The following is a 72089-nucleotide window of genomic DNA, read 5'->3' on the forward strand; positions in this document are numbered from 1 at the left end:
ATTCAAACAACTCTTAGCTTTAACAAATTGTCGTCTACTACTTCCTTACAACGTCCAAAAACTTGTTGTTTAGGTCAAGCTGAGCTTATTAGGCAGTAAGTGCTCACAGCAAGAAAGAACACTACCTTGACAGAATCTTCACAGTGTCTGAATGAGGATAGGTAAGGTATGTATCCATAGAGTTTTAGGGCCTAGGCGGAATGTTTTCACAGTGGATTTCAAAAGTAGAAAACTGGTTGGAATTGGGCAAAGTTTATGACTGGATTGGTGAGTAAAGCAAGTCAAATATTAAAGCAAGTTTGGGGCAAGGTATTAGTCTTAGTAGATAAATTATTTTAGATGATTCAGAGTCATATCTCACAGGAGGAAATGGCTGAGTTTATTATTCCTTGTTGTCAATATTGTTTTACTTAGGTATAGTCTGGTCTTGGTATTGTTTTACACAAGGGTAGAAAATTCTGCTTCATGAAAACAAAGAAAGAAGCAAACAATAGCTCTCAAACTCTGGTTCCTTTTATTTAGCACACTCTTTCTCTTCCTCTTTAAAATTCAAGTATTTGGAAGTGCTATCTATTTTCTTTTTCTCCCCAGATACTGCAATCTATTAATCTGCTTCTACTTTGGTAAAGTCACTAATAATAATTAACAAGTGTATAATTTTCACTTAGTTTTCTTATTTGATCTTTCACCTTTTAGGCACTGCCAAACCCTTGTTGGAAACCTCACCCGTCTCTTGGACTGTAGGATGTCATCCTCTCCTGTCTGCCTGCCCCTTCTCAGTTTCCTTTACCGAGTTACTCTTCTCTGCTGTGCACTACATGTAGGTATTTCCCAGGGCTCTGCCTGATAAATCAAATTCATTCTATTGAGGTCTTCTATTTAAAAGAATTAATTGGTAAGTTTCAACTTTCTCCCCAACCATCACTCAACATATTTAGTTTATAAACCCGGTTTATTATAGTTATTGTTTACATTATGGTTTTAATTTTAGAATTAAAAATGTATAACTAATATATATTTACAATTATTTAGATTTAGTTATCTGCTTTTTAATGCTCAAAACAGTACTATTAAACTCTTAAATCATTTTGATTTTTCTTCTGGTCATCTAAGCTATACTTTTGAATTCACATGGGAGAGTAAAGAGGGAGAAATATGGAGATAGTATACATTCAGAGTTTTGCATCTCCAAAAGGTATTTTTCTCTCTTTTTTTCATATTAGAAAAACAAAGTGGTTATAGGATTTCTAATTCCAAGAATGCTCTACAAACATTTAGGTGTAAATTGTTTCTTCTATAAATTAATGCTCTAGAGGATAGAAATTCAATTTTTATTCCTTTCTGATAATTTTCTTGAACAATTATTCCTCTTCTCCCAACATTAGGTTTTGTTTTAGGCCTTGAAACTCATATATTTCGTCAAAATATAACTAGGTTTACTCGCTTTTGTTCTCTCCCATCTTTCCGTCCTTCCCTTCCTTCCTTCTTCCCTCCCTCCCTCCTTCCTTCCTTCCTTCCTTCCTTCCTTCTTCCTTCCTTCCTTCCTTCTTCCTTCCTTTCTCCCTCCCTCCTTCCTTCCTTCCTTCCTTCTTTCCTTCCTTCCTCCTTCCTTCCTTCCTCCTTCCTTCCTTCCTGCTTCCTTCCTTCCTTCCTTCTTTCCTTCCTCCCTCCCTCCCTCCCTCCTTCCTTCCTTCTGTCCTTCCTTCCTTCCTCCTTCCTTCCTTCCTTCCTCCCTCCCTCCCTCCTTCCTTCCTTCCTTCCTTCCCCCTTCCTTCTTTCTCACTTTATTTTTTCTTTTTCTTATTTCCCTTCTTCCTTCCCTCCCTCCCTCTTTCCTTTCCTCCCACTTCCCCCCTCTGCCTTTGCCTTCCCTTCCCTTCCCTTCCTTCTGTTCTCTACTTTTTACTCTCTCTCCTTCTGTCTTTTTGTTTTATGCTTTTCTTTTATGATATTGAAGGGACATTTTGAATAATCAGAATCAGTCGTCAATTGAAGAAAGCTGGAGATTTTAATGTCCAGAAAACATTTTTTTTTTCAGTGAAATGATATGCTGTGTTGGAAGTCTCAATACTGTAATGATGTCATTACAAATTAACAAATTAATTTATTTGCATCTGCTCTCAAGCAATGTTCCTATAGGATATGTGTGTGTGTCTGTCTGTGTGTGTGTTTCAAAAATTGTCAAACTAATTTACATTCCCACCAATGGTGTATAAGTGTTCCCTTTTCTCAGCAGCCTCACCAACATTTGTAATTTTTTGACTTTTTAATAAAAGTCATTCTGACTGGTGTGAAATGGTATCTCAGTACAGTTTTGATTTGCATTTCTCTGATGATTAGTGGTGATTAGCATTTTTTCACTGGCAGTTTGATGATTTCTCAAGAATTGAGAGTTGAATCACCATTTGATCCAGCAATCTTGTTACTAGGTGTATACCCAAAGGCAAGTAAATCATTCTACCAGAAAGATACATGTACCCATATGTTTGTCACTATTTACAATAGAAAAGGCATGGAATCAACCCAGGTGCCCACCAATGGCAGATTGGAATTAAAAAAAAAAAAAAAAGTGGTACATATACACTATGGAATACTATGCAGCCATTAAAAATGATGAAATCATGTTCTTTGCAGCAACATGGATGCAGCTGGAAAACATTATCCTAAGTGAACAAACACAGAAACAGAAAACCAAATACCACATGTTGTCACTTATAAATGGTCATAAGAATGGTAACAACAGACACTGAGGAATACAAGAGTTGGGAGGGCATTAAGGGTGGAAATAAACTAACTTTTGGGTACTATGCTCACTACTTGGGTGATGAAATCGTTTGTACTCCAAATCTCAGCATCACACAATATACATTTGTAATAAATCTGCACATGTAACTCCCTGATTCTAAAATAAAAGTTAAAAGTAAAGTATAAATTGTCAAACTGATTTTATGTTTTCTTCTTTAGCTTATTTGTTACTATTTTTTAAATTGACTTGTATTTCTTATCTTTTCTAGGAACAGTTTATATTATGGATATTAATCATTCACTAATGTTTTTCTTGTTTCTCTTCAGGCCACTTTGCTTTTGACATTTTAATGATGTATACAAGCATAAGATCTTAAATATTTTTGTAGACAAATTTATCATTGTTTTTTACTTTTTTCTTCCTCCAGAAGATATTGCTTATGTAAAGTTTCTGTAAGTACTCTTCTATAGTTTCTTCCAGATGTTTATGTGTATATTTATATTTAATGTTTTAATCAATCTGCATAACTTGTATGTATGTGCATGTGTGTGTGTGTATATACTGGGTGAGATTAATCTCTAACATGATTTTTGTCTTTGACTCCATTTTATACAGAATGAAAGTTTCTCTTAATGTTTAGAAAAATAATGCTTACTGCTAGCAAAATTTATATATATAATAGACTTATTTCACACTCTCTGATATGATTTGGCTGTGTCTCCACCCAAATCTCATCTTAAATTCCCATGTGTTGTGGGAAGGACCTCATGGGAGGTAACTGAATCATGGGGGCAAGTCTTTTCAGTGCTGTTCTTGTGATAATGGATAAGTTGCATGTGATTTGATGGTTTTAAAAATGGAGTTTTCCTGCACAAACTCTCTACTCTTGTCCGCTGCCACGTGAGATGTGCCTTTCACTTTTGCCGTGATTGTGAGGCCTCCCCAGTCACGTGGAACCATAAATCCACTAAATGTCTTTCTTTGTAAATTACCCATTCTTGGGTATGTCTTTATCAGCTGCGTGAAAATGGACTAATACAGTAAGTTGATGCAAGTAGAGTGGGGTACTGCTGAAAAGATTCCCCAAAATGTGGAAGTGACTTTGGACCAGGATAACAGGCAGAGGATGGAACAGTCTGAAGGGCTCAGAAGAAGACAGGAAAGTGTGGGAAAGTTTGGAACTTCCTAGACTTGTTGAATGGCTTTGCCCAAAATGCTGATAGCGTTATGGACAGCAAAGTCCAAGATGAGGTAGTCTCAGATGGAAATAAAGAACTTGTTGGGAACTGGAGCAAAGGTGACTCTTGTTATGTTTTAGCAAAGAGACTGGAAGCATTTTGCCCCTGCACTAGAGATTTGTGGAACTTTGAACTTGAGAGAGACAATTTAGAGTATCTGGTAGGAGAAATTTCTAAGCAGCAAAGCATTGAAGATATGACATGGGTGCTGTTAAAGGCATTCAGTTTTACAAGGGAAGCACAGCATAAAAAATTTGCAACCTGGCAATGTAATAGAAAAAGAAATCTCATTTTCTAAGGAGAAATTCAAGCTGGCTGCAGAAATTTACATAAGTAATGAGGAAATGAACATTAATTCCCAAGAGAAAGGGGAAAATGTCTCTAGGGCATGTCAGAGGTCTTCACAGCAGGCCCTCACGTCATAGGCCTGGAGCCTAGAAGGAAAAAGTGGTTTCATGGGCCAGGTTTAGGGTCTTTTGCTGTGTGTAGCCTAGGGACTTGATACCTTGCAACCCAGCTGCTCCAGCTATGACTGAAAGGGGCCAATGTAGAGGTTAGGCCATGGCTTCAGAGGGTGCAAACCTCAAACCTTGGCAGTTTCCACGTGATATTGAGCCTGGGAGTGCACAGAAGTCAATAATTGAGGTTTGAAAACCTCTGCCTAGATTGCAGTGGATGTATGGAAACACCTGGATGTCCAGGCAGAGGTTTGCTCTTGCATCAGCATGAGCTGGATATGAGACATGGAGTCAAAGGAGATAATTTTGGAGCTTTAAGATTTGACTGCCCTGCTGGTTGCACACTTGCATGGGGCCTGTAGCCCCTTTCATTTTGGCCAGTTTCTTCCATTTGGAAATGCTGTATTTGTCCAATGCCTGTATCCCCATTGGATCTAGGAAATAACTAATTTGCTTTCATAGGCAGAAGGGAGTTGCTTTGTCTCAGAAGATACTTTGGACTAAGAACTTTTGACTTAATGCTGAAATGAGTTAAGACTTCAGGGAATGTTAAAATGAGATGAATGGTTTTGAAATGTGGGGACACGAGATGTGGCAGGGGCTTGAGTGGAATGATATGGCTTGGCTTGTCTCCATTCAACTCTCATCTTAAATTTCCTTGTGTTGTGGGACAGACCTAGTGGGAGGTAATTGAATCACGGGGGCAGGTCTTTCTTCATGATAGTGAGTAAGTTTCACAAGATCTGATGGTTTGAAAAATGGGAGCTTCCCTGAACAAGCTCTCTCTCTTCTCTTTTCTGCTGCCATGTGAGATGTGCCTTTCACCTTCCACCATGATTCTCATGCCTCCCCAGCCATGTGGAACTGTAAGTCAATTAAACCTGTTTCTTTGTAAATGCCCCAGTCTTTGGTATGGCTTTATCACCAGTGTGAAAATGGACTAATACACTCTTTATTCTGTTTTACTGACCTATCTGTCCATTACTGTGTGTATGCTACAATGTTTTACTTGTCTGGCTTGTTATTATGATATGATATTTTCCAGACCACTAATTCTCAATCTTATGTCAGTTCATATCACTAGGGAATTTTTGGAAGGTGTGAAGTGTTTTACAGCATCACAATGACTGAGGGTATATCATTAGCTTTGATAAGTGAGGGCCAGATATGTTAACATATTCGAATAAATGAAAAAAAAAAGTGCAACCCAACAAATAATTACCTTTACCAAAGTGTCAGTAATACTTCTAGGCCAGGCATGGTGGCTCATGGCTATAATCACAGCACTTTGGGAGGCGGAGGAAGGCAGATCACCTGAGGTCAGGGGTTTGAGACCAGCCTGGCCAACATAGTGAAACCCCATCTCTACTAAAAATACAAAAAAATTAGCCAGGTGTGGTGGTGGGCACCTGTAATCCCAGCTACTCAAGGGGCTGAGGCAGAAGAATCTCTTGCACCCGGGAGGCTGAGATTGCAGTGAGCCAAGATTGTACCATCGCACTCCAGTCTGGGTGACAGAGCAAGAGTCCATCTCAAATAATAACAACAATAATAATTATGTGAGAAATTGATGTCAAGGAAAAAAGCAGCAAGAAATCAATCAAAACCTAGTTTAGAATCAGTTTATCAAGTACAGTTTAAAAATTTGAATTTGATTAAGAAATCTTTAAATTTATTAGCTGATTTTGAGGAGAATGAACAATTACAGATAACTAAGAATTAAGATTGATGCTTATCCATGAAAAAAGCATTCTTAAGTTGTTTTATATTTACAGGAAAGTTGTATTTTTCCCTCCACTTAGATTTGACACATTCTTCTCAGAATAATCTAAAGGAAATTTAGAGATTTTGCTATCACTGTAAATGATGTTTTAAAGTTTTGCACTACATTTTCATTCTGTATATCCATTAGATTTTCCAGTCATGATAGCTGGTGCATCTGACTAGTAAAGACGTATGTTTTTGTTGTTGTTGTTGAAATTGTACTCAGTTATTTTTCCTCTCACTTGGGAATTTATTTATTTTTAAATACATTTTATTGTGTGTATTTAAGATATGTAGCATGATGTTATAAGATATAGTGAAACAGTTATCACAGTGGAACAAATTAACATATCCTCCCCTACCCCATGGCAAGAACAGCTATAATCTACTAATTTAGCAAAACTCCTGAATACAATAATATACTGTTATTAACTGTAGTCCTCATGCTGTACACTCAACCTTTGTACTTGTTTGTGGCATGTATTTGCTACTTTATATCCTTTCATCTACTTCTCCTTATTTTCTCCCTCCACCCTGATAACTGTTGCTCTATTCTCTGTGTACATATTTGACCCTTATTTTTAAGTTGCACAGGTAAGTGAGAGCATGCAATATTTTATTTATGTGTCTAGTATGTGATTTATTTTACTTAGCATAATGTCCTCTAGGTTCATCCATACTTTAATAAATCTCAGGGTCTCTTCCTTTTTTAAAGCCGAATAATATTCCATTGCATTTTTACTACATTTCTTATCTATTAGTCAATTGATGGACACCTAGGTTGTTTCTTTAGCTCGGCTATTGTGAATAATGCCACAGTGGACATGGGATCACAGCTATGTTTATGAGGTGTTGATTTTATTTCCCTTGTGTATATACACAGGGGTAGGATTGTTGGATTACATGATAGTTCTATTTTTAAGTTCTTTAGGAACCACCATACTGTTTTCCATAATGACTACATCAATCTACATTCCCACCAACAGCATCCCTGAGTTCTCTTTTCTCTACACTCTCTCCAATACCTCTTATTTCTTTTCTCTTTTCTTTTCTTTTTCTTTTTCCTTTTTTTTTTTTTTTTGGCAGCATCTCGCTCGGTTGCCAGGATGGAGTGCAGTGGTGCCATCTTGGCTCACTGCAACCTCCGCTTCCTGGGTTCAAGCAATCCTCTTGCCTCAGCCTTCCGTGTAGCTGGAACTACAGCGTGTGCCACCACCTCCAGCTAATTTTTGTATTTTTAGTAGAGACTGGGTTTCACAACGTTGGCCAGGATGGCCTCAATCTCTTGACCTTGTAATCCACCTGCCTCAGCCTACCAAGTCTTTTTAATAATAGCTAATTTAACAGGTGTAAAGTCATATCTCATAGTGGTTTTAATTTGAATTTCTCTGATGATTAGTGATTTTAGCATCTTTTCATACTACCTATTGACCATTTTTTTGACGTCTTTGGAGAAATTTTTATATGTGTCTTTTGTCTATTTTAAAATCAGGTTATATGTTTTCTTACTATTGAGTTGTATGAGTTTTTTATGATTCTTGGATGTTAACCCCTTATCTAATATTTTTCCAAATTGTAGGTTGCCTTTTTATTTTCTTGATTGTTTATTTTTCTGTGCAGGAGCTTTTTAGTTTGATGTGGTCCAGTTTATTTATTTTTGCCTTTGATGCCTGAGCTTTTGATGTGATATACAAAAAATCATTGTAAGGTAAATGTCAAAGAATTCTTCATCTGTGTTTTCTTCTAGGATTTTTATGGTTTCAGGTCTTACATTTATATCTTTTATATATTTTTGAGTTGATTTATATGTATGGTGTAAGATAAAGGTCTAATTTCATTCTTTTGCAAATGAAGACACGGTTTTCTTAAAATAATTTATGGAAGGATTATCCTTTGACCATTGTGTCTTTTGGTGCCCTCGTCACAAAGTAATTGACCATATATGTTTGAATTTATTTTTGGGCTCTCTATTTTTTCCCCTCATCTATGTGTCTGCTTCTATGTTGAAACCATGCTATTTTGATTACTATAGCTTTGTAACATGATTTTAAATCAAGAAATGTAATTCTTCCAACTTTGCTTCCCCACTCCTCTGCCTCAGGATTGCTCTGGCAATTTATGGTTTTTGTTGTTCTTGTTGTTCCAATTTTAGCATTATTTTTTCTACTTCTGTGAAGAATGCCATTGGGATTTAGTAGGGATTGCATTAAATCTATATATTGCTTTAGGTAGTATGGACTTTTTAACATTAATTCTTTTCATCCATGACCATGGAATATATATTTTTTATTTGTTTTCTCCTTAATTTCTCATGTTGTTTGGATGTGTCCCCACCCAAATCTCATCTTAAATTGTAGATCCCATAATCCCTGCGTGTTGTGGGAGGGACTCAGTGGGCAGTGGGAGGCAATTTAATCAGGGGGACAGTTACTCACATGCTGTTTTCATGATAGTGAGTTCTCACAACCTCTGATGGTTTTGTAAGGGGCATTTCAGGCTTTTTCCTCAGCACTTCTCGTTGCTGCCACCATGTGAAGAAGGATGTGCTTGCTTTACCTTCTGCCATGATTGTATGTTTCCTGAGTATCTTTCCTGAGGCCCCACCCAGCCATGCTGAACTGTGAGTCAATTAAACCTCTTTCCCTTATAAATTACCTAGTCTCAGGTATGTGTTTATTAGCAGCATGAGAATGGACTAATACAATTCCTTTCATCAATGTTTTACAGTTTTCAGTGGACAATCTTTCACCTCTTGGTTAAATGTATTCCTAAGTATTTTATTTTATTATTTAATATTATCATAAATGGAATTCTTTACTTGATTTTTTTTTGGGGTAGGCAACGCTGTGTGTATAAAAATGCCATAGATTTTTATATCGATTTTATATTCTGCAACTTTACTGAACTCATTAATTAAAGCTAACAGTTTTTCAATGGAATCTTTGGCATTTTCTACATATAGGATTATGTATTCTGCAAAAAGAGATAATTTTACTTCTTATTTTCTGATTTGGATATCTTTTGTTTATTTTTGTCTAATTGTTCTTGACAGTACCTCCAATATTATGTTGAAAAGAAGGAACTAGAGTGAGAATGCTTGCCTTGTGCAAGATCTTAAAGAAAAAGTCTGTTTCTCTCCATTAACTATGATGTTAGCTAAGGTTTTTTCATAAATGGCTTTCATTATGTTAAGGAACTTTCTTTGTATACCTAAATTCTTAGAAGTTTTAATTAAGAAATGACATTGAAATTTGTTGAATGCTTTTGCTGAATCAATTGATATGATCATGTGGTTTTTGCCTTTTATTCTATTAATATGATGTATCACATTCATAGAGTTGCATTTGGTAAACCAGCTTTGCATACCAGGAATAAATCCCACTTGATCATGATGCATAATTTATCTTATGTGCTGTTGAATTTGATTTGCTAATATGTTATTGAAGAATTTTGCATTAATGTGCATAAGAGATATTTGCCCGTAGTTTTATTTTCTAGTGGTATCTTTGGCTCACATATGATAGTCATGTGGGTCTCGTAAAATGTGTTAGGAAGTATTCTACTGTTTGGAAGAGTTTTAAAAGTATTGGTATTAATTCTTCTTTGAAAGCTTTGTAGAATCCAAATGTAAAGCCATCTGGTCCTGGGCATTTTTTGGGGGCAAGGTGGGGAGTCTTTTAATTACAGCTTTAATTTATTCTTTTGTTATAGGTCTCTTCAGGCTTTATATTTCTTTTTGATTAAATCCTGTTAGGTTGTAATTTTCTAGGAATGTATCCATTTTTTGAGGCTATCAAACTTGTTGGCATATAATTTTTCTAATAGTTTAAGATCCTTTTTGTTTCTAAGAAATCTGTTGTAATACATCCAATTTTACTTCTGATTTTGCATATTTGAATCTTCTCTCTTTGTTTCTTAGGTAATTTAGCTAAATTTTGTTAATTTTGTGTATTTTTTAAAAAATCATCAGTTTTATTGCTATTTTTGTATTATAGGTTTTCTATTCCTTATTTATTTATTTTCTGTTATTTACTATTTTATTCATTTTGCTAACTTTTGATTTAGTTTGTTTTTTTTCCTAGTTTCTTGAGGCATAATGTTAGGCCGTTCATTTGAGAAACTATTTTGTTTTCATTTTTTCTTCATTTCTGAAGGACAGGTATAGTGAGTATAGTATTCTTGGTTGACAGTTTTTGTTCTGTTTTGTTTTCCCAGCACTTTGAATAAAATATCTCATTGTCTTCTGGCCTGCAAGGTTTCTGCTGAGAAATGTTCTCATAGTATAAATGAGTTTCTGCTATGTCACGTGACACTTTCATCTTGCCACTTGTCAAATTTGTCTTTGACTTTTGATAGTTTAATAATAATGTGCCTCAGAGAGGACCTTTTTGGGTTGAATCTGTTTGAGATATTTGAGTTCCATGGATCTGGATGTCTATATTTCTTCCAAGACTTGATTTTTTTTCAGCAATTATTTCACTAAATAAGCTTTTTGACTTTATCATTGTCTCTCTTCTTTCCAGAACTCCCATAATGTGAATATTTATTTACTTAATTGTGTCCCACGAGTCTCATATGCTATTTTTATTATTTTTTATTCTTCTTTCTTTCTCCTGTCACTGAGTAATTTCAAAATACCTTTCTTTAAGTTCATAGGTACTTTCTTCTGCTATATCTAGTCTATTGATGAAGTTCTTGATGATATTTTATGTTACAGTCATTGAATTCTTCAGCTTCAAGATTTGTGTTTGGTTCTTTTCTATGATATTTATCTCTGTTAAATTTCTCATTTAAAGCATGAGCTGTTTTTCTTATTTTTTTAAATTGCCTTTTTGTATTATCTTTTATCTTGTTGGGTTTTCTTAAGAGTATTATTTTGAGTTTTTTAGCGGAGAATTTGTAAATTTTCTTTAAAGTTCAGCTACTGGAGAATTATTGTGTTCCTTTAGGGGTGTATACTTCTTTGCTTTTTAATGTGGTTTGTGCCCCTATGTTGATGTCTGCATATCCAGTAGAAAAATTACATCAGCTCTCCAAATTTTAGAGTGGCTTTCACAGAAAAAGATTTTCACCTTCAGATGAAAGATGCCAGATGGAAAGGGTATGTTGACTGTTTCTGAGTGGATGTGGTAGTATAGCATCCATGCAGCTCCTTCAGTTGCACTCAAAATCAGAGATGACTCTGGATGCCTCAGTGGCATAGGCTGCAGGAGTCTATGGAAATGGATATGAAAGTGTAGGTTGTTAAGAACCTTGATGGCAAGGGCTTTTGAGATTCTCCTCTTCTCATTTTTCCTTACAATAGACAGTTTTGGTTCCTTCTTGGGATCCAAGGGGGGTCCCTCTTCAATACCACAAAGGGGATCCCTCTTCACGTTGAATATGATACAGCCCACAATCAGCTGCAGAAGTTATGGGTTCTAGGTTGAAAGTTCTCAGAGTGGTTGTGGTGCTGAGTTTCTGGTCTCAGGGTCCAAAGAACCTATTGTGCCACCTGAGTCTCAGGGCACAGGTTCATTTTCTGAGTCAGTGTAGGATGCAGATTGCCTACAAAGCTAGGGTCTGTGACTCTGAGCACCCCCAGCAGCTCAGGCTCTGGGTGACAAGTTTTAGCTCTAATTCTGTCCCTGAAGGGCAGGGTATAGCACTGCCCTGGCTCCAGGGAAAAGAGGATTCTCTGAAGATTCGAGCACAAGTAGCAGGGTACAGCTGGAATTTGAGAATGAGATCCAACAGGGCGCCATGGCTACTCAGTCACCAGAAGATGCAGCATCACATAATGGTGACTCTGGATCTAAGATGGTGGGTTACAGCAGTATTTTCAGGTTCAGTGGCAGCAATAAACCCAGAATGGCAGAGAAAGCTATCGCTTGAGCCCTCGGGTACAGGGGACAGCTCAGTGATGATTCCATTCCCTGGGTAGGAGGTTGTGTCAGCAGCTCAGACTCTAGGGTGTTTATTCTAATTCCAGAGGAGTGGGGTATTAGAGCTGTTTGGCTATATGGGAGTGTGTCTCAGCTCAGTCAACACTCTGTTTCCCTGGGATGTGGGGTGCCATGTCAGTTAAGTTCTGGGATGTACAGAATGCTTGACTTGGCCAAAGCACCATTTCCCCATGAGTCAGGGTTCCATTTCAGCTCAAGCACAGGAAGGGTGTGAATGCTCTGGGCAGCTAAGTATCGTTTCCCTGTGAGGCAGCACACTGCTTCAGCTCAGTGCCTGAGGGTCATGGCACAGCAGTAGCTGAGAAAAGCAGATTGAATGGCTTCATGGCAACTTGTCCCCATATGTTAGCATGTACTATAAGCTTGGCCCACGAGTGATGAGCCACGAGGTGAGAGTGGTTCAGAGGTGACAAAGCCTAACTGATAGAAGGGTATCTTGATTATTTGTCCCAGAGCAATGTTTATGGCTCCAAGATGGTGTAGTATGATAATGGCTTGGGCCATGCTGGGTGGTAGGAGTGGGATGGACACAGTGTTGATGCCTTCTCTGGGTCGGGGGGTGGGGTGCAGCTGTTGCATCCCTGGCAGCTCCCTCAGCTGGGCTTAGTGCTTGTGAGAATTGCAGTAGTCCTTACTGTGAGGATTGTAGGTACTCAAGTTGGGGATGGGGGGTGATGGGGGATGATGGGATCCTCTTGCTTACCTTTTCCCTATAGGAAGAATTTCCCCTTGGTTCCAAGCTGATTCCATCTGGGTGATGGAATGACAGAGGTGAGATGTTTTCTTCTGTTCTCTGTGTGGCTATCCGGGCTTTCTTTGATCTACAAAGTTTCTGCTACTTCTTTCATGTACACCAGTGCTTTCCTTCCGTTATTTTCATCAGAATGTACTTATTGTTTCTGCTGTCTTTGTAGGGGAGATGAGTGCTGGGGGTTTCTAGCTGGCCATCTTGCTCTCAATCATTTTTTTTTGGAAGTGTTTTATTAGGCTTACTTTTAAAAATTTGTGTTTTCTTAACTCCTTTGTTTTCTTTTGAGATAGATAATCATCTTTTCTGCAAGAGTAATATTTTCCTATCATTCTCACATGTCCTATATGTATTAGTTTGTATAATCACATTAACTAGAAGCAGAAGCAGTAGCCACAGTGGCATCCTTGTCTTGTTTCTCATTTTAATGGACTCTCCATTAACGTTTTATCAGCACACAGATTGTGTTTTGGTTCTTAGTAGATATACTTAGCTAAATTTTCTTTCTATTCTTAGGATATTAAGTATTTTTAATAAAGAAACTTTAATCTGAAGACAAGTGCTTCAGCTTTGAGAAAAACAATTTTGTAATGATTACTGCTTAATTTGTTTAGGATAAGACAAAAAGTAGGAGATACTTAATTGACCAAGTTGTTACAGTGACAGTTTAAAAATTGATTACAGTAACAATTGCACAAATGCTTCCTTCTCTTTGTACTCATACCTTTTTAATTTTTTTTTTTCAAAATTGAGGTGACTTTAATGTTGCTATTACTTCAATAGTACCACAAATAGTTAACTAACACATATAAAGTACATACTACATGCTGGGCACTATTCCATGTGATATATATATATAGATATATATACACACACCAATTTTTCCTCAAGGTATATCATTTGGTAGAGACATTATTGTCTTTATTGTAGAAACATTGAACCAGTTATAGTAAAGAAAAAGTAATATCTTCAAAGCCATCCAGCTGATTATTGGCTGTAATGGAAGGTATCGGGTATTGGCACATTAGCCAAATGCCTCTCAAAACCCCTCCCCATTTAAATCTCAAATAATGATTTCCTCAATTATATTGCTGCATATCACCAAGAGATGAACTTCTGTTTCTCTCCTGTTTGTTTTTCATTTTTTCTCATGCATGATAATGATCTGTGTTTGGATTTGTGTCTTTTGGATCCACCATTTATTATTTTCTGCTGTATGCAGCAGTGGTAGTATCCAGCAGCAGATCTTCTTGATGGCACTGGTAGTACCTATGGGGCATCCAAACAAGAGTATTTATTCATCATAATCTTGGCTGTGGTTCCCTCTACAAAGCTTCTGTTGTTTTCTGCCCATTTTCTTAGCAGGTACCCCATCATGCCAGCTAATTCTGTGAGCTACCCAACATTCTTTCAACAAATTTATATTCTCCTTTTATTAGCTAGAACTGCTTTTTCTGCTCACATCCAAGATTTTTAACTGAGAGAGAAATTGTTACCTGGGGATAGGGTGCATCAGATACTTTCAAGGAATGTGGAAACTATTAAATTGTTCATCTGGCATAGCTGGGGCAGAAACCAGTCAAAATCTTGCTTAAATGACAATGCAGGAATTCAGTAATAGTGAAAAAAGCTAATCAAATTGTTGTCTGTAGTCACCTGGCATCAGGTGCTCATTGCAGTGATGGCTTTTGGGAATTGAGTTGCCCCCACCACAGAATAGTGGGGTGTACATGAAGAATTTATGGACTTAGAGAAGGGGCAGCTGTTTTGAACATCAATGGACAGCTTAAAGAAACAGAATGACAAGTTAAAATCCTTGAATTCTGGGCTCACAGCACTGACTGAAATCCAGGGAGTTTCTAGGATCAAGATAAAAGAATCTCTTATCTTTTGTTGCTGCAGGGACTGAGCTGGCAAAAAACAAAATGTGGTATTAGAGATAGTAAAATTAGACTATCAGTTGAATTCAGAGCTTTTCCTCATCTCTTATGTAAAAATTAGAGAATTGGTAGGGAAAGAGTATTTTGGCACCCTGAACACTAACTCCCATTGATAGCCCATTGACACTGAAGAATACGCTGTGAAAATTCCTTGTACCTCTTCTTAAAGGCACCCATCACGACTTCCCAGGGGAAGAATGCACTGGAAAAATGGAAATGCTAAGATCTTTTCGAGATTCTTAGACACAAGCATTAAACACATTAATCTATTTTGCCCATTGGGAGGATTTTCTCTCTAAAACCTACTGGATGACTTGTGAAACTCATGGGCAAAATAATGCCCCAAGAAGTCCAGTTTTCTCTTGTGCTTTGATAATAGTTTCAAATTGCCTTAAATGTCAACTTACCAGTATTTATGGCAAATAGCTGCCAGTTTGCCTAGAAACTAGATAAAGGATCTCAAAGGAACTGAACTGGGGGATTAATGGCAGATTTTTTTTTTTGTGGGGGGAGATTGGGGAAGAGAAGCATGGAAGAATTTCTTAAAATAGGCTCAGACTATAAAGAATATTCATGCTACATGTTAATCCAAAGGACATTTCTAGCCAAACAGCTCATAATATTTAGATGGACGAGCTAACCTAATCTCTCAATGTAGGTCATCTTCCTTCTATAGAAACTTGAGAATTTAAAAAACAAAGTGACCATAGTTGAAAAGATAGCAGCTACTCAAGCACAACGACACAGGATTCCCTTTACCTGTGTACCAATATATTTTACCAAAAGTAGTAAATATAAACCTATAATACTATAGGATAATTGTTTGGACAACTGTTTGCTTAGAATCAGTTGATGATTGTTTTACCGCTTTTGTCATGGAGAATTCATGTAATGCCTCAAGTCAGCATCGTTATACCTTACACAACTGAATGCTTTATTCAATGTCATTGTATTTCTCATAATTTCTTCCAAACAAGGAACTCAATTTCCTATGAACAAAGCAGGAAAATGGGATAATGCCCTTAGGTTTGTTTAGTCTTATATACTTTTTTGAAGAATAAGTTAAGTATCATGTCATAGGATATTATCCATGATTTGAAACATTTGAAACGTATATATTTCTATTTATTTCACAATCAGTATACAATAGAATTGAAATTAGTACATCTCCCAATTAAACCTGATTAGTTATTCACAATATATTTATTCCTATCTCTGAAATAATGGGAACTACTGGTTTAGAAACTAATAATGTTCAAGGCAGAAATGTTACACCAGGGTATCCAGTGATGGTTGCATGGAGTGAACATTGCCAACCGGTCAATTCAGAATCTTATGACCTGAATCAGCAAACAATAAAATGGGTTAGTGTGTTGTATAGGGTAATTGATATTGAAAGTCAAGAGGAAAGATAATTTATGATACATAGTACATCAGGAAGGGTGGGCCTCCAGTTGGTTCCGTGGGTAATTTTTATGTGACCATATTTATTTGTAAAAGACTGAACTATACAGATAAAACTAGTAAGAGTTCAGAACCCCTAGGAATGAAGGATTTACATAAATCTACTTTTCCTTTCTTTCAGTCACTACTGTGGCAAGATCACGACTGGATCTAGGAGATCTCGGTTCAATATGGAGATTATCCAAGGATTCTAGTGTTGGAGCTATATGCTGTAACTGAAGAGGGTTAAAATTGTCTCCTTTTGGGACACTGGTAAACTGGATTTTTGCTATGAGAGGAAGTTTCATGGTATAAGACAGGAAGTTTTTTTGATTAGAATGGGCAAAAGATTTTATATGAATTCTAGGTTGCCAAAGAGATTATTGCTAGTGGGAATATTGTGACCCTATCATACACATGTTTACCTTATTTGGGATTAAAATCCATACTATGGGCTGGGAGCAGTGGCTCACACCTGTAATTCCAATACTTTGGGAGGCTGAGGTGGATGGATCACGAGGTCAGGAGATTGAGAAGATCCTGACCAACATGATGAAACCCTGTCTCTACTAAAAATACAAAAGTTAGCTGGGTGTGGTAGCATGTGTCTGTAGTCCCAGCTACTTAATTCCACTCCAGTCTGGGTGATAGAGCAAGACTCTGTCAAAAAAAAAAAAAAAAAAAAAAAAATTCCTTACTATGTAAATCTTGGAGGAACCCAGAATTTAAGGTCAGACTAACAAGGTCATATATTCTTCTTTGTTTCCCCTGGCACCCAGAGCAGGGCAACTGGCCTAGGTTCAACCTACTGGATGGCCCACTTTGAATTTTCAGGAAGTGATACAAAATTTTAAAAAGGCCTATGAAAAATTCTTGACCATCGCTGTGTTCATGGCAGCTGTGCCCAGTGACAGTAGGTCTAGTTCAGTGGTATTCAGGAACAACAGTGAGTGGTTCCTGTGTTGTAACCAGGAAATTCCTCTAGTGGAAATTACCTGTATTTTCTGATGTTTGACCTTCCTATTTTCCCAAATATGGTTATCAAGCTTTTGAGTTAATTCTAGTATCTACTCAGTAGGCTCCTGTCAATTGAATCTTTTCAGGATTCAAATCCCACTTCAACATTACCTCCAATCAAATGCTCTCCCTGGACCCTACATTGGTAATTGAAATGCCATGCTAAAAGCTTCAGATTATAGCTTCTGTCATGGCACTTCTCATATTTTGTTATAATTGTTTTCTTTGTCATGTTAATTTCCCAAGTAGAAAGAAAGTTGAAAGGACTAAAACTTTCCTGTGGTTAAAACAATCTGGCCTCATATAAAGTTTGGTAAAGTAGGAATTCTACAACTGTGTTTCTAATCAATCAGTATAGTTGACCTCTGGCTGTTACCTTACATGGTTATTAAGTTATTGCCTCTCAGCTCAGACTCTTCCTTCTACACTCTGCTCTGTGAAGCTGGACTAGAAATCTGCAAGCTTCACGTCTGCCTTGCTAGCTGTCTTCCTCTTAGTCTTGGCTAGTAGAAAGCACTAGAGGGAGCTGTAAGGATGGAAGAGGGAAAAGAGACTTGCTCCATCTTGTTTGTTTGGTGCTGGCTTCCCGTTTGCTTCCTGTCATTGAGCATCACCTTAGCCTCATCTCACCTCTTCCTGCTAGTAGCAGCAGTTTGTCTCTGTAGAATGTTTAATTGACTTTGCAGTTCTTCAGCATTTGCAGAATCAGTCTCAATGTGCTCCTGCAAAAACAGCAGCCCCTGATGCTGTCAACCAGCATTCCTTTTCAGAGGCCGGGGTCCTAGTCCCATAAGATATTTCCCTCAAGCAAAGAGACACAAGCATGGGTGAAGCAGCACGATTTATCCGAGATCTGAGTTTCAGCTCTGCACAGACCCTCCTCTGAGATTGTATGTTTGCATACCCAGTCCTAGTAGGGTAACTGTAGCCTTTAGAAACTCCTTCCATAACAATGCAATTATTTTTCTTTTTGCCATTTTAAGTCTTTAGTACCTAATTAACACTTATTTATATAAAACAATTTCTGTTAAAATAACTGATCTGACTTTATCTTATGAATGGACCCTGACTGATACTTACTCATTCTAGGGTAGTATATGCAAAAGCATGCTTGATGGTACCCTGAACTGTTCTGGCCCATTTTAACCATAAGTAACCATGAAAAGTGCATCCTTCTGCATGTGATATATTGACTCAGAAAACTAGAAAATTCCAAGTGCTTAGGCCAATTTGAATTGTATTTTCAGTATTCAAAATCAAAAGATGTAATGAGAATGTTCATGTTTTACTCTATTTTTGAATTGCTTATTTACAAAAATAATCATGTCAGGGTATTGCATAGAACAGGTTATGTACTCAAATTGGATAATTTGAGATACTTTGAGATGAAATTAATAAAATGATGATCTACAAAAGCTAGAGCAGGGTATAGATAAATCAAAAGAGATTTCAATACCCCAGGGCCAGTTGTAGTGGAGAGACCTGTTATCACCCTTATATCTGAAAGGACTAAAACCCATAGAGCGATTTGTGTAGCAAGAATCACCCGTCAAGAACTGTGACCTTTGGCAGAGGTATACAATCAACCTGCAGAAAAAGAGCAAGGAAAATAAATTTTCCTACCTACCTCTGATCTCCTGCCAGGGATATCCATTAGCCAAGCTCAACTAGAAACTGCAGGGCAAGGGAAACACTTAATGCCGTTCATAGAGATCATGGTCCTGTGGGTCTGCTGGGGAGAGGCGGAGGGCAGAAGATCTGAAGGAGTGAATGGAATACAGCTTCAAAAAATGGGTTAATTATAAGCATAAATGAAATATTTTTAATAATGGAATATTTTCAGGAAGAAATCTTTCTGAATAAATGAGGAAAATATTCTGAGGGCACGGAGGGAATGTGATGGGAAGAGAAGAGAACATTTACAGCGCATTTCTGGAAGCATAGAAGTTAAATATCAAAGAAAAACACTCTGTCATCTGAAAACATGAGAGGAATTGGAAATATAAGTGTTCTAAATAACATTTTTACTTTTAACAATAAATACAGATTTTTAACACACTTTAATCTTGATTCTGGGAAGCATTTTAGTACTCGGTAGCATTAAGAAACACTGAAACAGGTTGACAAATGCCTCCAAACATACATAACATGTGTATGTATGTATGCTTTAACATTTGAAAATATAATGTGGTAAGTTTCAAAGCATTTATAATTAATTAAGCTGTTTTCACAGCCCTTTAGAAGAATATTTTTCCAGGATAGCTGACTGCATAATGCTTTGCATGATTTATTTATAGACTACTAATGAAGACATATCTAATCATCATAATTAATTGGTATTTTTGTGCTTTGGGGCCTAATCACAAAATCTTTTATATGCTGGCTCAAAGTAAACCTAGCTATGGGGCAAACATTTAGGACAAACCCTGCTTGTTGTTTTTAATATACAGCTCCATTTTATTGATTTGTTTATTCAACATTTCTGACTCTGATTATACAATGCCAGAGTAAGTAGCCCATTTGGTCAATTTAACTTTTTAAAATACTTTCTTAAACAAACAAAAAGAAGACAGAGGACTCCTATTTGGCATAGTAGATAAAAATTTCAGTTTTTTGCATTATTTATTGTGTTGTATTACTATCAGATAGTGATACTGTTTATAAGAATTTTGATTACCTTGAAGTGAAAGCAGAATTATTCTCTTCTAATTTACTTGTTAATTTTCCTTTCTCTTTTACTCATATGAAAAGTAATGTGAACTCACTGTTATGAGACAAATTAAGATTTTTGTTTTGTGTATTTTTTATAGCTATTGGGAGTTCCTGAGGAAAACTCTCAGAACACCCACTTTCATGTTTAGATACTGAAATAGTGAAAAATTACACCAAGACCAAAGGTGAATATCAAATATCTCTTTTATTTTGAACAGAGGCCAGTTTAGTATGTGGCTTTTATGCTTTTATATGCAGCAAGCACTAAAATTACACTGGTGTTTACCCTTTGTCCACAAACAGAAGCATATAGAAGGCTGCCCGGGAAGAGCAGGGCAGAACTTATATTCTCTTTGGTCAGCTTCCCGGAGAAAGAGGAAGGCCAGAGTGAAGCCAGGTATGTCCAGTTTTCTTTCCCAAATTTATAAATTTCTTAAATCACTCTACCTCCCATGGACAGAATGAACAAAGAGAGGGGACTAGAATTTTACTAATTAATCTCCTCTCAAAGAAGAGTTTCAGATTAAAGATTTCAGTCTATTAAAAAGAAAGAAGGAAAAACAAATATTTTGTATTTTCCAATGGCTTTATTCAGTTTAAGTGATCCTTTGAATATTTTAGCATTAAAATATTCTAAACATTTCATCTGATATGTTTAATCCTATCATGAATCCCAAATATCACCTCAGTGTTTGCTTCAGGAACCCAACCTGTGACAGGTGTCCATTGTTTTATGAATATGAGCATGTTTGCCTTAAAAAGAGATAATACTTCAAAAAGATTATAAGACAGTGATTGAATATTAATAATGATAGTGATAAATTAGAATATAACATGATGTATTTAGTTTTTATTTGAAACTTATCTAAAGTTCTGAACCTTCCTTTGCTTTTTAACTAAAACACCATTTATTTGAATTCCTGCAAAGGATAGTGAGTTTTCTGGATGGTGACTTCTACTGAAGTTTCTAGAATTGGAATAACTTTCCTAACTAAATTAGTATATTAACTAATTTTTTTGATCCTTCTGTATCTATGATTTTCATTTAAACTGACTACCTAGTGATGCAACATAATTTACTTGCTTCTGCAAACATTCTGATTAAATCAGTCATTATGAAGCCCTTCTGAGAAGCCACTAAGACAAGTAAAAGTGAATATCCCATCAATAAAAGGGAATCAAAGTGAGAGATGGATAAATATCATTAGTATTAATTAGTCTAATATAATTGTTTAAAAATTTAAGCAATAGAAAAATAGAGGGCCCAAAAAGATCATATTTTTAAGTTAATGAATTTATGAACATGAGAATTGTATAACTATTTGCATTAGCTTGGGCTGCTATTTAAAAAATCATAGACTTGATGACTTTAGAGCAGACATTTATTTCTCAAATTTGGAAACTGGAAAGTCTAAATTTAAGGTGCCACTAAATGCAATTTCTAGTAGAAGTCTTCTTTCTGGCTTGTAGACAGCCATCTTCATCTTCATCCTGTGTCATAACATGACGGAGACAGAGCAATTTTCGCTTTTCTTCTTCTTATAACACCAATGACTACATCATGAGGGCCCCTCATAACCACATGTAGCCCTAATTACCTCCCATTGTTTCCATCTCCAAATACCATCACATTGTGCATTAGGACTTCAACATATGAGTCGAGTCTTGGGGAGACTGAAATCAGTCCATAACACCAGTCACAAAAAAAAATATTTAAGATGAGCAGAAAAAATTTGCTTTTCAGATTATGAAGAAACACTTGGATTCCAGCAGGTATCATCTTAGGAATGCTGAACTTAAGATAAAGAGACAGGGGGCTGAGTTCCATAGTGGGGCTGAATGCCTAAAACTCTTGAGATCGCTTAAAAAATGTCTGTAACTATACCTTCCTCAGGAATAAGATAGGGCTACTGAAGATCTTTCATAGGGTTGTGTGTATTTCTAAATGAGATAAGATATATACTCTATGTGTCGAAACAATAATAGAAAATTAAAGGTAAGATATTACAACGTAATTTCTTCATTTCAGATACTGACACTATATATATGTGTAGTGTGTGTACATATACACACACTACACATATATATACACACACTATATACATATACATATATATACACACTATATATACACACACACTACATTTTAAAGGAATTACGAGAAAGATGGAGTATTTGAGAAATGAGCAATTTTGAGGAAAGAAGAGCTAGTCTATATGAAAGATGTTTAGGGAACTATATTTTAAGCCTTCCACCACTGACTGTCTTATGAACCTTTCCACACTCCTGATTGGATATTGTTCTTCCTGAGGAAGATTGCTTTTCCTCTTTAAAATAAAACCTGTGAAATTTTAAACTGTACTTTTGCATCCAATTGTTTGAACCACTTAAGTAGAGTTGATTGATTTCAGAAGCAGTGCTATTAAAAATGATGAGTAATTTGTTAAAGAAGGAAAACAAAACATGAGGGAGAGAAAACACAGGGTGAGACTGGGAGGAGAAATACAGAACATTGAGACCCCTGTGATGGCGTTAAAGCATTGGGTTAATTATTCTTTCCTGGAAGTTAAGATGAGAGCTACTGGCTCAAACGTGTGAGTGAGTGAGGACAAGGAACACAAATAAAACTAACAGTAATTTATCTTACAAGTGTGAGAAAATACCGTCTCCTTAGAATGTACAATGTGCATACTTCTTATTAAAGATTGATAGGTAACCTTTAGAAACTGTGCCCAATTAGCATTAGAAATTGATAGTGTGGGTCAGGTGGGGTGACTCACGCCTGTAATCCCAGCACTTTGGTAGGCTGAGGCGGGAGGATTACCTGCGGTTAGGAGCTTGAGACCAGCCTGTCCAACATGGTGAAACCCCGTCTCTACTAAAAACTACAAAAATTAGCTGGGTGTTGTGGTGGGCCCCTGTAATCCCAGCTACCTGGGAGGCTGAGGCAGGAGAGTTGCTGGAACCTGGGAGGCAGAGGTTGCAGTGAGCCGAGATCATGCCATTGCACTCCAGCATGGGTGACAGAGTGAAACTCTGTCTTAAAGAAACAAAAAGAAAAAGAAATTGATAGTGTGGGCTGGTTGTGGTGTCTCACGCCTGTAATTCTAGCACTTTGGGAGGCTGAAGCAGGCAATCACGTGAGGTCAGGGGTTCGAGACCAGCCTCGCCAACTTGGCCAAACCCCGTCTCTACTGAAAAAAAAAAAAAAAAATAGCTGGGTGTGGTGGCACATACCTGTAATCCCAACTACTTGGTAGGGTGAGGTAGGAGAATCACTTGAACCCAGGAGGCAGAGGTTGCAGTGAGTGGAGATCATGCCATTGCACTCCAGCCTATGTGACAAGAGTGAAACTTTGTCTAAAAAATAAAAATAAAAAAGAAAGAAATTGATAGTGTGACACAGCACATTCTTGATTAATACTAAAAGTGTGTGTGTATATATATATATATTTTTTTTTTTGAGACGGAGTCTAAAACCATATATTTTCTAAGTGAACACTGCCCTTATTTTTTATTAAATATAAGCACACATTTTCTCCACTTCCACACTGTATAGTTTACTGTGTTAAACATTTGCCCACCATTTTTTTAAAGGATGTAGAATATACAAAAAAACTCTTCATAGCTTGAAATGTGCATAGAAGATAGACAAGTTTAGCTACTGCAGGATAAAAAGACTTGATGTGTTTTATGCCATGTTTATTTATTCCAACTATAAAAACAGAAATGGTCCACAAAGTAGTTTGATAGATAATGACTGAGGTTGTAAAAGTTATTGTGACTAATGGCATTTACCTTGTTTGGTTAAGTTAATTGAAAATCAAGGTGAAATTACCCTCTAGATAGATCCTATATTTTATAACATTTATAAAATCATAAAAAGGTTATGCCATCCTCAATTCTCAAAAAATTATATTGTTTTTGAAACTGTCAAAACATATTTTCCAATTGTATTACAGAAACAGGTAAACAATCTGATATGATGACCTAATTGTTTTTATGTTTGGCCATTACAAGTGTTGGCAGTTCCCTGGCTTCTGTTTGGAAGTAGTGTGTCAGTTGCATCTTATAATATGTTTGCCTTTGGTGAGACATCAGAAAACATGTCACATATTGGAGATTTATGTACTATAAAACGTCTCAAGAGTTTAACTTCACCATTAGGGTTACTCCTGTATAAACTTTGATAAAAATAATATCTTTGCTCCCTCCCAAGATAAATGAAAGAATTTAAGCCCACTTCGAGAATTCTAAGCTTTTGTGGTCAGTCTTCTTTTGTCCTCCAAGTTTGTAATTAATAGGGTTTAAACAAAGCTGTAATCTGGTGGATAGTTTGAGCTTTTGACTTAATCGATCAGTTGGAAAATTATTAGCTAGTTTCTTTACTTTACTTTTACCCCACCCCAGGATTTAGCTGTCTATCTGAGTGACATATTTGCCTGATTTTATGTATTAGCATACTCTCAGTTGAAAAAGCAAATCCGAATATGCACATTGATAAAGCACTTGCACAATAAAAGGGGCCATAAAAGTATTTATCATGCTTCTGAGATGTATTAGTCAATAAAATGAGTTATTCATTGAAATTTTATAGGGTGCAATCTCAGATGGAGTGCAAGCTCCTATTGAAAAATTGACACGTTTTCTTGCTGGAGGGAAGGATACATGTACGTCTAGCACTATGCAAGTTGTAAGGATGCTGGGAAGCTGGCAACTGGATGGAATCCTGAATCACATCTTACGCAGCTGCTGCTTCACTTTCTCTAAGAGCAGGGCCATGCTGATTAAGCCATAAGCATTTGTAAAGATTTTTTTTATTTTCTTTTATTATTTTCTGGCCATCTGTAAATCATAGAAGAACAGGAATAGGTGGCTTTCTTCCTTCAGCAACAGATCACCAATCCAAATACTCCTCTCTCACATAAAATTTTGCCTTGGTCAAACTATTTTCTATTCCTCAATCAAATTCTACAGTTTCTTTTTTCTTCTCTCTAAAATGATTTTTATCAAATATTCATTTATCAAAAGGCATCAGTAACCATTTTTTTTCATTTAAACCTTTACTTATCACTTTAATTTAACTTGTTCTTATATATTTATAAATTCTTAGAATGCGTTGCCTATATTATTGGATTTTTTCATATATAACCTTGCTAACTTATTGTAGTCATTTAAAAGACATATCTCTAAATTATTTGATACTCCTCATTGCAAAATACACAGCTTAATTCATTTCCTTTTGAGTGAGGACTAGACTTAGTTATTATTTTCTAGTGAATAGCATATGGCAGAAGTAATAAGATTTCACTTGCAAGATTATGTTATAAAAATCTGTGGTTTCCTTCCAGAATTTTATTTCTTTCTTGCTCTTCTCACTCTCTTTTTCTTCCTCTCTCCCCTGAATTACTCATTCTAGGGAAACCAATATTGTGGCTACTCAGGCAACCTTTGGAAAGGCCCACATCGTGAGGAACTGAAACCCACCAATATCAGTTATCTTGGAAATGAATGATATTCATATTCACTCCTCCCCATTGAACCTTGAGATAACTATCGCTCCAGTCAATATGTGGCTGAAACTTTGTGAGTGATCCCAAGACAGAACCACCCAGATAAGACACCTAGATTCTTGACCCTCAGACACTGTGAGATAATAAATGTTTACTGTTTTATTTTATTGAGTTTGGAGTAATTTGCTTTGACAGCAAAAGACAGCTAATACAGTTGTATATCTTTACTTTCTCTTTTACTAGATTATGAACTTTATGAAGAAAAGGATACATACTATTGATGTTCTATTTTTAGTCTAGATAATACATGCCTGCAGATGTAAAAAATAAAATCTCAAAAGATTAAGCTGATAAAAGTTTATTTGTACTAATATAAAGTCTAATACGGGTAAGGAGATGTAATAAAAATTAACAAATACATATATAAGATAATTTTTATGGTAATTAATTATCTGAAAAATATAAAACACCTGTAGTAACTTAACAGAATTACTGACAAAGGGAAGACAGAAGGTACATTTGGGCAGAGTGGTGAAAAATCCCCACTACTAGAAGTTAATATTGGAGTTGAAATCTGAACATTGCCAATTAACTCTACAAATATTCAGGGAAGAGCATTCTGGACTGAAGAGCAACTTTCCCAGGTAAGGACCTTTCCTAGCTTGCCAATAGGAAACAAAGTGAGCTGGTGGGCAGGAACCTGTTAAAGCAGTATTTTGTAGGTAATAATGAAGAGGTTGGAATTTATTGAAAAGTTTCATTGGAACTCGCATTTGCTGTAAGTCAACACTCCAGAGAAGACCACGGTCAGCTGTGAGTTATTATCAGCTGACACAACAGCTGAACAATGAGTGGAAAAGGACATCAAAGTGGATCAGCAAGAGCGTCTATGACAATCACATTGGCCATTGAATGGAGAATTAATTGTGGTGGTGGTAGTGTGACTGGGCAAGTGGAGAGTAGGACAACCAATTAGTAGACTGTTGTAATACCACAGAAAAGGGGATATCATTGATTAAACTGGCATTAGATGTAGAAAAGAGGAGTTGATTGAAAAAAAAGATTTAGGATGTATTTTGGAAGAAGAGTCATGAGATGTGATGTTTCGATTTACATCTCCTTTCAGAATACATTCTAAATCTCTTTTCTTTCAACTCTTCTTTTCTGCATCCAGCCCCAGTTTAACGGAAAGTGGATAATGAAACATGACCCCCTTCACCACCTTTTTGTTTTGTTTTGTTTTGGTTTGGTTTTGGTTTGGCCTGTATTACTGGATAGTGCTCTTTACAGAAAAAAAAATTAAGGAGATACAAAAAATACCTTATCTTTCCAATATCTCCCAAGATAATTCCATTTTCAGAAAGAGACTTCGGTTTTGTATATCACTTGAAGAGAACAGGGTAGAGAGAGTTTCAAGGGGAGGAAGGAAAAGTGGAGAAGGGAGCTAGAGGTCAGCAAGGAAAGGAGTAATTTAAAAGATAATAAGGTAAAGAACAATATGAAAGGAAAGGAAAATAAATAAAATATGTAGGGCATTAAAGGAAAAAAGAAAAGAAAGACCAAGGGTAATCACTGTAAAGTGGTTAAAAAAGAAAAGTAAAAATGAACGCAATGAAAGGAATAGAATTAGATGTCTCTGAGACCCTTCGGGGGTCTGTAAGTTCCTCCTCTGTCCTAATCCATGTCTGTGTGAGGGCAGATTTTCTTCATATAGTTCAACCAAATAACATATTGCAACAGACCGAATGTAGAAGCAGGTATGAAAATCTAGCTATCTAATAAGTGAGGCAATGCAGACGTTTACAAAACTGAAAAATTATGCTACTCTTATCATTTTCTAAACAATATAGTTATTTTAATAAAACACATTATATCGATTTTAACATGAAATGAATTTATGTTATTTATAAGAATATTTTAAAACTGAATTCAATGTTTTCTAATAAGGAATATATACATATATATACACACATGTATATTTATTTATTTATTTTGTAGGAGATATATATATATCTCCTACAGAAATAAAAGCTCTTTGGGATCTAGTTTTTAAGGAAAAAAAGTGGTTCTATGATCAAAACATTTGAGGATTGTTGCTGTAAAAGTTATCGAGGTTTTGTGGCAAATGTTAATTAATATACTCTTCTACCAAACTGCTCTTTATCTGGAAAAACAGTGTGTTATCACCTGGTTATTCAGTAATTATAACTCAGAGATTTCACTTTGAAAAGAATAGCCAAAATTGCCAGACAAGAAGTAAAATAAGTATATGTCATTTAATGACAGGAATATGTTCTGAGAAATATGTCATTATATGATTTAGTCATTGCGGAACATCATAGCATGTACTTACACAAACTAGATGGTACAGCCTAATACACACCCAGGCTCTACAGTGTAGCCTATTGTTCCTAGGCTATAAAACTGTACAGCATGTTACTCTACTGAATTTTGTGGCCAATTGAACACAATGGTAAGAAATTGTGTACAATTATGTGCAATTACCTACAGACGTTAAAAAGTTATAGTAAGAAAACAGTATTAAAGATTTTCAAAATATTACACTTGTGTAGGGAACTTACGATGAGTAAAGCTTGCAGGCCTGGAAGTTGCTCTCGGTAAGTCATTGAATGAGTGAATGGTAAGTGAATGTGAAGGCCCAGGACATTAATGTGCACTTTGTAAACTTCAGAAATATTCCAAACTTTGGCTACACTAAATTTATAAAGAAATTTCTTTCTTCAATTATATATTAATCTTAGCATACTGTAACTTCCTTTCTTTATAAACTTTATAAAATTTTAACTTTTTGACTCTGATAATAACACTTAGTTTAAAACCAAAACACCTTGCACAGCTGTACAAAAATATTTTCTTTCTTCATATCCAAAATAAGGTAGAAGAATTTGGAAGAACCCTTGGAAGTAGATGCTGTGATAATTAAATGTAAATATCAATATTAGGTATAACAAATTATATTAAAAAATCAGCAAAACCCCTGCCATTCAGTGTTTAAAAACAGGTTCTATAAATCTGAAGAGAAATCGTTTCCCATATATCAGGTACTATAATAAATTTTGGCAAAAAAAGCTCTGATAAATGTAAAAGGGAATATTAGTCATTGTCACCATGATCCCTGATAAGTGAAGACATGCAAACCATAAATGTACATATACAGAGACACCAGAATGTCATTAATTTGGATTTGCAAAAGCAGACATCTTCTTATTCTATTCTACTAATGAAAGGGTTAGCTTCTATCTAGTTCTGATGTGTGCTGTGAGTGCACAATTAACTTCTACTGAGATCCATAATCATGGATTGTTTCCAGTTTTAAACACTGTTTGTCAAATGATGCTTTTCGTATACAATTTTAAGCCATGAGAACTGATTCTTTTTGGGGGAAGTGGTAAAAATCATTTAGAAATTAGATTTTATTTTTACAAAAATTTCTTAGACATTCTGATGTTTTAACACATTTGGATAATTTTGATTTACAACTTTTAAGCTTTGAACAAAAAACCTCATTAAAGTGACAAATAAATTATAGGAAGGAAATTCAATTAGACAAATTCAAATAACATAAAGAGTTACTCTTAATGCAAGGTAAGAAATACATACACAAATATTTATGACAATATTTAATAAAAATTTACTATGTATAGATCTTTTAACCTACCTAAGGATAATTTATAGTAAATAATATATTATTAAAATAAAATATGTTTTTAAATATATTAAATTTCTTCTAGATATCTTCTTTTCTCTATTAGTATGCATAGCTTATTCTTTTTTCCCTCTTTAATTTCAGATCTCATTCTATTTAAATCATCCTAAATTTTCAATTAGAGAAAAATTTCATTGCAAAGGTTTTACTGAATTGCTGGGGGATTAGTCCATTTTAACTTTGAAATTAAATTATAAACTGTTTTGTTACATAATAAAGAGAGCTTACAGAATTTGGACAGTGATTAAAGTAATTTAAAAATATGTATTCAGTAGTCATCTCATTAATTTCCAATTCTAAACTGTGGCTAAATACCACTGTCCTTCCTCTCTCTCTCTCTCTCTCTCTCTCTCTCTCTCTCTCTCTCTCTCTGTCTCTCTCTCTCTCTCTCCCCCCATCTCAGGCGCGCACACACACACACATGCACGCACATGCATGCCAAATATGGAAATGTGAAGACAGAGGTTCAGCTAGGTTAGGTAACTTTGCTAAAATCACACAACTAATCTTACTTGGAACTCTGCTTTACAGTGAACAAATTAAATTTCTTATTGCTTTGAGAAATTGAACTGAGTGCGGTGGCTCACGCCTTTAATCCCAGCACTTGGGGAGGCTGAGGCAGGCGGATCACGAGGTCAGGAGTTTGAGACCAGCCTGGCCAACATGGTGAAATGCCGTCTCTACTAAAAATACAAAAATTAGCCGGGCATGATGGTGCATGCTTGTATTCCCAGTTACTTGGGAGGCTGAGGCTGAGAATTGCTTGAACCCGAAAGGCGGAGGTTGCAGTGAATCGAGATCAAGCAACTGCAATCCAGCTTGGGCTGTTGACAGAGTAAAACACTGTCAAAAAAAAAAAAAAAAAAAAAGAGAGAGAGAGAGAAATTGCATGAGAAAATAAGACTTAGCTATAGTAACTGAATGTTCAAAAAAAAAAAAAATTCCCTGAATCCCTCTGAATTCTAGCTTTCTCACTGCAAAGCAGGTTAATATTATCTACTTTACAAATATGTGAGGATTATATTCCAAAAGCTCTTTCTTACCCATGTGTATTTTTCCCTGTGCTTTTCAGAAGGATTAGGGCATATAATGAAAAGCCAGGAGGGGAAAGACACTCATTTGACATTCACTAGTTTGAAGAGAACTGTGCTAATGATAGATCTGGCTACAGAAACTCAATTGTATAGTTAAGAACAAATGTTGTCTCTCCCAGTAGTGATCAATTAGGGCTTTGTGACAAAGAAAAAAGGATGCCATACTCCTAGAATCTAGATAGACAACTATATTTGTTTTCTATTGCTGTATAGCACATTTTCATAAATGTAATGACTTAGTACTCATGTATTACCTCAGGTTTTTTTTGTTTTTGTTTTTGTTTTTGTTTTTCCCTGAAGTTTGACTACACCTTAACTGGCTCCTCTGATCTGTGTCTGATGAGGCTGACATCAATGTGTCAGCTGCGAGACTGCAATCTTATCTGAAGTTAAAAGTCCCCTTTCAGCTCCTTGGTTGTTGCCACAATTCATTTCCTTGTAGTAGTAGGATAGAAGGTCTTGATTTCTAGAACTCATCCACTATTCCCTGCCACATGACCCTCTCCACAACATGGCAATTTGATATTCAAAGGCCAAGGAAAGCAAATCTACTACTGCTTCTTCTCTTTTACCTCTAGATCCTTTTTTAGAGGGCTAATGTCATTATGTCAGACCCACCTAGGATAATCTTTCTTTTGACTAACACAAATACAACTCAATGGAAACCTTAATTATATCGCAAAATCCATTTGTCTTTGCATTATAAAGTGACCTAATCTCACACACACATATATATAACTGAAAAACACTTAGCTTTACTACGTGCAATTCACTCTATTCTGTTCTATTCTATTCTGGTCTACTTTAGTCTACTCCATTCTATTCCATAAGTAAACAAATGCTAGTTACACTTCAACAAATTGTTATAAAAAACCCATCAGTGCATCACCCTAGAAGCTGAAAAACACTGGAGTAAGCCATTCATTGTGATTCTATTATCTGGCCAGTTACTATTTTAAGAAAGCTGAGCATTTTGCCCCCCAAAACAAAGGCGGAATAAAAATTCAGAAGTAATGAGTCCTCCAGTGGGATAATTACTTGGTAAATTTGAGCAGATAAAAGCAAATACCTCAACCGGAATCTAGAATAAATGAGAATGCATGTAAAAACATATGCAAATTTAATGGAAGACACTTTATAAATTATTATTTTGTTATCCCACCATGGCTGCCCTGGACCTTTAGTAAACCTTAGCAGAGTTGATGGTGTCCCTACTCATTCTATATACTTATCTCAAGTGAGTAAAGCAAGAACTGTGTCTGAAGCCTTGTCTAGCTTCATTTATTTTATGCTGCCATGCTTAGGAATATAATGGAGACTTAGAAGCCAAGTCGGTGTCAGAATTGTATGTGCACAGTGGCAGTACCGTTGTCTGAAATTCTGATTCAGAGGATCAGGTTTATGTGCCAGGTGAAGATTAATTGTACAAATGTCAATCTTCTTAGTGGTTCATTAAATTATGATACTTAATTAACATCAATGTCAGTGAAAGAAAAAATACCCAAAGCTTCCCTAAAAGCTGTTCATATTCAAATATATGTTGATTGACGGAAGCCTATTGTTTCCCAGTGCCTAGTAATGTTCTTCACTGCATATATTACCTGGAGACTTCCCCAAACACTGAGATATTTGGAACTCTAATGAAAAAATAGCTTCTATTGTTAGGTGTAAAGTGCAATTTTATGAGCAGACTTAGTGCCTCTCCTTTTCCATCCATTGAGTGTGTATCTACAACTTGATTGATTTCGACACATTCTTTACCAGCCAGTTATTGGTTATAGAATTCCATGAATAAAAATAAGAATCTATTTGTTGGTTGGCATATAGTAACATGTTAGCAAGACATGCTTTCAATTTATAAAGTATAATATTGACTTCATTCCTAGGTAACATAAAATAACAATAAAGTAACTATGTGATTTATTCATTTAAATAGACTCATCCAATATAATTTAGAGTAACTTTGTAAAATTCTTAGCAAGGGATCACTAAATAATGAAAATGATTAGGTCAGGTATAGTGTTAGACATTACAGAAATCATGCCGCTGTCAAGTAGGGGTGTTAATGGAAACATGAATCTAGTCTCATCTTTCTTGAGACTTATTATTGGTTACATAAAATGCATTAGTTCTATGATATTTGTAAATAAAGGAATGATTCTAAATTATGTTGCAGATTAGGAAGCAACATGAAGCCATGAAACATAGTGAACAATTCCATGTTTATGGTGAATATCCATGATTATTTCAATGCATATTTGTGTGACTTGAGACGGGTAGGCTTTAGGAATTATGATCCTGTAGCAGGATAGGTAGATACCAGGGTAAAACAGAAGATGAGCTAAACAAAAATCATATGTATTCATTAGGAATCACAAAATATACAGGATGTTTTTATTTAGCATATGAATACATTGTTTATCAAGACTTCAGCATATAGCAAAAATGAATTATTTCTTTTCTTCTACCTCTAAATGACTTTAAAGTCATCGAGAATAATGCACTAGAGAATAGGCCTAGAAATAGAAAACAAAAATAGAAAAAATCATAAACAAGAGATCCAACAAACCAGCAATCTAAGTCCTAATGAGAAAGAAAAACTGTAAGAATAGATTGAAATAAAAGCTACAGTTGTAATATAATGTTAACCTCCAAACAAAATATAATTAAGTGTAGATGCAAGAACCGGTTCCATAAATAGCTATGCATAATCATATACAATTGGCATGCCATTATTTTCTATTAGAAAAAAATGAGAATAAAATACAATATTAAATGATAGAATTGAGTTCCTAATTAAGTCTTCAGCTGAATTAAGTAAGCATCTTCCTTTCACTTTTTCTTTATGTCTTGTGTATAGGCTGTTAAAGATGCTTGGCATAATTACAGTCAAAATAGATGTATTTTTGCCTGTTCTGAACAACAAGAAGTTTGGCAGGAAATTAAGAATCCAAACCACAGCCAAATTGCTGAATCCTTGAATCGTTCAAGGATTCAAGCAAGAAAACCTATGGCCTAAACTGGAAAAAAATATTAATTGTACATTTGTGACCTCTTCTTTCTCTAGCACATAGTTTACAACAACAAATTCCTGCCACATAAACAAATCTGCTTACTGGCACCTAACCATAAGCAGTTTAGTCTGATGAATATGTATTGTAGGATTCTTATTAACATTCCTTATATTCCTAAATTTTAAATAAATTATTAAATCCTTCACCAGTTGTAAAGGGTGACTGTTTCCCCTCTAAACTGGTCACATTTCATTAGATCATCACACTTTGGCCTTCCTTAATAAGCACAAAATCTCTATACTGCAGTTTCTAAAGAGTCTCAGTTTCACGGCTGAGGGAACACATCATGGGATATGAAGGCTTTTACCTCTAAGTTTTACATGTAAATTCAGTGTCTATTGTCAGTGATCAAGTATTATGACATCTCATGATCATTCTAGAACTGACACAAAATATTTAATTGCCTCAATTTAAGTTTTAGGAAGACGTTATTTTTATTACTTTAAATTAAAACCATAATTGACTGAAAGCTTCAACTGGGTCTACAGTTAAATGAGTTAAGGCATAAGTTTTGCTCAGAGTCTTTGCTATTTATGGAAATTCTAGTTCAGTTGGGAAGCTTGTGCTCCCTTCTACAATTTCTAAGAATTGTAGGGAAAAAAAAAAAAAAAAAAACAAGCAAGATATCAGAACTCAAAGTTTTCAAATGAGATATTACAATTATAAAAAAAAGTTAGAAATAGTTTAAGCTATAAACTTTTGAAGAAAGTTATGATTTACCTGTACTTGAGACTTCTGGTTCTGGCCATGATGAAGTAGCTGATATTCTTATGATAGGAGCCTTATCATCCTATAAAAAACAACTACAAATATTAAATTTTACATGAAGTAACTTTTTCAAGGTTAGCAAAAACAGAGGGTAATATTACTTCAGATAAGGTGCAAACATGCTTATGAGATATTGCCTTATGTTAAATATTCAAAAGCCCAGCATCTAAAAATATTGTTCTTAATTTAGTTTCTTTTTTTTTAACTTTTAAGTTCAGGGACACATGTACAGGTTTGTTACATAGGTGAACTTGTGTAATGGTGGTTTGTTGTACAGAATTTTTCATCATCCAGATATCCTAAATAAGGATAACGGAGGTTATTATCCTTAACAAAGTGACACAAGAAGAGAAAACCAAATACTGCATGATCTCATGTATAAGCGAAAGCTAAATGATGACTACATTTATATATTTCAGTTTAGAAACATTGTCAAATCATTCCAGAAATACAAACTCACAATTTTTATAACTACATTCATAAAATTATTATTGTTTAGTGACAACATTTATTATTGAATTGCAAATACAATTATATTTTTCCTCAGTAGAGAGATATTAAAAGCAAAATGAAAAATAATAATAAAAAATAAGGGAAGTAGAACTTTGCAATGTTTAGAGGCAAAATTTTTCTCAGCTTTTTTTTTTTTTTTTTTTTTTTAGCTTGGTAAACCAACTTCTCATATGATAGTATATTACTTCTCATTGCCTCAGCAAAACTATTTTTGAATCTACAAAGCCTTTGCCACCATCCTATTCAGGGAAATCTATCACAGTTTTGCAAATCACTCAAATTTTGCAGAAAATTATAATGCTGAAAATGATCACACAAGGCTTCATTTTAGCTTCAGCCTAGTTCTGTTCTTGGATATCAGAATATATTGCAGGTGCTTAATCCTAAAATGACTCTATACAATTTGCTTCTTTCTATCAATGAAATAGTTATTTCCTTTAAAAATAATCAATCTCATATCAATCATATGATATTTTATATACTCTGTATAGTTAATATATTAAAATGTTCTTTTTTACATTATTTAAAAAGTTTATATATATATGGTGCTAATATAAAATTTAATAGTGAAATATAACATTATGAGGATACTCTAATTCTAAATCTATCTGCCTTAAGATTGAACAATATCATCACAATTTGCTAGAAGGTAATGTAAAGTAAGCAGTTTAAAAGTAAGGAAAAAATTTATTGAATAAAGTTACAAATTGATCCATAAAAGATAAATGATGGACTTGAGAAATAAGGCATATTTTGTGCAGGTAACAGCTAATATTATTGTCCATGGTTTTACATATAATTTTGAAATTGTCATAGAAAGTCATTTTTTTTGCCACTAACTACTTGCTTCTATCAAAACTTGAAACTTATTTTAAAGGTATCACTTATCATGTACTTTTAAATTGCTTTTCAGCAATGCATATTTTAAAATATCCTACAGAATACTTCTTCAAATACAAGTCTAAAATATTCCAATAACTTTATACAACTGCATACAAATGAGGAAATAGTCCTAGTAGGACACTGAGGTAAAATTAACAATTAGAAGTTAACATGTGAGGTACTAAAAGTTATTGAAAATAGATTTGTTTTATGTGGGTTATTTGACTCCTAAAATATTAATGTCCTGATTATTATAAAAGTTCTAGACACACTGTATGTAAAATTCATAAATCAGCAACTAATTAATTTTTGCTATAACTATACATATTCTTACATAGATTCTCACTTATCTACCACAACCAGATTTCTGTTTTTATAATCCAGAGAGAAAACTTTGCTAATATTCTTATATGAGATAGGTATAGGATAAAGTAAATATAGGAAAGCTTTGCTTCTTCTTTTCACTTTGGCTGGCATGAAAAACTTAATGCTGAGAGAGTTCTATTCTTCTGAAAACGGTAAAGAGCAAAAAATTTCTGGTCATTTTCCAATGACTCCTGCTGCTAAGTTGGTATCATTAGAAACAGACCTATTTTGATGCTCATGCCTGTAGTGATTCTTGCATATTTATTTCTTAATTATTTGGATTAACTGTAAGAGGCCAAATGCATTTGAGCTACAGTTTTTCACAATTGTGTAGTTTCCAAAATATTCTCCTCTGCTCATAAGATATATCCTCAATGGCCAAATCTTTTGCAGGAAGAAAATTCTGGTAATTAACTTACTTCAAACCGAAGAGCCAAGGTAAACCTTGAAAATAACTTCTTGGATCATGTGGGAAAATAGGAAGTGTCTAATATTTTAAAGGATAATATTGATATAGTGTTAAATAAACCTAATACCGGTTTATCCTACTTGTGAGCTTTGTGCTAGTTTTATCATAGCCCTAATCATTAGATTTATCAACTTTTAAATGAATTTGTTTATTTATCAAGGAATTTATTACTTCCAAGAAAAAAGCAAACAAACAGCATGTGAAGAAAACAAAAAAACAAAGTATGGTCATGGTGGAATATTAACATTTTTATTATTAAATATTCATTCTTAAAATATTTAATATATTAAAATATACGTCATAATAACCAAAGATGAATCAAGCAACAGGCCTCATGGTATCTAGAAGCAAAGACTCATAAAGACATCAATCAAAAAGGAACCAAGGATATTCTCTGTGATATCTAGGGATACATGGTCTCACATCTTCACTTCTCTTTCTATACTGTCTTTTTATTTGTTCTCTCTGCAGATTGTTTTTCTGTGCTCACTTGCATGAAGCAGATTTTTATCAAATTCTGATATTAGTAACATAGTACATTTAATAATCTGCAAAAGAATCTTACATCTTACTTATTAGGTTACTGTTCATATTTATGTTGATAATACAATTTCAAATCATTTTATAAATATTATAGGATAAAGCAAACAAGTAATTATATTAATATTGTTAGGAATTAAACTTTAAATGTAATTGAAAAGAGATACAAATATAAGTTCAAGAAAATTAACAACCTGTAATAACTAATTTAATTTGGATACTTTCATATTAACTCATAATATTTACAAAATATGTCAAAGAGATAACTGCACTCTCATGTTAATTATGAAATTGTTTACCAACAGCCAAGATATGGAATTAACATCAATCAATGAATGTAAAAAGAAAATATTGTATACATTTGTATATGTATACACATGAACACAAAAATGACACATTATTTAGCTTAGAAAAGAAAATCCTGCAATTTGCAACAGAATGGATAAACATGAAGAACATTATGCTAAGTGAAATAAGCTAGGATAGTAATGTATGATGTCACTTATACATGGAATCTAAAAACTTTGAACTTACAGAAACAGAGAGTGTCATGGTGGTTACCAGGGATCGGGGGAAGGTGGAAGATTGAGATGAAAGATATTGGTCAAAGGATACAAGATTTTAGTTAGACACAGATTCAAAATCATTCAAATGGCCATACTGCCCGAAGTAATTTATGGATTCAATGTTATTTCTATTACACTGCAATTGACATTCTTCACAGAACCAGAAAAAAATATTTTAAAATTCAGACGGGATTAAAAAAAAAAAAAAAGCATGAATAACTAAAGCAATCCTAAGCAAAAAGAACAATGCTGGAGGCATCACACTACTCAACTTCAAACTATACTAGAGGACTACAGTAACCAAAACAACATAGTACTGGTGCAGAAACAGACACATAGATGGATGAAACAGAATTGAGAACCCAGAAATAAGACCGCACCACTACAACTATCTGATCTTCAACAAATCTGATAAGAACAAACAATGGGAAAAGAAATCCCTATTCAATAAGTGGTGCTGAGATAACCAACCGGCTAGTCATATGCAGAAGATTGAAACTGGGTACCTTCCTTATACCATATACAAAAATTAACTCAAGATGGGTTGAAGACTTAAATTTAAAACCACAAACCATGGAAACGCTGGAAAGCAATACCTTTAAGGACATAGGCACAGACAAAGGATTCATGAGGAAAATGCCAAAAGCAATTGCAACAAAAGCAAAAATTGACAACTGTGATCTAATCAAACTAAAGAGCTTCTGCAAAACAAAAGAATCAACTTAGTAAACGGCCTACAAAATTGGAGAAAATTTTTGCAAACTATGCATTTGACAAAGGTCTAATATTCAGCATCTACAAGGAACTCAAATTTACAAGAAAAAAATGTGAGCAAAGGACATGAACAGACACTTTTCAAAAGAAGATAAACATATAGCCAACTCATATGAAAAAATGCTCAATATCATTGCTTATTAGAGTAAGGCAAACCAGAGCCACAATGTGATACCATTTCACAACAGTCAGAATGGCTACTATTGAGAAGCAAAAAGAAAAAATAAACAGATGCTGGCGAGATTGTGGAGAAAAATAAACACTTATACAATGTTGGTGGGAGTGTAAATCAGTTCAACCATTGTGGAAGACAGTGTGGTGATTTCCCAAAGACCTAAATGCAGAAATACTATTTGACTCAACAATTCTATTACTGGGTATATACCTAAAGGAATATAAATAATTCTATTATACTGTAAAGACACATGCACATGTATGTTCATGGCAGCAATATTCACAAAAGCAAATGCATGGAATCAACCTAAATGTCCATCAATGATAGATTGAATAAAGAAAATATGGTACATATACACCAAGGAACACTATGCAACCATAAAAAGGAATGAGATAATGTCTTTTGCAGGGGCATGGATGGAGCTGGATTCTGTTCTCCCTAGCAACAAACATACAAACAGAAAACCAAATACTGCATGTCTTCACTTATAAGTGATAGCTAAATGATGAGAACACATGGACACATAGAAGGGAACAACACACACTGGGGCCTATAAGAGGGTGGAGGGTGAGAGGAGGGAGATCAGGAAAAATCACTAATGGTTACTAGGCTTAATACCTGGGTGATAAAATAATCTCTGCAACTCACCCCCATGACAAGTTTACCTATGTAACAAACCTGCACATGTACCCCTGAACTTAAAAGTTAAAAAAAAGAATCAAGTGAATAAAAGAAGGACAGAATGGAGGGAGAGACAGAGAAGGAAAGGTTGAAGAAATAAAAAGTCCCAAGCTCTTCAGGACCCTCAGGTGGAAGGACTGCTTAAGTTTGGGCGTTCAAAGCTGCAGTGAGCTATGATCGACACTCTAGCCTGTGCAATAGAGTGAGACCCTGTCCCCCAAAGAATAAGAAAAAGAAAGCCATGATTTTCTAAACAACAAAAGAAAAAAAAAAAAAAAGCAAGAATAATAAAAGCAAATTAACATAACAAATATTCATCTTCAGAAGTGGTTGCAACACCAATTTCTTACCCTAAATATTGATAATTAAATGGAAACCAGACATTTACTTTGTATAATGAGAAGATACAGTGAATCCCAAGTGGTGAGGAAAATGTTTTTACAGAACAACATTAGCTAATAAATTATTTTTAATAAGACATTTTTCAACGGTTAATGAAATGATTGACTCAGGCAAAAATTATCATTCACCTAAAATTAAAGAGGAATTATTTTGGAGAAGAAGATTCATGTGATCATTAAATGTCACTTCCAGATTATTTGCATTTTGAAAAATATTTTAAAAAATAATGGAGAACATTTGGTGGTCACTGCCTTAATGAAGTAATCAAATTTATCATCACCAACAGGGGGAAAGTCAACAATATCTGTTTTCTGCAGAATTCAATAAATAGTATATTTCCTAAGAAGTATAGTGTGTTCCTGGTCAGGCGCGGTGGCTCACACCTGTAATCCCAGCACTTTGGGAGGCCGAGGTGGGTGGATCACGAGGTCAGGAGATCGAGACCATCCTGGCTAACACAGTGAAACCCCATCTCTACTAAAAACTTCAAAAAATTAGCTGGGTGTGGTGGTGGGCGCCTGTGGTCCCAGCTACTCGGGAGGCTGAGGCAGGAGAATGGTGTAAACCTGGGAGGCGGAGCTTGCAGTGAGCTGAGATGGCGCCACTGCACTCCAGCCTGGGCAACAGAGTGAGACTCTGTCTCAAAAAAAAAAAAAAGAAGAAGAAGTATAGTGTGTTCCGCTATAATACAAACCTTTATGAAGCTAATTAGCTTATACTGACTGGGAAAATTGGAAAATAATATCAGTAAAACATAGACGGTGTGCTGATTCAAATATTATTGTTCTTAACCAAGAAGAACCAAAACAGCAGGAGTAGAATCATTACCTCAAGCGATATTGCCAGGGAAAATCCTGACACAGAGAAGACAAGCTCAATGCTTGATGTGAAAAGTTATCTGCACACACAGAACCAGTCCATAATACGAGTAGGTGTATTCACATGAGGGCTGGGGGATACAAATGGAACACCATCAAAATTTGCTGTGATCTTTTGAGAAGTGTTTGTTCATGTCTTTTGCCCACTTTTTAGTGAGGTTATTGGTTTTTTGCTTGTTGAATTGTTTAAGTTTCTAAACATATGAAAAAAATGCTCAACATCGCTAATCATCAGATAAATGCAAATAAAAGCCAAAGTGAAATAACATCTCACACCACTGAAATGATTATTATTAAAAAGAAAAAACAACAGAGGCTTGTGAGGCTACAGAGGAAAGGGAATGCTTATACACTGTTAATGGGGATGTAATTTAGTTTAGCACCTGTTGAAAGCAGTTTGGAGATTTCTCAAAGAACATAAAAGACAAATACCATTCTACCCAGCAATCCCATTACTGGTTATATATACAAAGGAAAATAAATTCTTATCAAAAGGACACATGCACTTGTATGTTTATCACAGCACTGTTCACCATAGTGAAGACATGGAATCAACCAAGGTGATTATCAAAAGGGGAATGGATTTAAAAAATGTGGTAGATATAGATCTTAGAATCCTATGCTGCCATGAAAGAGAACAAAATCATGTATTTTGAGGCAACAGCATGGATGCAGCTGGAAGCCGTTATCCCAAGTGAATTAACAGAGGAACAGTAAACCAAACAACACATGGTCTCATTTAAAAGTGGAAACTAAACATTGGGTACTCATGGACATAAAGATGGAACAATAGATTACAAGGACTAACAGGATTGAAATACTGATGAGTAGACTCCTCACTGTCTGGGACACAGGATCATTTGGACCGCAAACCTCAACATCATGCAACACACCCACGTAACAAGCCTGTACATGTACCTCCAGAATTTACAAAAAAAATTTTGACTTTTTTTTTTTTTTTTAAGAATTTGCTGGGAAAATTCTTCTTCAAAGTCTTCCAAAAGCATTTGCACTTTTTATTTATATTTAGAAATTCAAGCCATCTAAAATGAAATCTTGCATATGGTCTGACATAGGTGCCAACATTATTTTTATATATATGTCCAGTTTAGGAGGCATTATGTATTGAGAAGATGAAGCTTCCTCTATGGCTCTACAGTTTCTCCCTCGTCATAGATTAGGTTTATCCATTTTTGTGGGTTTGTTTGTAAACCCTGTATTCTGTTCCTGTGGTCAGAACAGAATATCAACCCTTGTTTCAATCCACAATGTTTACTTAGTAAAGTGTTATAAGACGATTTTTAGCTAATAGTATAAAATATCTGATTTGTAATTATTCGAGGTTGACTTTATTATTTCCTGCTTTGCGTTTCTACATAACTTTTAGAATCAGCTTGTCATTTCCCATCCCCTATAAAAAACACTACCATTTTTATTGGGACTATGTTGCATCTATATATACAAGAGAATTGTCTTCTAATTCATAAATATAGTATATTCCAATTTATTTTATCTGTTCTAATATCTCTTAACAATGGTTTATTTTCTACTTGAAGTTTTGACTTAGCCTTCATTAGATCCATGCCTTTATAAATGGTATCATTAAAAAAAAACTTTCTAATTGTTTGTTGCTAGTATATATGTAACTACAATTTATTTTTATACTAGTTTCATGTCCAGTAGAGTGATCAGCTCAATTAACTAATCCCGATAATTTGAGGTATTTTTTTTTAATTTTCTATGAAAAAAAATCATGTCTGCACATAAGGTGATTTTTATTTCTGCAATATAATTATTTGGCTTATTGTACAGGCCAGGCTTTGCCAGATAATTATTAACGGGTCATAGGAGATATCTTTATCTCATTACAGAAGTAGTATATCTTCCCTTATTTCACCATTAAATCTAATATTTCTTTTCATTTTTAAAATAAATGCCTTGTTTCAGACTAAGAAAATTCTATTTTATTTCTAGTTTTCTGTTATTTAACATTACAAATGGGTTTTGAGATGATTATGATAATTCTCCTTTTTTGTTAATTTAGAAAATTGTATTAATTGATCTAAAAATTTTAAGCCACCCTTGAAGTCCTGGAATCAATTCATTTTTTTAAAATTATACATTGTATTTTTATTAATTGATAAATTTTTCTTGATAATATTTTGTTTATCATTGTACCTAGTCGTGAAAGATATTATATTTTTAGGATGTTGGTATCAAGGTTATGCTGGACTCATAAAAATAATGTGGCATATTCTCAGTTTATAAAAGTGGCTATTTAGGACTGGTATAATTTATTATTTGTTTAAGGTTTTCATATGGAGTTTCTTCTGGATATGGAGTTTTATTCAGATAATTGTTTTAATTAGATTCAATTCTAATATGTTTCTAAATTTCATTCTAAGTGGGTTTTTTATATCTTCTATCGGTTTTGGAAATCTGTGTTTTTTCTTAGAATTTTATTTATTTTTTTCTATTTATTGGCATAAATTTGTTTATAATATTCTGATTTTTTTGTTTATGTATTCCCACAATCACCCTGTGAAACAAACTACCTTAAGATTTACCGGCTAAAAACAATATATATTGCTTTGTGTGGATGGATTTTTTTTGTTTTTGTTTTTGTTTTTTGGTCTGATGAACTACATAAATTCGTTAATTTTGGTTTAAATGTAGATTTGTTTGAATTTACTGTGCGAAGATATCACTTTATGTGAAAATAGTGAAAAATTTCTTTCTCACTTTTCACTATTACATGTTTACTTATTTGTTTATTTAATTTATTTTTCTCGAATTTGTATTTTCTGTTGGTAACATGGCACAGTTCTTGTAGTCTGAGCTGGGCTTGGAGGGATCATTTATGCAGCAGCAGTCAGTTGTGTTAAGCTGAGCAGCTCTGCTTTTCTTGGCTGTGCCCTCTTACATTTCTGGAGCCTCTGCTATGCCTTTTTGGCTTGAATGGCTTTGCTTCACATGGTTTCTCATCCATTTGGACCAACTTGAGCTTGTTCATAAGGAGAAAGTAGGTGCCTAACAGAAAGAGGGAGAGAGAGTAGAAGCGTGGAAGGCCTTTTGAGACTTTTGCTTAGAACTCACACATCAACATTTTACACCACATTTTGTCAGTCAAGAAACACTACAAGACCTACTTCAAAGGATGTGGAAGTAGAATCAACCTTTCTACAGGGGGACCTGCAAAGTCACATTGTGAAAGAAAAGACAGAGGGGAAAAGCATAGAAGCCATTTTTGCAGTCAATCTACCATACTCATTTTCTTTTCACTTTTGTTGATGTGATATTTTTATCCTTTTCACTGTTAATATTTGCGCCCTTTTAATACCTATTTTTAGTTCAGTTTTATGGGATTGTTAATGTCAATTTTTTTAAAAAAGAAAAATTGGGCTTGTAAATTGTTTTCTCATTTGTTGACTTTCTAGTTCATGAAATTGTGCTCTTTTTAAAATAATATTTGTGATTTCCTTTTTCAATTTTTTAATCTTTTTTATTTTTATTATTTCCATTTTCTTTTTTTGAGACGGAGTCTTGCTCTTTCACCGGGGCTGGAATGCAGTGGCCGGATCTCAGCTCACTGCAAGCTCCGCCTCCCGGGTTCCCGCCTCAGCCTCCCGAGTAGCTGGGACTACAGGCGCCCGCCACCTCGCCCGGCTAGTTTTTTGTATTTTTAGTAGAGACGGGGTTTCACCATGTTAGCCAGGATGGTCTCGATCTCCTGACCTCGTGATCCGCCCGTCTCGGCCTCCCAAAGTGCTGGGATTACAGGCTTGAGCCACCGCGCCCGGCCTATTATTTCCATTTTCAATTTGGGATAGCATTAATTAGCTCTTTTAACTTTTTACAGACATTTTTAAGTAACTGACTTAAACATACTTTTTTGCAATATATACATTTCAAAATATGTTCTACTTTCCAATGTTTTCTACCTTGACAAATAAGCTACTTATGTGAGTCTCTTTTTTCTATCATAGTTACGAATTTTATTATTTATTTTTCTTAGTTCTATGAGCCTCATGCTAAATAGTTAGGTTTGAAAATTTTTGAGGAAGAACTGGATATTAGATGATTTTAGGAAATTACTGCTAATTTTATTAGGTATGCAAATGACCTTTATATAGGCAAATATCTTATTCTTAGAAAATGCAACATGAAGGATTTAGAGAAAAAGAAATCTGACATCTGAAACCTATGAGCAAATATATAAAATAAGATGTGCTAAAACAATTGAGTACATAACATGTATATAATATAGTTAAAATTTAACAATTACTGAATTTAGACGTCAAGTGTACAGATATTACAGTATAATTCCTATAATATTCTTGTATATTTAAAGCTGTCGTAACAAAAAATGTTGGGAAAAATTTAGAAATGATGTAAACCTCTTTCTGAACTTGTTTTTTAGAGATCTCAACGTGTTGACTATAGGTAGTAAAGGCTTCTTACTGCAGGATGGGTGTGCTTCTTTTTGTGTGCTAATACTGCCAATCCAGCAATTAAATTAATTATTTTCTCAAAATCTTGCCTAGTATTTTGATAAGTATAAATCTTGCCTAGTATTTTGATAAGTACTTATCTAACCCATATATTTCTATATTACTAATCCATTTGGACTATCCTATAGGAGAAAGTATTTGGTTCCCTAATTTTACAACCTTAGTGGACATATAGTGTCAAGTGACTACAGATGAAAACTTATTTCCCAATTTAAGACGTAAGTCCAGCTTGATCCAAAAGTAATTCTACATTCTCTAGGTTTTCTCTGAGAATGTATTGCAATTCCAACACAAGTAATAAATACTGATGTCTGGGTCTTGTTTAATTTCAATCACCATAAGCCTGCTCAAGTTTATCCAAGTAAAGTGAGATTTATTAAGCACATATTAATAAAACAAAAGCCGATTAGGTCATCAGAAAGGAAAAAGTGGACTATCATATTTTGATAATAGATTGGTTTTAGCTTTTTTCTGTGTCTTAACTATCTTCTTATCTTTTCAGAATCTTTGTCTCCAGTTTGTCAGAAGAGACTGTCTGATTGATTCAATCAATTGATGGATTGGTCATCATTGGAAGAGTGGTCTTCCTCATCCATTCAGATGTCCTTATGTGAGAGGGAGGACATATATTTTATATTCAAATGGGAAAACCATAGTGGTTTTCAATTCTAAAATGGAAAAGCAAAATAATCATGTCTGCATTATATGAATTTAGCTATTGTTTTATAATAAATGATAGGAGCATTTTTATCTTATCTTATTTGTGTCATGATCAGCTGTCGGGAATAGGAGGCTTCCCTGTATATATTAGTTCATTGGTATTATAAGAAATGCCTCAGAACTTCATCAAAATATAACAAAGTGTTTAGATAAAATAGAACCTCAGCAATAATAGAATTGTAATTACAGCAATAATAGAATCTTCTCTGTTATCTGATCCATGAGTTTGCCACAGAAATTTCCTTGAAGTTATGCAAAAGGTGAGAGAAAAGATTTGCATTCATATCTATCATTCTACAATAACACAAGTCATGGGAACTTGCTGTATCTTAAGGAAGGTTTGAATAGATGTACTCTGCTTGGACCCACCTATCTCATGGAGGCAATTTATTCAATTTAGTAAACATACATCTATTATAACCTAAAAATGTTATGTTTTGTGGTAGGATTAATTAAAAAATCAATATCCTCATAGAACTTAACTTTTTTATGATTATAAAATACACATTAATTTGTCAACAATGGTGTTAATATGCAAAAAAATGTTAATATTGGTGATACAAAATGTAAAACAGTAGTTCTTAGCATGAATTATTAAGTAACTTTTCCAGGCATGATAAATAATGGACTTTACAAATGCGTAAGTTTTGGATAAATAGAGAGGAAGAGGGAAACACAAAAAGAATGGAGGGATGCCATAAGTAAAATGCAATGAATTGAAGATAGGGCACTATGAGACTATAGGATAAAATGGTATTATTTTACAATAATTTTTGGAAAAAAGTAAATTAAACATGTCCTCTCCACCATAACTTTATGGAAAATGCTGTTGTGCTTTGTGGACTCAGGATTGAAAAATTATGCAGAAAAATTCTGATGAGTCTGAAAGAGATTTTTATTTCTTTGCTAGTCTAACTGAAAACTTAATGACTCAGTCAAGATGTGTCATTTTGTGATTCAATATTATTTATTTTCTCAAATACAATCCAAATACTAAAACAAGCACAAAGACATACTATGGATTATGTTCACTGCTTCTTGGGAAAAGTAGAGTGAATGGTTTTACTCAATTATATGTTCATTGTTTTTCAAATGTTATAATAAAAATCTAATAAAAACCCTATTAAATAATGTGTTTTCATTAAAAATATCACAGTTTCTAGGGGTCTTTTTATTTAAATCATTAAGAGTACTTTTGCCTATTTTTCCTAGGAAACTTGATAACCCTGAAAATTCCTTTTCATAGGAGATCATAAGTTCATGTTAAGTAGTAAAATGTATAATTTATAGTGAAAGCCTATGCATTGAAAAATAATTCTTATATTTATCTCCCACTAGTGCTCTAGAATTTGCAGATATTTGTATCACTATTCTTCACAATTTTATCTGTCAAATGGGGTTGATGTTATCATTCTTATGGAGTGTAGTGAGGATTAAATGAGATATTTGCATAGATTTAAATTTGTGAACCAGTGTAAGCAGTTAACACACAGACGCTGCTGAATAATCCAAATCAAAATCTAATGACAAAGTGTATGCCTATGGTACAATTTTAACACTATTAATGTGATGACAAAGATATAGCATAGTATTATTACATTATAATCCAGCCACATTCCTACTCTTCTCTTTAGACATTATTTTTACATCTATCCTTTTTCCCTATAAGTAATCATCTAACTCTATCAGTGTTCCTTTTTGAAATCTCTTTTTTCTCTAGTGAAATTTTTACTTATCAAAAAGTATTCATTGAGTACTTAAAATGTGAGCATATAAATACATGTTTTAAGTGGTTCAAAGTACATATATATCGGGAGAACCCGTTTCCAATGTTTAACGTGGGTTCTTTTCTATTTCCTAAGTGTCTCAGCTGGTTTGAGAAAGAAAGGGAAAGAGCACAAAAGAAAGATCACACCAGTTAGAATGGCAATCATTAAGAAGTCAGGAAACAACAGGTGTTGGAGAGGATGTGGAGAAATAGGAACACTTTTACACTGTTGGTGGGATTGTAAACTAGTTCAACCATTATGGAAAACAGTATGGCGATTCCTCAAGGATCCAGAACTAAATGTACCATATGACCCAGCCATCCCACTACTGGGTATATACCCAAAGGATTATAAATTATTCTACTACAAAGACACATGCACACATATGTTTACTGCGGCACTATTCACAATAGCAAAGACTTGGAATCAACCCAAATGTCCATCTGTGACAGACTGGATTAAGAAAATGTGGCACATATACACCATGGAATACTATGCAGCCATAAAAAAGGATGAGTTTGCGTCCTTTGTAGGGACATGGATGCAGCTGGAAACCATCATTCTTAGCAAACTATCACAAGAAGAGAAAACCAAACACCGCATGTTCTCACTCATAGGTGGGAACTGAACAATGAGATCACTTGGACTCTGGAAGGGGAACATCACACACTGGGGCCTATCATGGGGAGGGGGGAGGAGGGAGGGATTGCATTGGGGAATTATAAATGATATAAATGATGAATTGATGGGTGCTGACGAGTTGATGGGTGCAGCACACCAACATGGCATCAGTATATATATGTAACAAACCTGCACGTTATGCACATGTACCCTAGAACTTAAAGTATAATAATAATAATAATAATAATAATAATAAAAGAAGTTTAAAGCTGGGTGTCCGAGGGAGACGTCGCATGTCAGCAGGATCCGTGATGTTCCCTGAGCTGTAAAACCAGCAAGTTTTTTTAGCGGTTTTCAAAAGGGGAGGGAGTGCACGAAAAATGGTGTGGGTCACAGAGATCACATACTTCACAAGGTAATTAAATAACACAAAGCAAATGGAGGCAGGGTGAGATCACAGGACCACAAGATGGGGCGGAATTAAAATTGCTAATGAAGTTTTGGGCACGCATTGTCATTGATAACATCTTATCAGGAAACTGGGTTTGTGAGCAAACAACCTGTCTGACCAAAATTCATTAGGCGGGAATTTTCCTCCTCCTAATAAGCCTGGGAGCACTACAGGAGACCGGGGTTTATTTCATCCCTTCGGCTTAGACCGTAAAAGGCAGCACGGCTTAAAGGGACCGTCTGTAAGTCTACCTTCAGGGAGCATTCTCTTTCTCAGGGATGTTCCTTGCTGAGAAAAAGAATTCAGCAATATTTCTCCTATTTGCTTCTGAAAGTGGAGAAATATGGCTGTGTTCCATCTGGCTCACCGGCAGTCAGTTCAAAGTTACCTCCCTTGTTCCCTGAACATTGCTGTTATCCTGTACTTTTTTAAAGATGCCCAGATTTCATATTGTTCAAACACACATGCTCTACAAACAATTTGTGCAGTTGACACAATCATCACAGGATCCTGAGGCAACATTCATCCTCCTCAGTTTACAAAGAAGATGACGGGATTAAGAGATTAAAGACAGGCATAGGAAATCACAAGGATATTGATTGGGGAAATGGTAAGTGTCCATGAAATCTTCACAATTTATGCTCAGAGATTGCAGTGAATACCAGCATAAGAAATTATAAAAGTATTAATTTGAGGAACTAATAAATGTCCATGAAATCTTCACAATTTATATTCTTCTGCCACGGCTTCAGTCGGTCCCTCTGTTTGGGGTCCCTGACTTCCCACAACACATATACATTCTCTGTTGGAATTTGAAGATGTGACTTGACCTCTAAGTTGACCTTTAAGGGTTCTGAACAAATTGAGGTAAGATAGGTTCAGCAATAGTCCAAATATTAGCTTTTCTATGGATTAGAGAATAAGTCACTACTGTATTATGGGGAGGGGTTAAAGCCTGTAAGAGGTGCAGGAAGGTGAGGAACTTTTTACTTATACTTTCTTGGAACAGCAGAGATTATAGGGAGAGATTTCTTTATCATAGATGCAGAAAATAGAATGGGCATATTCTCCTATACTATGATGTCTGCTTATATTTGGGAGATAAGATATGTATCCCAGTTTCTTAGTGATCAAGAGACCATTTATACCAAAAGGGATGCTAAATATACTTCTGAGGCTTAAACATGAATAATTCTTCTTGCATGACTGTCATAATTTACTCTGACCTGTCTCATTTCAATATTAGTAATTTCAGCAAAATTTAAATCTATATACTATTTTAATATATTTCTACTCTTGAAACTCTAAGAGACTATTGTTTTGAGTGAATCTGTATTTTCTTCTTTTGTTCCAAGGCCAAGCAACCCTTTTCTTTGAGAAATGTCTAAGGAGTCTCATTATAGCAAGGCCCATTTTGAGTGTCCTTAGACATTACGACTAGTCCTTAAATTAGAAGAATTTCATGATCAGTTGAAGTAAGCTGTTCTTTCTCTTTAAATACATAGATGCTTCCTGGGGATTTTGCATAGAAATATTATTAATCAATGAATCCATATTATTTGTAACTCGTGTGAACACAACACAACGAACATTTCGAAAAATAAATTCCTTTCTTCCTCGACTTTCTGGTTAGTTAGATTTAACTATTTTTTTATTTTGTTGATACACTTTAAATTCTGTTTTAATATCAACAATTTATCATTCATTTACAGATTTCTTTAAACACTGGAGGTAAAGATACTAGTAACATAATATGCATAATTTACTAATGGTGACTGTAACTGATAAAATGAATTCAGCTATGGAAAATCTGACTCAGACTGCTCCAACAACAGAGAATTTGTTGGCTCATCAATGGAAGTCAAAAGATAGGGTACATTTTAGTGACAGTTTATAGTTTATTTCAGTGTCCTGGTGTGTGTGTGTGTGTGTGTGTGTGTAATCTTAATTGTGCATGTTGGTTTAAACTTCAGGCAACATTCCTCAAGGTGGCTCTAGTTTTCACATTTCGCACACTATAGCATGCAGAGGAAGAGACAATGCTTTGTCTTAACACTCCAAGAAAACTCTGAGATTCCTCATGATTGGAATGTTTACAACATGTCTGCCCCTATGCTGCTCATGAGTATAGAATATACTGGTTAACGTAAGTCAAGTATTGCCTATCTTCGGAAATGTGGATATGGGCAGGTATATACAAGGCTTGGCTGTGTGCTAAAACTTAAGATATCTTAACTAAACTAAATTTTTATTATTAAATGGGAAAGGGCTGCAAAAGTGATCAACCTGCTCACTACAACCAATCTTCTTTTGAAGCAAAATCTTTTGTCCAGTGTCTTTTCTTTAAGATAAAAAGCAGTTTTATTCCACATTGCACAAAGAACAAGAGCTGCTCTGTTAGTGTGGATAATGTTTTGCTTTACAAATCTTACAAGTACATATTTAATTAATATCATGATCCTTCACATCCAACTTAAACTCTTGGGCTAATTATCTCAAGGGTGATCCATTAGATGACTGGGGATAACATTCAGGGTATCAAGATCTATTGATTATTTGTTCAACGTGTTCACAGTGGTGGTGTTTTTAATTTCAATTAGAATGTGGTATCTTATGCTTTCAAAAATTGTGTTTTAGAAGTAATATTTTATAACTACCTTTCAAATATTCTTATGCTTCCATTACTGGAAAGGCATTATAGGTTGAAATGATGGATCTCAGATCTGATGTCCCCATAGAAACAATATTATAACAGGAAGTTATGTTCCACGAGAAGTACCTGATGAATTTTTTTGTTTTATTTTATAAATGGCTAGAAATAAACTATCTTATCAAGTCTCAAATCACATATAAAAATATACTTATAAGAGCAATAGTATGATTTTTTCAGTGTGTTTATTGAATTGGACAACATAGTATCCACATATATAAAATTTTGTAAATTCTGAGACAGAATTCTAGAATTTTTTTAAGAAATGAGGTAAAGGAAACATTAATTGGGAACATAGAAGTTAAATAAATCATTTGGAGCAACTTTTTCAGGAAATTTCAAGATATTTTTAGGACTCTCAGGGATAGCTGCTGGATTTTGAGTATTTATTTATTTATTTAGAAGCTGGTTTATGGATGCTTATTTTTATAGCTTCTACTGATAATTGAGATATCCTCCATAGCAAACAAAAGTTTAGGTTCGTCTGTGTTTCACATTGTATCCTTTTCTTCAACAGTGACTTTGTAGCATAACTGTGTTATATGTATCCCGTTTCAGAAAAGTCACAGAAAGTGCAGTATTGTAACTGACAATATTTTCATTTTTTTTATTTTACCTAGTTTTTTAAAGCACATTTGGAAGCAAGAGGTTGTAGAGTTTGGTGGGAACTTTGAGATCTTCCTGTCCAGTTGTACATCCATTGTGAATTGCTTCCCCCACAGAATAAATAATTCTGTTCAAGTGTCAGAAATCCAGTTCAAGCTAACTGAAGTCAACAACAGGATTTTAATTGCCTCACAGAGCTAAAGAAGTCACGAGTGGAACTGACTTCTTTAGCCCCCCCACCCCCCGCTCTGGTGGTCTCCCGCACAACCCGAGCCTCACCTATGGGTGCCGCCCCCTGCTCCATGGCACCCAGTCCCATCAACCACCCAAGGGCTGAGGAGTGCAGGGGCTCAACGCCAGACTGGCAGATAGCTCCGCCTGTGGTCCCAGCACGGGATCCACTAGGGGAAACCAGCTGGGCTCCTGAGTACGGTGGGGACTTGGAGAAGCTTTATATCTAGGTGGAGGATTATATATGCACCAATCAGCACTCTGTACCTCACTCAGGGTTTGTGGATGCACCAATCAGCACTCTCTATCTAGCTAATCTGCTGGGGACTTGGAGAACTTTCATGTCTAGCTAAAGGATTATAAATGCACCAATCAGTGCTGTGTCTAGCTCAAGGTTTGTAAATGCACCAATCAGTGCCCTGTCAAAACAGACCAATCAGCTCTCTGTAAAATGGACCAATCACCTTTCTGTAAAATGGACCAGTCAGCAGAATGTGGGTGGGGTCAGATAAGGGAATAAAAGCAGGCTGCCTGAGCCAGCGGTGGCTACCTGCTCTGATCCCCTTCCATGGTGGGGAATGTTTATTCTTTCGCTCTTTGCAATAAATCTTGCTGTTGTCCACTCTTTGGGTCCACACCACCTTTATGAGCTGTAACATTCACAGCGGAAGTCTGCAGCTCCACTCCTGAAGCCAGTGAGACTACAAACCCACCAGGAGGAAAGAACAACTATGGATGTGCCACCTTTATGAACTGTAACACTCACTGCGAAGGTCTGCAGCTTCACTCCTGAGGCCAGTGAGACCACGAACCCACCAGAAGGAACAAACTCAGTGTAATGTAATGGGGAGCTGAGCAAGAAGACATGAGGCAGATGATAACAGAGGTAGCCTTTATTGGGCTCCTGGGCGAGGTTCACCAGTCCCCTAGGAGGAGGGCCGAAGAAGTCGCACTCAGGGTGGGTATTGGGGGCCTTTTATAGGGCGAGGTAGGTGGGGTTTGTAGGTTTCAGTTGTCCTGAGTTAGGTTGCCATCTTTGAGGAATGACGTGTCCAGGAGCTTGCTCAGAGCAGGGTTTTTTTGGCCGGCACGGGCTTTTTTTGCGCACTGAGAGTCTTAGCAGTAAGTGAAGGACGGGGAGTCCTAACAAAGGGCCTGCCATGCCAGGTGATACCGCCATGTTGGGTCTAGATTCCTGCCTAACATTCTGACCTCTTTCTAATAAGAAAAGGGGGCGATGTATTCATCTGGCTGCTTCCTGCTGATATAGGCCGTCATGGGGTTCTCTGGAGGTCGCAACTCGGGTATAGGGGTGGAGTAGCATCTGACTGAAAGTGACCTGGGAGACTTTGAGTAGCAAGAAGCCAATGATTAGTAAGGGGCTTAGAAAGGGTAGGACCTAACCTGCTATAGACAACTGCCACCACCTAAATGAGGGCCCCGATCCGAGGTTTCTCTGGTGGAGTCCTGGGGACCAAAAACCAGGAGTGAAGTATCAGCCTGGCGGGGTTTATTAGGTGAGAGGAGAGGAAAGAGAAGCATGAGGTGCGAGGAGGGGTTGGGCTGGAAGTGAACTGAGGCCTTTAGCTTGGAGAGGAGGTCTCGTCCTAAAAAGGGGACTGGGCACGAAGGAATGATAAGAAATGAGTGTGAGAAGAGGGAGCCATCCAGGTGGCAAGACAGAGGAGGAGTCTGGTGGTAGGTAGAGGGAGTGCCATCAATTCCTATGATCATGAGAGCGGAGGAATGGCTGGGGCCACTGGAGGAAGGCAAAACAGAGTAGGTAGCCTCCTGTGTCCATAAGGAAGGATATGGACTTAACCGCTGCCTGGAGCATAACCTTGGGCTCGGCGAGAGTAGGAGGGATTTTTCAGCCTGGGCCTTTTAATCTTCGTCAGTGTCTAGGAGCTGGAAGGTGCCTCCAGTACCTGGAGGAGGGTTGTCACGTGGAGGTGTAGCGACTGTCCTCAGGTTGGAGCAGTCTGACTTCCAGTGGCCCATCTGCCAACAGCTCGGACAAGGGCGAGTTGGTTCCTCGGGGTGGGAGCACTACTTGGCCCAGTGGCCTTTGTTGCCGCACTTGAAGGAGGCACCAAATGGCACTTGGGGAGTACCTCTCTCTGAGAGCTCCTGGAGCCAGCCGGCCTCAGGGCTGCTACCAAGGCCTGGGTTTGGAGTTGCACCTTCTGTTTTAGCCTAGCCTGTCACTGGGCCTCAGCTGCTTCCTCCCTGGAGTTGTAGACCTTGAAGGCCAGTTTGACTAAATCCTGGATGGGAGTTTGAGGGCCGTCCTCTACCTTTTTTAAATTTTTTTCCCGGATATCCAGAGCCAACTGAGAAATAAAGTAGGTAGCCAAGACAGTCCTTCCTGCGGGGAAGGCAGGGTCAAGGCAGGTGTACTGAATGAGTGCTTCAGTCAGTCGGTTAAGAAAAACGGCTGGATTTTCATTTGAGCCTTGGACTACCTCCTTTGATTTATTAAAGTTGACCAACTTATTGGAGGCTGCCTGCAGGCCGGCAAGAAGGCACTGGATCATCATGTCTTGGCAGCAGCGTCCTGCCTGCCTAACCTGGTAGTCCTAGCCGGGCTCGGCCTGGGGCACCACCTCGGTGCCGACTGGCATGGCGGGGTCGGTTAAATGAACCTGGTCAGCATGCTGCCTGGCTGCTGCTAGGATACGCTCCTGTTCCTCAGGGGACAGGATTGAGGTCATAACAACATGGAGATCATGCCAGGTGAGGTCATACGCTTGGCATAGGTATCGGAACTCTTCGATATACAGAGTGGGGTTGGCCGAGAAAGAGCCTGCACGCTCTTCAATCTTAGACAGGTCTGCCAGCGAAAGCGGCATATGGACCCAGACTATTCCTTTGGTGCCTGCCACTTCCTGCAAGGGGCACAGGAAGTCAGTCCTGAACTGGGTATGGGGTGAGGCAGGTGAGGAGGAGGGGGAGGTAGGAGAGACAGGGTCTGTCAGGTTTGGTGGGGACACAGGAGGAGTGGAGAGAAGGGGTGGTGGAGACGGTGAGGGGTCAGAGTAAGAGGGGGGGATTGAGCGGGGGACTGAAGGGGAGTCGGAAAAAAGCATTCGGGGGCTCAGAGAAAGAGGGGAGATTGTTCTTCTTCTGGCCTGAGGAAGAAGATGTCGCAAGCAAGACCTGGGCCAACAAACATTGGGCACAGAGGTCTGGGCGGGAGCTCAAGTCCTAAAAGGCCTGAACGTAGGGTACCTCGGACCGCCTAGTCTCTTGCAGAAGTTGGTCAGGTCTGTGAGGATGTTAAAGTCTAGAGTGCCCTCTACAGGCCACTGAGACTGATTATCTAATTTATACTGCGGCCATGCCACTGTGCAGAAGAAAATAAGCTGCTTTCCTTTTAGGTCTTGGCTGAGACCTAAAGCCTGGAAATTAGCCAAGAGGCACTCCAGAGGGGATTTTGGGTCTGGTTTGGACTGGGCAGTCCCCATGATCCTGAGGCGGGCAGTCCGGAGGCAATGGGAGCGTCCTCCCACTGCCACGCGCGGAGTGCGCGGTATGGCAGCTTCTGGGGAGGTTGGACGTCTCCTAGTCCCCGGTGCTGAGGTCACAAGTGACGGATGGGGGAGGCCCTGACATGGCCACGTTTTCGGGCAGGGCCTCCCGGAGCCTGCAGGACAGGGGAAAACTTACACAGCAGTGATCGAATTGAGTCTTGGATTTGGTGAAAGAGCTCCCGGCTTGGAGAGGAGGTCCTGGCTCGGGGAGAGGAGAGCCTGCCCAAACCGTCAGGAGTCCGGGGAGGAGTCTCCTCCCGGGTTTTCAGCACCAATGTAATGTAATGGGGAGCCGAGCAAGAAGACATGAGGCAGATGAGAACAGAGGTAGCCTTTATTGGGCTCGCCGGCGAGGTACACAGGTTCCCTAGGAGGAGGGCCGAGGAAGTCACGCTCGGGGCGGGTATCGGGGCCTTTTACAGGGCGAGGTAGGCAGAGTTTGTAGGTTTCAGTTTTCCTGAGTTAGGTTTCAATCTCTGAGGAATGACGTGTCCAGGAGCTTGCGCAGAGTGGGGATTTTTGGCGGGCGCAGGCTTTTTTCACGTGCTGAGAGTCTTAGCAGGAAGTGAAGGGCGGGGAGTCCTAACAAAGGGCCTGCCATGCCGGGTGATACCACCATGTTAGGTCTAGATTCCTGCCTAACACTCAGGACACACCATCTTTAAGAACTGTAACACTCACTGTGATGGTTTGCGGCTTCATTCTTGAAGTCAGTGAGACCAAGAACCCACCAATTCTGAACACAGTATGACTCTTCACCTATAAAATGTGACAGAAACCCACACCATATGCACAATCCTAGAGAAGTGGAGAGCTATGATTAGGCGCCTCTCATCAAACCTATATGGAGTTGTGGAGAAGTGTTTCACAATATTGGGGTGCCCATAATCAGAAAAAGGGTGGAGAAATGGTGGACAATTAGAAAGATTAGGTGTCCATATTAGTTTGTAAAAATGTTGCTTCATACCGGTGGTAGGCTGAATAATGGTCCCTCAAAGATGTCCACATCTTAATCCATGGAATTTATAAATGTTATCTAAAATGGCAATGAGGATTTGGGAGAATATCCCCAGTCAGCAGGGTGGTCCCTAAATGCAATCACATGTATCCTTTTTGAGGGAGGCAGAAAGAGAGAGAGAAATTTGACACGTGATGAAAGAGAGAGAGCCATTGTGACCATGGAGGTAAAGATTGGAGGGATACAACCAGTAGAACCTCCAAAAATGAAAGAAATTGATTCTTCTTTATTGTCTCAGGAGGGAGCACAGTCCTACCAACACGTTGATTTTGGTCCAGTGATACTGATTTTGGGTTTCTGGCCTCCACAACTGTGAGAGAATAAATTTTCTTTGTTTTAAGCCACAACATTTCTGATAACTTGTTACAGCAGCCACTGGAAACTAGAGCAATACCTAGTGAATTGATATTTTCCTCATTCTAATTGTTACTCACCAATTAATCCTATCTAGATGTCTCAACAACCAAAAATATGTTAATTTGTTTTTCTTTCTTCTGGCTCCTTGTAACTCTCACGATTTTCTTCTTAAGGCAACATGTATTCAGTTTTGCTTGATTGCCAGTCCTTCAGGGTAATTTCACTATACCATCTTGCTCCACATCCTTTCAGGAAGGAAATATGAATTACAGAAAAGACCATGGATATTGTAATCAAGATAAGTGGGTTTAACACTGGCTTCAGCAATTCTAGTTGTTTCATTTTCTACATATTGACTTATTTGATTTATACATATACACACATTAATTACACACATATAGGAAATCTGGAATACAGTAGAAACTAAAATACTGTTGGGTACCTATCTCAATTAATGCTTATCTTCTTCTTCAAGTACATGTAGAGGTACTTCTTTTGTCAATGGTCAACATCTCTCTTAAAATATTGCACTGAAATCAGTGTACAATAGCTAGGCGTAATAAACTGTATGTGGAATAATAAGCAAACAATTCAGTGGAATTCATACTTTGTCTGGAATACACACACAGGGACACACAAACACATACACATACACCAAATTTTTATTACAAAGTATTTCAAATAATCATAAAACAATGAAATGGATAGCAATATACCCCCCAACTATCAACAGATGTTAACATTTTGTTATTTTTGATTCATGCAGATGTGAAATGTGACTGGTATATTAAAGTTCACTTTCACCATTCCTACCCATTTCCCAAATCCCTACAAAGGAACACTCACCTGAAATTGGTGTATGTCAATCTGCTATATGGTTTGGTCACTTGGTAGATATACATGCATCCATAAACACTGTGTCATTGTTTCTATGGTTTAAACATACAAAAAAATGTATAATATATGTACTGCTTTGTAATTTCCTGTTTATTTTATTTATTTATTTATTTTTTTGAGATGGAGTCTTGCTCTGTCACCCAGGCTGGATTCCAGTGGCGGGATCTTGGCTCACTGCAACCTCCCCCTCCCAGGTTCAAGCAATTCTCCTACTTCAGCCTTCCCAGTGGCTGGGACTACAGGCGAATGCCACCATGCCTGGCTATTTTTTTTATTTTTAGTGGAGACGTGGTTTCACCATATTGGCCATGGTGGTGTCAAACTCCTGACCTCATGATCCACCCACCTCAGCCTCCCAAAGTGCTGGGATTACAGACATGAACCACCATGCTTGGCCTGTAATTTCCTTTTTATAACTCAAAAATATTTTTAAAGTTTATCCATACTTCATAAAGTAGAATTAGTTTGTTCGTTTTAATTATTCTTTATTCACCTATGTTGAATGCATGTACTGAAGCCACTTATTTATCTATTACTCTACAGAGGAATAATTAGGTTGCTACCATCTCTTTTCTATTACACATAGTCATGCAATTAACATGCTTAACTCTGTTCCCTTGTGAGCTCACAGATGTAAATTACTAAATAATAAAGTTCATACAAGTTAACAACTTTATTAGATATTGTCATCTTGCTTTCGAAATTTATTGTGCCTCTCTACCTCCAGGAAAGCATAAAAGATTCTATTTCCCCACAGCCTTGTCAACACTTAGTGTTTTCAAACTTATTAACGATTACAAACTTATTAATCCTCATATGGTTTTAATGGTACCTTGAAATTTAAATTTGCACTTTCTAATTAATAACAAATTTGAAAGTATTTTTAGTTTGATTTTCCTTTTATAAATTGTCTTTTCCTAACTTTATTTAATTGAGGAAGAGTGTTTTTCTTTTAATTTAATAGATTTATAGGACTTTCATAGTCTCTCAATTTTGTATTTTTGTTAATTTTATGTGTTACAAACACTTTCCCCAGGCTTTCTTTTTTTTCTCATTTCATTGATCTTTTTTTTCTGTTTGCTCATTGAAATAAAATTTTAAGTGTAAATGTCATTTAACAGCATTATTAAATGTCATATAGATATCTTCCAAAGTATATTATAATTTTAACATTTACATTTTTAATTCATTTGGAATTTAATACATTTGGTGTTTTAGAATTCAATTTTAATTTTTTCTCTAGATTGCTAATATTCTGTTATTTCTCAGGGGTTTAAAATTCCATCTCTCATAGTATAAAGTAATGCACCACATGCATCAGTCAATCACGGGCTGCATAGACAAGGGTAGTACCATAAGATTATACCATATTTTTACTGTACATTTTCTATATTTAGATATGTTTAGATACACAAACACTTTCAATTCTGTTGCAATTGCCTACAGAATTCAGTACAGTACCATGTTATAGAGTTTTGAAGCCTAGAAGCAGAACAATAGGCTATACCATATAGCCTTGGTGTTTAGTAGGATACACCATCTAGGTTTGCGTAAGTACACTCAGTGATGTTTGCACAATGACAATATTGCCTAATAATACAGAATGTATCCTGTCATTAAGTAACACATGACTCTGTATCTGTTCTTACATTTATTATATTGCCTTGTTTCTATAGGATTCTTTAAAATGTTCTAGTTTTGCAGTAAATTTTGATATGTTGTTGGGAAAATATCCAAATTTGGCTGGGTGTTCTTGGCCCTTAGTATTTACATATACATTTTAGCATAGTTTTTCAAGTTCGTAAAATATCCTGATGAGATTTTGATTGAAATTGTATTTAATTTCTTATTTTACTTGGGGAGAATGAAATCTTTATGATTTTAAATTTTCTAATTTATCAATAAGTTATAATATCTCCATTTATTTGCCTTATTTTATGTTATTTAATAAAGTTTTTTACTTTCTTTCATAAAGAACATGTACTTTGGGTACATGTAGTCTTGGATTAATTTCCATAAACCTTATGACTTGGGATTGTACTGAGAAAGGTATTTTTATTACTTTGATTTCCTAATTATTTTATTGTGGTAAAGTGTGCTATTGTTTTCAGAAAATTTTCTTAGATTCCTCAAACCTGATTGTATCTCTTATTATTTCTAATAGATTATCTAGAAACTGTAAATAATGCTAGTTAATTTTCCACATCAAGATTTCTATTATTCTCTTATACTTACTAGAATCTCCAGTGTCATGTAAATAGATACAAGGATCATGAAAATCTTCTATTGCTTCTGATTTTAAAAATAATATTTCCAGAAATCCAGCAGTAAGTATATTCTCCATGTTTTGATTTTAGTTACACATTACCAAGTTAAAGAAGTTTATTTTAGGAGTTTTCTATGAGTTTTGATTATAAACAAATATTGTATTACTTTTTTTTCTGCACTTAGTGACATTATCCTATGGGTTTCTCCTTTAATATATTAATATGGTGAATAATGTTAGTGGATTATCTAAAATTCAGTATCTGAATTCAGAAGATACATTTAGAAATCGAGAAACATGTCTTAAATTTTGTAAATGCATAGGGATCAGGAACATGTTTTCTTTCCTGTAATAATTTTACATATTATTGCATCATGGGGAGCTGGGCTGGCCCACTATTCATTTTATGGGGACTGTCTTGATTTTAGCACTGAAAGTTCTACAACCAGGAAATCCCTCCCTGAAACTCAAAAAAAGCCATTTTTCAACAATAGGTATGGAAGGTTGGGAGAACGGTATAGAAGTTCTAGGACAGCCAAAATATAGAATCTGAAAGCAGCATTATTTTAACATTAAATGCATGCAGCTTGGGCCATCTGCGTCCTATAGTCCCTATTGCTGTTTTTTCCCCGGCCACCTACGTTGGCAATCATGCTTTGCAGTTTCTAATAATGGATCATCCAATGCTGTATCACCTGACTGAAGCAAGTTAATTGTATAACTTAAGTGTGTTTTTATTTGTGAGCATGCATAATTTGTCCTTGATCTTGGTGATGGATTAACTATCATGATTTGTATTAAGACACTGCTAGTTTAGTTGTTAACATTGTGAATATTGTGACCAGGTTTTCTAACAATTCCCATAATGGAAATGAGAACAAATATAATACCAACATCAAAATGACATAGCCTTCAGTGGAAAAGAAGCTTAAATGGCTGTACAACTTAATGGCAGATGGAAGAATATATAAAAGAGGATTCAGGAGGTAAATAGCCAAAGCAGAGCTTACTATAAAATATACAGAAAACATTCTGGGTTTGAGGAGGTGAAGAAAGCATATATAAAGATTGAATCTCACAAGCCAACACCAGGAAGTACTTTTAAATCAATCAAAATGCTTTTTTATCTCTGCAAAAGACACAGATGGTCTATTGAAAATAGTGACTGCTGCATTAGTGTGGACATACCACATAAACAAATACATAATATCACATCTACCCCTTGATTGCTCTGTGAAAATGAGTAAAGTTACATTTCCTGATACAGAGGTTGTAGCTAAAATGTCTGAAGTCAGCCCCTTATAGTGTAGAGCTGATTCTGTCAGATTTTATTAATATTAATGATCATGCTTTCTTACACTATATCAAGTGATATGTCAGATCATTAGAACAAAAACAACAGGGTACTCTGAAGTACTTCAGTTTGTAAAATCAAATACAGCACTTAATTTCTACAAAAAATTAATAAAACCACTGAAACCAGAAAAGAATAGATTGCTGATATTTTGTTTAAATGCAAACTAGGCCAGGCTCATCTACCTGCATATTCAGCAAAAATTACAAATACAAATTTTGGCGAATTCCGTTCCTCCATAAATTTCAACCACGGAAAATGAATAGCTCTTACTTAGCTAAATGTCCTGCATGCTTTCTATGCAAGATTACTAGAAGAGGTGTAATTTGCTTATCTGTGATATTGAGGCTTTCATAATGAATGTATTTTGTCATTTTTCATTTCTTCAAAATGTGTAGAACCGCACAATAAAATTTTCAATTCATAGAAGTAAAAGTAGATAACGTCCTAAACATGTGGCCTACAAGATGTACATCATTGTTGCCCACCATAGAAACAATTTTAGAATCTCCTGTAAAAGTATGTTTTCAAAGTATGAGAAAAAGAATGCCCATTTCTGATTTGGAAATACATTGACAATGAAAATAAAAGAAAATGATTACAGTAAAACAGAAGTTGATGTACTGTTCCCCCAAAACTCTATGACAGTCTTTTGAAGAAGCCATGAGCAGTCTAAAAATATGAACGAAATGCATCTGGAATATTTGCTGTTGTTATGTGTAGATGGTGATCAAAGTTTGGATTGGGAAAACACGACCTTTTAAAATAGAAATCAGACTGCTTTAGAGTCCCAAAATATATGACTAGAAAATGGCAAAGGTAAGGGTAAGCAGGATTTCTCAATTTTTTTTTTCACTAAAACTGTTACTTAATTGGCTATTACTTTAAACTTCACAAGTTCTAATTAGCTCCCTGCTTTAAATCCACTTTTCCTTAAAAGAAGAAGAAGAAGAAGAAGAGAGGAGGAGGAGGAGGAGGAGGAGGAGGAGGAGGAGGAGGAGGAGGAAGAAGAAGTAGTTTAAATTCTGATGTCATTCAATGTGAGTTTTAAAATTATGGATATTTTAGAGATGGATATCCTGTATTATGAACTCATAGATGCAAAGGACTTGATTGCAAAAGCTAGTCTACCAAAACAGGCCTGTAGATAGAGTATATGGGCGTTTTTGAGAAAAATTCCCCTAAGTTTTAAAATTTGCTATTGCAGGAAGATAAAATACTAAGTATTTTATGCTCAAATGCTTTTGCATAGAGGCTGCTTAGCTTCTTGTTATCAATCAGACTGACACCAGAAATCAGCATAATGGGGACTTGTTAAAAACAGAGCTGGAAATCACAATGAATCTTAGGATTGATTGTAGTATTACCTCTAAATAAAAATAAAGAATGATGTCGTAAATGCTGAAGGCAGTTAAGGCAAATACAGTAGCTTCCTCTTTTTTGTAGTTTTGCTTGGCTGTCTGTGATTTTAGTTATCACAGTCAATTGTGATCTAAAAGTGTGAGTACAGTACAATAAGATTTTGAGAGACAAGAGACTGCATGCACATAACTTTTGACATCATATTGTTATAATTGTTTTATTTTATTATGATATTGTTATTAATCTCCTAGCTGTGCCTAATTTATACATTAAATTTTATTCTATATCATGTATAGAAAAAACAATACAGTCTTCCCTTGATATCTGTGTGGGATGTTTCAGGACCTCCAGCTGATACCAGATTTCTCAATGTTCAAGTCCCTCCGTCGGCACTGCAGTACCTTAGATATGAAAAATCAGCCCTGCATATCTGTGGGTTTTGCTTTCTGTTAATACTGTATTTTTGATCCATGGTTGTTTGAATCCACAAATGTAGAACTCGCACATATGAATGGCTGACTATAGAGAGAGTTTGGCACCATTCACAGTTTTTGGCATACACTGGAGGTCTTAGAACTTAACCCTCGTGGATAAGGGGAGATTACTATATTACTGGAAAAGGAAACAGGATAAAATTTCTTACCTTATTATGGATTAGAAGACAGTATGATCTTATTATTAAATATGGCTAATTTTTCATTAGTCCTACTTATATTTTCCTCTTAAAAAGTTCACATTTATGAATCTTAAAGAAATAATAATAAATCATATAACATTTAACATCCAATTAGAAGTAAAAAAACATAAGGGCTGTTCCAGAAAATGGAAACAAGATTTCAGATAAATACCAATTTGTCGTATTTTGTGTAAAAGTGATAACGTATGTAATTATTATATAATATTTATTATAATTGTTATTTGCTGTTATAATTATTATTGTTATCTAGGGTGGCTATGTCTTGAGTTTACTTTCTAAAACATTGGCTATAGTAGGTACAGTCCATACATGATATTTGGTATTTACTGTATTATAGTTTAATATATGGTTAACTTTTATAAATGCTTGCTTGAATGTAATGTATATTCACTAATCATAAAGGTGAGTTATATGTACATGCCAATCTGTGAGGACCAAACTTATTTGTTTTGTTTAAATAATGTATATTCTTATTTTTGCTCTGCTTGATGAATTAGTTTCTGAAAGAGTGGTATTATAATCTCCCATACTAATTTAAGATATGTCCAGTTTTCTCACAATACAGACAAATTTTGAATGATGTGTTTTGAGACTCTCTTTGAAGCTCATACTTGTTCTGAATTACACTATCTTGTCAAATTTTTCCTTTAATCATGTGTACAGTAGTGACTTTATCTATAAAAATGGTCCTGTCTTAAATTCAAAACTGTCTGCTTAATATTATATTAGCTTTCCTCTCTTGAGTATTTGCCTACATCATTTTATATCCTTTCATATAATATCTTTCTGTGTCATTTTGTTTTATGTGTAATTCTAGTGTATATCATATTACAGATTTCTATTTTTTAGTTCAATTTGAGAGTTTTTGTCAACTGATGACATTGGCCTGTGTCTACTTATTGTTATTACTGATGTATTTGGATTTATTTCTGCTGTCATATTTTGTAGATAATATATCTGCAATATTTTTATTTCCTTTCTTACTTTTTAAAATTTAATAAACATTATTTTTCAGAAAGTTTTAGGTTCACAGTAAAATTGAGCAAATTACAGAAAATTTCCATATACCTCCGTCCCCAGTTTGTGGATTGTCTTCTCTTTCTCTTGACATTGTCTTTAGTAGAACGGAAGTTTTCAATCTGAGTGAAGTCTAATTTACCAATTATTTCTTTCATGGATTGTGTTTTTGGTATTGTAGCAAAAAATCATCCCCAAACCCAAGATCATCTAGATTTTCTACTGTGTTATCTTCCTACAGTTTTATTATTTATTTATTTATTTATTTATTTATTTATTTATTTATAGTTTTGTGGGTTGCATTTAGGTCTATGATGCATTTTCAGTTAATCTTTGTGGATGATGTAAAGTTTATTTCTAGATCCATATTTTTGAATGCAGAAGCTTAGTTGACCAGGTCTTGTCTTTGGTCCTTTGTCAAAGACCAGTTGACTATAATCACATCAGTGTATTACTCTCTATTTTGTTCCACTGATTTATTCATCTATATTTTCAACAACACTGTCTTGATTATTATAGCTTTATACTAGATCTTGAAGTGCAGTAGTGTTAGTCCTCTGACTTTGCTCTTTTTCTTCACTATTAAATTGGCTAATCTGGACCTTTTGCCCTTCACAGAAACTTTAGAATAAGTTTGTCCACAAAATAACTTGCTTGGATTTTGATTGGTATGGCATTAAATCTATTACTCAAGTTGGAAAGAACTGACAGCTTGACAATATTGAGTCTTCCTGTACATGAACATGGAATATCTCACCACTTATTTAGGTCTTCCTTGATATTATTCATTAGAGTTTTGTCATTTTCCTCATGTAAACATTTAACATGTTTTATCAGATTTACACAAAAGTGTTTTATTTGGAGGGTTGACGCAAATAGTATTTTTTTTTTAATTTCAAATCCTGCCAGCTCATTGCTTATATATAAGAAAGTTGTTGACTTTTGTGTATTACTGTCTTTGATATTTTTCACCTCTTTATCACTCTGTGTTTTACCTTTGTAAATTTTCCAGGTTTTTAAAAGTTTAGCATTTTCATACTGAATTGTTCCTTAAAGGGTGTTTATCCCATCCAATGAGTTTCTCAGGAAACATGAAAATGTTGCTCTTTTTCAAATGGGCTTATACTTCCTAAATGTCTTTTTTATGGATATTTTATTAAAACTCTCTTATTAACTATTTTAAGCATATTTAATTATTTTATAGTGTTTTTTCTTTCTTTGTTTGTTTGTACTCTATTGACTTCTTGGGGCTGAGTTTGCCATATTTGTTGAGTCTGTTGATTCAGGGGCCAAGTAGATTGTTCTCTTTTACATTTTGTAACATTTTTGTCATTATATTTTAACTTAACTTTATTTCTTCGTATATGTGTGTGTTGCTATCCCTGTACTATTGGTTGTGGAAATTATCTCCTGAGTGCCTTTCCTTTGCTTCTGCCAAATATCCCAGATTTATCACCAGAGGGTACAAAATTTTTTTTTTTTTTGAGACGGAGTCTCACTCTGTCGCCGGGGCTGGAGTGCCGTGGCCGGATCTCAGCTCACTGCAAGCTCCGCCTCCCGGGTTTACGCCATTCTCCTGCCTCAGCCTCCCGAGTAGCTGAGACTACAGGCGCCCGCCACCTCGCCCAGCTAGTTTTTTGTATTTTTTAGTAGAGATGGGGTTTCACTGTGTTAGCCAGGATGGTCTGGATCTCCTGACCTCGTGATCCGCCCGTCTCGGCCTCCCAAAGTGCTGGGATTACAGGCTTGAGCCACCGCGCCCGGCCTACAAAATTTTAACGTTAATTTTTTATTGGAGTTATGCAGACCTCATGGATAATTCTGAACCTGAATCTATTCAAGATGAAGTTTTTGGATTTTGATTTCTCAGAAGAGACATATTTTTGTTTTACCCAGGGACAAGGCAAAAAGAAAACAATATTCTTATATTTGAGCCAATTGTTGGGTATACTTCCTACTTTCCTACAAATGTTTGTTTATTTATTTATTTATTTATTTTGAGCACTGACTATTTTGGACCTAACACCCAGACGTTAGCCCCCATATGAACAATAAACAGAGTCCCTATGTTTTGGATACCAAAATTTTCTCCACTGAAACCATGGACAGTTTACAAATTGTCTTTCAGGCCGGGCGCGGTGGCTCAAGCCTGTAATCCCAGCACTTTGGGAGGCCGAGACGGGCGGATCACGAGGTCAGGAGATCGAGACCATCCTGGCTAACACCGTGAAACCCCGTCTCCACTAAAAAAATACAAAAAAATCTAGCCGGGCGAGGTGGCGGGCGCCTGTAGTCCCAGCTACTCGGGAGGCTGAGGCAGGAGAATGGCGTAAACCCGGGAGGCGGAGCTTGCAGTGAGCTGAGATCCGGCCACTGCACTCCAGCCTGGGCGACAGAGCGAGACTCCGTCTCAAAAAAAAAAAAAAACAAAAAAAACAAAAAAAACAAATTGTCTTTCATTGTTTCCTACATTTTTCTCTTCGATTCCCTTCCATTTTTAGCAACTCCCACTTGCATTAAAGATTATTTTAATTAATTATTTTATTTCAAGGATTTCTAGCCATTTGGGCAGATGAATTTTACATTTTGTCCATCTGTTATTTTGATGGAATGAGATATAATACTCAAAATTAGTAGGCATCCTAACTAGAGGAAGAACCAAGATGATCACATAAAACAATGTTCCCAAACATCAATTATAACCCATATATAAGGTAATAATAAATCTATAGCTTACTGATGTAGATTGTATAAGCCTCCTTTTACTTTGTGGCAATCAACTTAGGCATCTGGCCACCCAATCTCCACTCAGCTATGAGGGAAGCTGGTATCATAACTCTGCACTCCTCTAACCTATTTGTAAGAACATTGTGTTCCTCTGCACGTATGTTAGGAAACCCTGATAAATAAAATTAATGTCTTATTGTTTTCATTTTTAATAATTTTAACAATATAATATCTTAGCATACTTGTTAAAACTAAAATTTTTATACTTATATACATTTATACACACTAGAAGCATAGTGTAGCAAAAATTATATTTTCCCCATTCTCTGCTATGAATATTTTCTTAAAAATACCAATTTATTTTACAACATCTTGAAAGAAAAACAAGACATACAAAATTAACAATAATCCTAATACCAAAAGACAAAAATTACTTGTAACTTCAGTTTCTGACATGCATATCTGGTACAGAGTATGTGCTCAATAATAATTATTGACTTGAATGAGTTCAAAATTTTTGTAGAATTTTAAACAACATTTTACTTTATATATTCAATTATATGTAATTGCTGTCTCTGTACATGTAAGTATAGTTTTATGTCCAGCTGTATTTTCTTTTTCACCTAACATTCTAATGTGATTATGTCAAGATACATTTGTACGCACGTGACAGAAATGGAAATCAAACTGCTTGAGGGGATAAAAGGCAATTGTTATAAAGATAAAAGCTTATATTAAACAACTGAAGGAAATTTTAACCTTCAGTCTCTGAAAAGGTGAATGCTCTTACTTAGTTTCAAGAACTACCAGGCACTCAAACCATCGCTGGACTCTCTCTGACATGTTTTTGATTTCTCTTTGTATATCTAGCTAAGGCTGAACATCCCATGTTATAGCTTTTATCGGCAAAAATAACTATTTATGATCTCTTTGATGCCACATTTAAAAAAATAAGTCAGAAGAGAATTATGATAGATCATTTCTAGAAGAAAGTAGACATAATTTCTACAAGAAAGGGATAGTATTTGAAAGGAACAGCAATATATGTGTTATAGAGTGTAACTTTGCCAATTTAAGCTTTTTATCAATATTTTTTTACATAGTGGACATTGTAGTGGATGCCCCAGAATTTGTTTACCTATTCTGTTTCCAAGTAGTACATTGTTCTTATATTCAATGTTGTAATGGAGTTTTCTTGGTTGGTTGTCATTATCTTGTACAATTCCCTCAGAACATATTTTCAAAATTAATTTCTGGGAAATACACAGAGATCATACAATAAATAATGTATACGAGTTTATGTACATCTTAACCTTCATTATTATATCTTAAATTTTCACTTGAGTGTTTATATTGACTTTCTCTCCCTCTTTTCCTCTCTCTCTTTGTTTATATTTTTTAGGAGAGTGTTATATCCAATGTATCATATCATTGGCACAACGAACATCTGTAAAGATGGAAATTGGTTTACTATGAATTGTAAGGAAATACTTTTATATACTGAAACTTGTATTTATATTTAGCTTTGTGATACCAGATGGAAGTCTTGCTCAATGACCTATATTTAAATCAAATGAAATAAGTTATATTACATTGACCAAATGAAATTTATTATTGTTATAACTTAAATGTGGTTAATATCAGCAATTTTATGTGGCTAAACCCAGTATATCAGTTAGGAACTTTTTTTAAACTTGAAAATAAAAGAATAACTGGACAATGGTAACATACAACAAATAGAAGCAAATTTTTTCTTACATAACAAGAAGTTTGGAAGTGGTTGCAGATGTTGGTTTAGTAGAACAATGTCTTCAGAGATACAAGTTCCTTCTATTCATTTTACTCACTGTCTTATGTATTTCATGTTTATGTTTATTCACCTCACATTCACCAAATTGCTGCTATGACTCTAGACAACATGTTTGTATAATGGGAGAAGATAGGGTCAGAAGAAGACCATGGTACCAGCTCTATTCCTTTTTACCAGGAAAGAAAATATTTTTTTTCTCAGAATTCCCAGTATACTTCTGTTTACAATTCATTGAATAAAAGTGTTGTGGTCACATTTGTCTGCAAAGAAAGCAGGTATAATAATAAGTATTTAGCTAGGCACATTGTAGTCCTGAGCTTTAGTGATTCTCTCGGTAAAGGATACATAAGAGAAATAGGTATTGGGAATGTAATTCACAGGGCCTTTCACAGGTTATTTCCTTACTAAATTCAGTACTACGTAAAGCCAGAACAGCTTCAAAATCTCTACATTACAAGTATTTAAAAGGACTTTACATATCATAAGCATGATCTTTGGTACATAATGGTATTTTTCGTTATTGAAACTCTGTTATGACTACTTTAAATCCTGCATAGTGGGCATCTAGAAGCAACTAGTAGCCTGGTGACCACTATGGTTCATACCCGACCAAACATCCCTGGAGAAATTATGGAGCTGACTCACCAGAAGTCAATTTGCATTAGGAACTTTGAAGCCTCCTGAGAAATGAATACTATCCTCGGTGTAGAAATATTCAGATATGAGAAGCTGTATTGGGATGGAGTGGTGAATCAGAGTCTAGCACTGTTCTGAAACATGGATTTGTTCCTCAATCCAACATGGCTCCTTTCTACTATTAGTCATTCATGATGGATCTAGGGATAGAGAGGGCAGGGCATGATTTATACATGAGAAATGATTTGTAAACAGTTTGCAGTCATACTCACTAAATTCAGTTATTGGAACTCAAGTAGCTTCGTTAGTAGAATTTAACATAAAAATGAAGGCAGACATTTTTCTCCACTCAGTAGCACAATATTTACGAAGAAACATATTGCTTCTAATGTAGCAGGCAGTAGCAATGACTGGTGGACATATAGATGCACAAGGTAAGCTGCTGTTCATGGCATGAGTAGATATGCATCAGTCTAGGCAAGAATGCCAGGTGTAAGAGGAAGGCTAAGAAACCACAGCTGTACCCAACACAAGTGACACTGATCAAGAGCAGAACTCAGCATGAGAAACCGTGAGGATCAGCAGAGATGGGACTCCTAAGTGGTCATGGTGCCCTCCAGGAGACTGAGCTACAGTTAAAAGGTAAGAAGTAGAGAATGCAATGTGATAGATGATTAGTAAACTAATCATATTTGTTTGTGTGTGGGTATCTGTGCTCTCGAGAAATTCTTATGAGCATTTTTTCAGTAGTTATGACTTATCTTTAGCTGCTGTGGGTGAGAGTCATTGGAATATACATTACACCTACAAATAAATATCTATCTCTGAGATGAGCTGGTCACAATTTAATAAAAGTAGGGCAAAATAACAGCAAATGTTTGGCTTTTCATATATGTCTGTGGATCTATATCAAGATCTTAAATATTTCCCATTCTTTTTCCTGGAGCCCTTTTTGCTCTCAGATGGATTCTCGAATAAGAAAAGAAAAAGGTAAGGGAGCTAAAAGCATTTTAGAGTATTTAAAAAAATACCTATTATCATTCCAGAACAGGAGTCAGCAAACTTTGTTTGTAAAAGTCAATGTAGGAAACATTTCGGCTTTGTGGGCCACATAGTATCTGCAGCAACTACTCAACTTTGCCATTATAGCACACAAACAGCCATAGTCAATACCTAAACAGAAGACTATGGTTGTGTTCCAATAAAACCTTATGAATATTGAAATTTATATATCATGTAATTCTCACATGCCACAAATATTCTTATTCTGATTTCTTTCAACCATTTTAAAATGTGAAAACCATTCTGAAGCTCTTTAGTTATACAGAAACAGATGGCAGGCCAGACCTGGTCTATAGGCTCTAGTTTGCTGACCCTTGTTCTAGGAGCATAAATTAACTCATTTGATGTCTGTAAGAACATAACAGAATAGAACAGTTACAATTCCTATTATACATCTAAAGTATATATTATATATGTACTATATATACAGTTTATCCATATATATTATACACATATTATTACATGTATATTTATATATTATATGTATTACTATATGTATTATATATAATTAATATATAATTATATGTATTATATATTATATATTCAAAATATATAATATATACATATTATATGTATAATATATACATGTAATAATAATATATCATATATATGAATAAACTGAGGCCAAGAAAGATTTGCTGCCTGACTTACGGACACACGGTAAGTGGTAAAACCAGTATTCATACCAAGGTAAGTCTGATACATTTAATATTTTTTTGATATATGGAAATTTCTATTAAGTGGCAGTGGTTTTCTGGAGAACTGTGCTGACATGGACAGCAAGGTCTTGCTATGGCTCAGCAGCAAGAAGTATAGTGATGAATTTGCAATATCTTCTGTGAGGAGGAGAGGTAAGGTTGGCAGCAAATGCTGTAAATAATTATTTTCCATCTCTAACAGGTGAAAACAGAACTAATGATGTTTTCTGACTTTGAGAATTCCAGAATGATTAAGGTTTCATCTGCACTACAAAAAACTTCAGCTCCAAAGAGGACTTTCACAGATGAGCTGGTTTATGTTGAGATGTCCAAGTGCCTGCATTTTGATCATTTTATCACACAATAGCGGCTCATGTTGTCCCCACTATGACTTCTGTGTCCCCACACCTCTTCTCTGGCTGCCGCTGCCAATTTGGTCTGCTTACAGGTGTGAGATTTGATAATATTCTAGTGCTTCTGATACTATATTTCTATCTGGTACATAGTTCACTCCTAGGCTAATTTTTAAAGGCTGGTGGGAGAGAATCTTCCAGGATGCTGCAGACTGTTTACCTAGAACGTCCTCATTCTTTATGGCTTCCA

The 72089-nt window shown here is 35.6% G+C and overlaps 1 long non-coding RNA gene across 1 annotated transcript; it reads left to right on the top strand.

The window, feature by feature from the left end:
• Positions 1–14569: 14569 nt before the first annotated feature.
• Positions 14570–43010, top strand: LOC117098013. Its single transcript, XR_004443139.1, has 5 exons — positions 14570–16555; positions 20315–20408; positions 32522–32573; positions 36342–36386; positions 40369–43010. It is a non-coding gene; the product is annotated as an uncharacterized LOC117098013 (long non-coding RNA).
• Positions 43011–72089: the final 29079 nt, after the last annotated feature.

This window comes from Trachypithecus francoisi, unplaced genomic scaffold (assembly GCF_009764315.1).
Source record: "Trachypithecus francoisi isolate TF-2019V2 unplaced genomic scaffold, Tfra_2.0 Lachesis_group15, whole genome shotgun sequence".
Taxonomy (NCBI): Eukaryota; Metazoa; Chordata; class Mammalia; order Primates; family Cercopithecidae; genus Trachypithecus; species Trachypithecus francoisi.